Source organism: Mytilus galloprovincialis, chromosome 3 (genome assembly GCF_965363235.1).
Source record: "Mytilus galloprovincialis chromosome 3, xbMytGall1.hap1.1, whole genome shotgun sequence".
Lineage (NCBI taxonomy): Eukaryota > Metazoa > Mollusca > Bivalvia > Mytilida > Mytilidae > Mytilus > Mytilus galloprovincialis.
Genome location: NC_134840.1, coordinates 29,897,294 through 29,969,382, shown reverse-complemented (window position 1 = coordinate 29,969,382; position 72,089 = coordinate 29,897,294). Strand labels below are relative to the sequence as shown.

Genomic DNA, 72,089 nt, shown 5'->3' with positions numbered 1-72,089 from the left:
ACAGACTGCTCGGTGAGAAAACTTCATACTCAGCGCAATTCCAACAGGTCCTACAAGGGTAAATCAATGTTTTCTTTAAACAAATGTGATAGCTTTGAAAAATCCTTAAAAATGTCCCTACATATTGTGTTGACCATTGAAATTTTGTTTTAAATTGACTATAAGTTCTAATCATTTTCAATTTTCAAAAATTATTTTTATTTTAAACTTAGTGTGAATGTCATCAATTTAAGAAATATTTATTCCTTAAAATTGGTACCAATAAAATAAGTTTCTGATGAACATAATGATAGAAATGTAGGTCACCATGATCACAGTGAGCTTATAATGAAAAATATATAGAGATGATAATGGTTTTGTTTTGTTCTTGGTTGAAAATGAATTATTTACAAAAGTTAAAATATGCTGCTATTTAGAGACACTAAGACAATGACTTACCTAGCCCAAGATAAAAGAAACCCGTTAATGATTGTATAGACTGGAGTTCTTTGTTGCTGACATTGTATTTTCTAGACAGTTCAACATATAACACACCAAATGATTTCAGAGATCCAATCACCAGGAAAAGAATCATTGAAGCAGCTGAAATACATGGCAAACCGAATGTTAAGCATTTCATTATAATTTTCAAATGCTAGTATTCAAATATTGAGATTGGTTGAAAAACTCATAAACAATGAATGTCTTACAAATTATGAGACATTATACACAAAGTATTCATTTGTTGTAGCTGCAGGACTGTAGCTCTTAGGTCCTGATATTTTTCAACAATTTACAGACCACATTCCTTCCTTCCTTCCTGCCTGCCTTAATTCATTCACTTGATTAAAACAGCCTAGTCTAGTGTTCTGTAATTATTTCATAATTTTTTTGAAATTTTTCTTTGTATCAATATTTTCATGTTGGTGCTTTCAAATTTTGTAGCAATTATTTAAATAGATTTTGATATGGAAATAAATCTACACTAGGTAAATTTGACTCTGTTAACTTAGTTACCAAACACAACAACCCATGCATATCCTTTATCTACAGGTAAATTTGACTCTGTTAACTGACTCTCCTCTTCGTCATCATTCTCTCCTGTTTCCACTTTCTCCTTCATACTTCTGTTTTTTTCTATAGTGTTATCTACTGAATTAAAATTTACAAAATAACAGTCTGTTATTAAAACATATTTGTTGTGATAATACACAATGAACCATTTAGATTCAAGCTTTATAAGTAAATCGTTGTAACTGTTTAATTCTTCTAGCCATTAACTGTAGTCTGTAATGTCATGAATGTGGAATGTACATGGAGGTCTACAGAAAGACCTTATTTTTAAGTTGGAGACTTTTTACCATTGTAACTTTCCTTTGGATGTATTCTTACATTATTAAAAAGATCAGAGACATATATACATGTGTACATATGTCTCTGATAAGATGTTGTAGGTCAACAAGTAAGAATGAACCCTCATTAATGAAATGCTTTCTCATGAATCATATATTTAGTTATACATGTTCAGTGGCGGATCCAGACCTTTTCCTAAGGAGGGGGGGGGCCGCTCCAGTCATGCTTCAATGATTCCCTATATAATCAACCAAATTTTTCCCACAAAAGGGGGGGGGGGGCGTGCCCCCAAGGGCCCCCCTGGATCCGCCTATGCATGTTATATGGTTTTATCCTAGTAATTTTTGGGGCCCTTTATAGCTTGTTGTTGAGTGTGAGCCAAGGCTCTGTGTTGAAGAACGTACTTTGACCTATAATGTTTTACGTTTTGAAATTGTGACCTATAATGTTTTACGTTTACAAATGTGACTCAGATGGACAGTTGTTTCAGTGGCACTCATACCACATCTTCTTATATCTACACTTGTATACATGTATATGACAACCTTATCCTATTCTTAAATAAACTTTAAATACTTCAAAGTTTAAATACTTATATTGGGAAACCAAAAAATATGTATTTATACCAGTAATAGTCATGATAGTAAGATTTAAGTTGTACTGTCAGATTTTTTTCCATTCAATCTGTAGGAAGATATATGCAGATTGATAGGATTATCAACAATATGTTCCCAGCTCACATTAAAATCAGTACCACTCATTGCTGCTTATACTCACAGTATTAAATGCCTTTATAAGCTCCAGTGTAAACAGTACAATTACGTCTTATTCCATATTCAAAGTCTCCTTTTCAAATACACCATCTAAATGAAAAAACAGTAGCCCTTTTGACTTTATATTGATAGCTCCATCTTGTATTCTGTTAATAACAGAGTTAATGATCTACAAAATACATAGAAATTAGCCATACAGTCATACAACTTATCTTAAATTACAAATTGTTCACTCATCATTAAAACAGACAATTACCGATAAATACTGATAAAAGTTATTCATAATTGATAATCTTTGCTTCCTATATCTTCTATATACACATGATATACAAAGTACTTTACAACTGTATGACACTGGGGAAACATACAGACATCTGGGTTATCATTCTACAGAACACTTACATTTTATTAAGGATGAAAACATTTACTGCTCATGGTTAGTAATAGTTGACATTTCTTTCCCCCATCCTGGTCGCAGCAGGAACTAGACCTATCTATGCTAAATGAGTATAACACTGTTTTCCTTCATTGACATCAGAAATGATGGAGATCTGAAACAATAAATCAATCAATTTTAAATAATTATATTGATATGTGCCATAATAAGCCTGTAATGCCTGTATCACTCGTGCCTGGCATTTAAGCATAGAATTATAGAAGGTTGATTTAAAACTTATCTACATTGGTGCCACAACCATCAGATTGAGTAACTTGTGTCATAGGAGACAGGAAGTTAGATATTTTCCTCCTCAATATAAATCCTTTTATCATTATGTTATTTAGAATATATGTTCACTTTGAATACTATTTTAAGCAGGTCAACAAAAACATAAATTATGTGAAGGCAACTTGACAGTTTAAACATGTTAAATGACAGAAAACAAGAAATGATTTATTTGTGATGTGAATAATGAAATTGTTAAATATTATCAGTCCAATCATTGTGTCCAAACTCTATGAGATTCTGTAAAAGCAAAATGGAGTTTAAATATAAAATAAAAAATCCATTAGATGTTCAAAAGACAAAATTTATTAGTCTTACATATTTGCATTATTGGCATGATGATAAACTTCTTGTATTTTTCAGATTTTGTCATTATTATTAAAACATAAAACAAGGCTTTACCAAAAATAGTTGACTATAAAAGAATGCCATGATTTAACAAAGATGTGAAAGCTAAGTGTATCAATATCTTTGAGGGTAAGGCTTGGGCTAAGATCTATTTTGTCCGAAAAACTGTGAGTTAAAAGTATGTATATATGACATTATACTGACATCACAAGTAACCTTTCTGCACAAAAGGGTCCAGATTATACCAAGTAATCAACCTATTTATTAATCAATAAAAATCACCATATGATAATTTTGAAATTTTGAAAAGTTTAATATTTTGCAATTTCAGGGCCAAATAATAGCTGTCAAACAATGAACAAATGTACAATACCCCTACTTTTGCCAAAAATGAAAGAGAACTTTTGTTTAAGAAATAATTCTATCCTGCCATGCTCTATATGCTCATTTTAACATGGGTAGGCATTATATTTGTTAATATCTTAATACTGAGCGTTAGGGAGGTATTAAATGTTTACAAATATAATGCCTACCCATGTTAAAATGAGCATAGAGCATGGCAGGATAGAATTATTTCGATTCTAATAGGAATATTTGAACTTTTTCACTTCGAAGCGGACCTATAGTAGACGCTCGGAATGTCACCATTTTGACTTCATGAATAAAAAACGTTATAGAAAATCAGCAGTTTATCAATAAAAAAAGAACAGAAACATTTAAACTTACTTTTGGAATGTTTTTTTTTAATTTCCTAGCGAGCAACACCAACAAAAATGTCCATTTTGATCTCTGGCGTTGTTCAAAATTCATCTGACGTTGCAATTTCAATTGTGACATCAATCACGTGCAGCCCATGTTCTATTTGAATTAGAGCATGGCTTTGTACCCAAAGCTTAAGAAGAACGTCATATTAGAATAGGGATTAGTCATTTGTAACCTTAATGTGTTAATTAGGGTGGTAAGATGAACATAAAAGGGGAGGATTTGTTAACATTTTAAATAGATAGATTTGAGTTTTTCTGTAAATTTCAAACATGCGAATTGAAAATTATAACTAATTTGATGAATACACTTGTTTTTATCTCATTGACAAAATATTCACTTGTCAGATTTAGATGTCATTTCTATATATCTCTTGTTTCATAACTGTTGGCTTCATTTTTACATTTTTATATTTGTTTCATGTAAGACACTGGTTAATTATTTTGGACATGAAGAACAACAAAATCAGAGACTGATGTCTTAGATTTGTCAGCTTTTCTTGAAGCTTGCCTTTCCTGAATATTCACCTTTCAAATAATATACATACCTAAAGCACTTATAATTCTAATAGTTGTTTCCTCACATGGTTAATAGTAAAACTTATAATTGAATATATTTGGGTCATTTTCAAAAAATGTCGAATTTTCAGTACACCCATGCTAAATTTTGTATTTCTAATGGAAATTTCAGTTGTAATGGTTTAAATGAAAGCTTGTCGAATTTTTGATTCAGAACATTAATAATAAACACACCTTACATCTATTTTGATAAGATTAAACTGCATTTAAGTCCGATTTTGGGGGTATTTGTGTGTGTATAGTGTCAGAAAAACACATTTCAAATAATTTTTTCCGATTTTCTGATCGCCTTGATATCTTCAAAAGGGACTTTTTAAGAACATTTATTATTGTTCTAAAGAAAAATCGTAGCTTCTTTATCATTGTATGTAACATATTATCTACAAACTAAATTGAATCATCGTAAGGGAGGTTCATGTCTATCCTGTTATCGCTACTTAAATCAGCCGTTAAATTATTCTCCCTATGAATATTGAATCAGTCAGTGTTGATTTCAAAAGTGCAAAGTAATCTTTACATTTAAAATGCCTCATTTCTTGAAAGACAGTGTAGAGAAAAGAAATTTCAAGACATTTAGAGAAAAAAATAGAGTGTACTTTTTTTCATGTCTATGCTGTTACCAACAATTTTGATTAATTACACCAACAGTATGCTTGTAAAAAGTGCAATAACTTGTTGGAAACAAAATTCACAAAATAAAACCATAATCACTTCACAAAAGGGAGTAGTTATTTCATAACAGCAATCAAAAACGAAGAAATTTGTCTATCCTGTAACTATGGTTGCTATGGTTACAGTAACAGGATAGACAATCGTAGACAAAAATTCGTTAAATTTTTTATCTTAACATAAAGGTGCAAAACGAATGAAATATTTCGTTGTTTGAACTCATCTTAAGGTTATAACGTCTTAATCTTCCCAATTAAGCATTTGCAGGTGCAATACTGATATTGGTAACAGGATAGACAAAAAGGTAACAGGATAGACTTTTATTTAGTGATATATCAGAAACGTACGTTCCTGTTACCAATGAAATAAAGAGAAAAGTAGACTAACTTATGAGGGTTTTACTTGATGTTGGGTTTATTTGAAAGGGTGAAAAAATGCCGAACAATATAAATTGCTATCTAAGACTTGCATTACTGGTGGTAAATTTTACAACCTTTGAAAATCAATTTTTAGAGGCATTTTTCAGTACAACCTGGAAAATTGGCAAATAATCTATAATTTTACAGAATGAATATATGTGACCAGCCACGACATATCCAGGCTTATGGAGGTAGAACGTCATTGTGAGAAAATTGCCGTTAAATGCCATTTCCAGGCTTAGGAGGGTACATTGTCTAAAATTAGATTTTTGTATATTTATCTAGAATATTCCGAAACAAAACTCTCTGTCATGTTAATATTATGACATATTTGAAACGCAAACCTTTGCGTTTAATGCAAACCTTTGCGATATAATGCAAACCTTTGCGTTATAAAGCAAACCTTTGCATTATAATGCAAACCTTTTGCGTTGTAACGCAAACCTTTGCGTTGTAACGCAAACCTTTGCGATATAACGCAAACCTTTGCGTTATAACGCAAATATCTTGATTTCAATTATTCATTCAGTTTTGTATATATGTCTGTCTGTCATTCATTTGGATGTGATTTACTAGTAGATAAAAAAAGAAACATAAATACAAGGCCAAATCATTATAATAAATATGCATAGGAATAATGGAATACTTGAATTGCAATTATACATAAATTAAGACTGATTTGTGCATCAAAAAAGTATATAATTTAACAAGAAAATAGAATATAGTTTAGTATATAGTCATATTTAAATTGAAAGATAAAAAATAATGTCATACAATTCTGAAACCTCCAAGTCAAATAGACAAAATGATCTTTCTGCTTTAAAATGAATTATTAATAAGGAAACATTTTTTTTAAATCTCAGAATATGATCAAGATTCTTTGATAGAAAGTCATTGAATTTTCTTATTAATATAATGAAGTATTTTTAAGATGCTTGGGTAGCAATTTGAATAGAGAGAACATAATTTTATTAATAAAACATCTTCATTCTATACATTTATTGCCAAAGGGTAGCTTGTTTGAATCTAACCTACTTTACACAGTTCTCAAACGAGAGCTTACTTTGGAAGTATATTTATATTCGGTTATAGCTATATTAGCAGGGTTGATTTTTTTCTTAGGTATAACCTCAATTTACTCAATTTTCTTTGTAATATATATACTAGTAGTAACATGGATATCGTTTTTGGGGACCTTTATAGTTTGTTGTTCAGTGTCAGCCAATGGTCCGTGTTGAAGACTGTAATTCGGCCTATGATGGTTTACTTTTACGAATAGTGACTTAGATGGAGAGATTTCTTATTGGCACTCATACCACATCTTCTTATATTATTCTGCTCATTATTAGTCATTGATATGATCTAATTATTCAAGCATTTTACTTTGCAATGACTACAAAGGTGATAAATTTTAATATATACAGCCTCCTCCATTAATAACTACTGTTTCCTTTGAATCTTAAATAAGAAATAAGATAACACAAATGTTTGCGTTTAACGCAAAGGTTTGCATTATATCCCAAAGGTTTGCGTTTTAACGCAAAAGGTTTGCATTATATCGCAAAGGTTTGCATTAAAACGCAAAGGTTGCGTTATTTCGCAAAGGATTGCGTTGTAACGCAAAAGGTGTGCGTTTAACGCAAAGGTTTGTGTGATAGTTTGCAAAGGTTTGCTTTTAACGCAAAGGTTTGCGTTTAACGCAAAGGTTTACATTAACGCAAAGGTTTGTGTTATTTCGCAAAGGTTTGCGTTGTAACGCAAACATAGGAAGAAAAAAAAATGTGTGGCGCTAATATGCTTCCGTACATTTCAAATTCCGGTATGAAAATGAGACTGTTCTATGACGACTTTTATTTATTGAAGCCACTAATTTATAAAACACAAAATTATTGTATCTATTGGCTTTTAGTGATGTTCAATAGCGTATTTGAATAAAATTTCAAAGACTTAAATTTACTACAATGCAAACAATTCTTAGCTCCATTTTAGAACATGAAATTTAAACTTGTTGAAATGAAGTTAGTTTGAAATTTGTCAAAGTAAGCTTTAAGAATTCCTTTTTTTTAATTTAGATTTATTATGCATGTCTCTAAACATAGTATGCGACGCGTAACAGTTTATAAGTAGGTGTTCTCATATATTAATTTGATACGGTGCATTTATTAATATGGATATATTTCAGACTTCATTTATGAAAGAAAAACTTTAGAGCAGAGAATTATTTGGTTTTTTGTAGCTCTATTTTAGAACATTTAATTTAAACTTGTTGAAATGAAGTTAGTTTAAAATTGATCAAAGTAAGCTTTAAGAATTCCTTTTTTTTTAATTTAGATTTATTATGCATGTCTCTATACATAGTAAGCGACGCGTAACAGTTTATAAGTAGGTGTTCTCTTATATGCATTTGATACGGTGCATTTATTATGGATATATTTCAGACTTCATTTATGAAAGGAAATCTATAAAGCAGAAATTTGATTTTTTTTTGTATCAATTTAAAATGTAGATTCAAATATTTTTCACTTCAAACGATAAAGTAAAACTTCTTCAAAACTTGTAAAAATGTATAGTTCGCCATCCGCAAAAAAGAAGCCAACGAAAGTGTTTATCTCTTCTTCACAAATACGTATTTCATTGAATCTCGATATTTATCATGTTTATAATTTTTCTAACAATGACGTTCTACCTCCATAAGCCTGCAAATGTCATGGCGGGTCACATATATAAAAGTTTATTCTCTTGAAAACCATCTAATTGGCTACGTAAAACAAGCTTAACATTTTATCTAAACCTTTTCTAAATAACCCGAAATTTCTTTTGAAAATGGTAACAGGATAGACAAAATATTGTACCACCGATCAAAAAAGATATTCTTGTATGACATCATTAAGATTGCATCTTTTAATATGTTGTTCCTACAGTACTGTTTGTTTTGATATGCTTATGTAGAGGGTTATTTGAATAAGTAACTTTTAATAATTTTTTCACATGACCCATTTATTGATGGTTTAGGAAAACAGATTTTTCAAGCCCCAAACCAATCTGGCCTAAAGTCAATTCTTCACAAGTTGTTTTGTCCCATGTTGATTCCAGCTCCATTATAAGATTTATAAATTAATAATATTTATATAACATTCGGGAATTTCTTTAAATATATTTGTTTCAGAGTAAATGGTAGTATAGATGTTTAATGATAGCAGTTAATAGAAGTACTGTATGCATGTTAAATATATTGAAGGACCATACAGGTTCATGTACATGTAATACATGTAATAATTATTTTAAATCAACATGGGACAATGATTTGGGAGGGATCAACTTGGGGACAGATCAACTTGGGTACAGATCACCATGAAAGCTGGTTTATGATATTATCTGGGAGTCAAACTTGACATTTTTGACATGTCTTTACATGAATAATTTATGACCTGCAGATGTGTTATCAGGGCACCAAAACCCTACACTCCTCCCTACAATAAAACAAAATATAATTTTTGCCACAAAAGAAAGCAATTTGCTTAGCCTCAGTTGTTAAATCCAAAATCTTAAGTTTTAACATGTTCTAACTGTCATAACTGTTCTTCCATGAGAGTATTTTTTTAAAGCTAAAAATTATGGAATGAAGGTGTGGTAAACAGACCCTCACCAGCAAATATCCAAATAAAGTTGGCTGAAGTCACAAACAATTTATTGTAAAGCTCTGGGGACTTGGAAAAAATAATAAAAACTCCAATATTTCCTTCCCCCATCCCCTTTTCCACTTTTGCGTTGCAAAATTATAACTATTTTCTTTAAATTTTATGTTGCACTTCACTCTGCAGCCTCCAGGATTTAAAGGATTTGTGGTGTCAGTGGTCAAACATACGAAAATGTATCTCTAAAAGAGGAACTGTTATTGCATGTGTAGTGACGATTTAAAAACTACCTTTCATTTGGACACTTTGACTGTCATATTCATTTTTTTTTTTATTTATTCACAAGTTTCTGCATTGATTATGGTTACCGGGTGATCTCGGCTTTTATCCTTACTAATAAAAAGTCATCCGAAATGATAGTTTACGACAGCATGATTTATCTAACTACCAACAAAAGTAATTAACTTTTAAGTGGTAGCCACCATGCCATGTATGACAGCCACTGGCAGGTCATTATCGGCCCAATTTTTTTATTAGACGGCCGGTGAACCGGAATCACAGGTTGCCGATGATATGAAAAAGAAACAAATCAGAAAAAAATGTGTGTTTGAGTTTTTCATTATAAACTCGTGATTATACTAAATCCATCAACACCAAATGATGTAAAAGCAGTTGTTTCTTTTATTTAAGAGTCATTAGAACTGAGGAAAGGAGAACAATAACTGTTTTTATCTCTTATAATATTGTCGAGTTTTCATTATGTTTGATCATGTTTGTTTTGTCAATGTATTTGCCATAACCAAAATTGGTTTTTGTCTGTTTTTGCAAATAAAGAATTATTATAAAACTCGAATTCTATACTGAAATAAGTTAGTGTTTGCATAATATACTGACCGACTTTAAAAACGCAACACTGGATTATTTTTTTGTTATTTTTGAATGAATGTGACACTGCCAAAAGCAATGACTGCCTGTTACAAATGCCAAAATGAGTGTCAGAAAGATCAACCAATTCTGTCTGACATGTTTTGGGTTTTCCTTCAGTCGATTCTTGCATGGACAGTTCAGTTGATGGGAATCATTTATGGCATGAATCTGTACGCAATGGCATTCGGCAATTTGATAAGCATTTGACGTGGCGGCCGTAAACATGTCAGGCAAATGACGTTGCATAATTAAATTCTATTGACGTTGCATTGTCACAACATGTTGATCTGATCATTGCCCTGATGGTCAGCAACAAATCCCGTCTACCTGTATCGTTGTCGGAAGAACAATAAGACGAGTTCTCGAAGTCAAACAGTATGGTTTCAGCAAGTTTATGTTTTTCTGTTTGCAGTATTCTTAAGGGCTGATTCAGTTTTTTGCTCCTCATTTTTGGCAATATGGAGATGCAACATTTTTTAACTGATTTAAGTGTGGCAAAGGATTGAAAGAACTGTTTCACAAAGCAAAAAAACTGAAACAATCTTTTATGGGTCCCAAATTTCGCTTTATCTAAGAAATTCGTGAGACTTCAAAAATTCGCTATGTTCAATAATCATAGGTAAGTCAAATCTTGGTTTTTTTGTAAAAAGAAAGAAGTACGGTAAGCATAAAAAGTAGTTGTAAGATAATCAAACAAGATTTGTTAGAAAAAAAATAAAAAAATGAGTGTTGCATTTTTAGGTCGTTCAGTATATACCGGCACATTCAGTGTAACAGGTCTGTTGGTTTTTTCTTTACAGATTGAACTCCCAGTATATTTTTGGTGCGTTTTTTTTTTTAAAGTCTGAAGTATGCTTTGATTACTGAATTTTAAGTTAAATTTAATATCATTTTTTTAATGATAGAATCACTGCCGCAGAGCTCTGGTGTGCTGTATAAATGTTCATACCTGCCAACTGTCCCTATTTGAGGGGGATTCCACCCATGGAGGCTCCCAAATGGAAATTTTGAAAGAGCAATTTTGTCCACAATTTTAGACAAAACAATTAATTGTACAATGGCTTTAGGCTTGTAAAAGTATAAAGAAGCCAAACAACAATATTAAAATATGTGTGAAGGCCCACTTGAAGGTTTTGTAGGATGATAAGCGCCAGCTTGCAAGTAAAACCCCCATAGGCATTTTGAAAAGTTGGCAGGTATGAATGTTCCAGACCATATGAGTATTTGGACCGTACGCGTATGGTCTGGACTTTTCAAAATACGCATACGGTCGGACCGTACGCGTACTGTCTGGCTTATATGAAGAAGTTGGTTTAGTTAAGTAAGATACCAAGGACGCTATATAACCTTCTTTCTAACTGAGACTACTGTTATAGTAGTCTCAGTTGCTTATACAAATCATGTGTATGGTAAAATATTTAAACAGGGCGAGAATGTTAAGAAATCCATTGTTGTCTGTAATCTTCAGATCCATTGTATGCATTTTTACATTATAACTTTTAGTTCCCCGAGGGTATCACCAGCCCAATAGTCAGCACTTCTACATGTGCTGACATGAATAATTATAAAATGGTCATATTTATAAATTAACTGTTTACAAAACTTTTGAATTCTTAAAATACTAAGGCTTTTCTACCTGAGGAATAGATTACCTTTGCTGTTTTTGGCAAAACTTTTAAGAATTTTGGTCCTCAATGCTCTCCAACTGCGTACTCAGTTTATTTTGCCTTTTTAACTTTTTGGATTCGAGCATCACTGAGGAGTCTTTTGTAGACGAAACGCGCGTCTGGCGTAAATACAAAATTTAATCCTGGTATCTATGATGAGTTTATTGACACCCATCACCCAATAGAAAGAAATGTGGTTTTGGTTAATTCCGGACAATATATCCGTGCTTTTTAGAGCATGTTCATGCAGATGTCAGTTATACAAGAAACTTGCAAGTGTGAGAAATGATTTTGGTATAGTTTTTACAATATTATAATACATAAAGACACAGTAATTATGTTATTCTATGTATATTAGTCAACAAAAGAAACGACACAAAAGTTTGAACTACAATTTATCATAAAATATAATAGATAGGAGAAACTTTTAAATTATCCAATGAAAAAAATATATTTACAAAGCAGATGCAAATGATAAAAATAATCTGACCAAATTGAAAATGAGCAAATATCGAGTTATTGAACACAGGGGTCAAGTCTGTTTTGCGGTTAATAAGATGAGAAGTCAGTATTTAAATATATCTGCATAGGTTTTAAAAAAGTTACTCATTTTTCAGTTTAAAAGTTTTAGTTCAAACATCGATATTTGATTTTTTTGGTAATAAATACGATTTTTTAAATAACAAAAAAAATCCGCGTTTTTGTCTAGATCCGGCATTTATTTACATTCGTACAGTGTTTCTAATTTCATTATATATAGAAAATGAATTGCCTTCTATCGTTTCTTTTGTTGACTAGTATATATATAATTATGTTTCAAAAGTCTAAAATTTTTCGTTTGTATTACACTAGAGATATATGTTTCTTGTTACAATCAAAATGTTACATTTATCATATGAAAATGCATGAACCAGTACCGCTCCCATTTGCCTGCTGCTTCTAAATACAAAAAAAAAAAGATGTGGTATGATTGCAAATGAAACACCTCTTCAGTCACAAGATACAAAAGAACCGTGACATAAATTAACAAATATAGGTCACCGTAAGGCCTTCAACAATGAGCAAAGACAATAACCCATAGTCAAATAAAAAAAGGCCCCGAAATGTAAAATATAAAATAATTCAAATGAGAAAACTAACAGCCTAATTAATGTACAAAAAAAAACGAAAAAAAATAAATTATGTAACACAGCAACAAACGACAACCAATGAATTACAGGCTCTTGTCTTGGGACAGACACATACATACAGAATGTGGCGGGTTAAACATGTTCGCGGAATCCCAACCCTCCTTTAACCTGGGACAGTGGTGTGACATTACTATATAAGAAAGTACTATAAAAATCAGTTGAAAAAGGCTAACCTCATCAGATGGAAACATAGAAATACATCTTACAAAAACACAGAGTAGTCGTGGACGGGTACTCCTACATCCCTTCAACAAAAAACAACAAGTACAGACCTGAGAGTACTCGCAGTTACTGACAACTAGTTCAAAGCCAATAACAACTGATACAAAAAATCATGCATCTACGACTAAATTATCAATCAGTACACATCCAACTTCCAATGTAATTAGTGTAAAGACACCACTAACAGAAAGAGAAAAAACATGACGTTGTGAAATTCCAAGATATGGGTATCCACAGATTATAGATTCACGAAAGTGCATGCATATGTATATAACAATAATATTTATTAATAATCCAGTTCGAGATGACTAAAATAAATTCCAGGTAGAAATATTTTCTGGTAGGAATCTATAAATTGATTTGGGTAGGAATCTTGTACATGTAGTAGGAAAATAAATAATCAAATCAGATTTTCAAAACAGAAAATAATCCATACAGACTTTTAAGATTATACCTAGGTAGTAGGATTTTGGTAGTAGGAATATAAAAAAAGTCCAGTCAGAATTTTGTTCATTTTCTATGTCCGCCTACTTTCTATATGGAATCTTTGATTCTAGGTAGATTCCTACTTCATTCCTACTAGTGTCTAGGTGGAATCCTACTACTTATTTCGTATGGGATATTAGGTCGATTAATTTCTCAATCTCAATCCATCTCGTGGGAGAAGTATTTCCTATTCATGATTGGTGGTAAGGAACATTAATTAATGTACATTGTATCATACTTGTTGACTAGTTCGCAATGGCTCATTGATTATTTCTAAATTAATTTTATGAATTTTTGGAAGACTGAGGTACATGTACATGTATCCATGTTTTGAATCATTATCATTCTTTAAAAATTATACGTATGGATATCTATTTCTTTTTTTCAATATAGATTCTCAACTATTTATTTTATTATCATTTAGCAAATAAGTGAGTTAGCGATCAGTGTAAAGTTCTTTATTGTCATGTTTTAAATATATTGAATACCCCGTATGGAGGTGCTCTTAATTGCATGAAGCTTGTACAGATAAGAAGAACAAATGTTCCGAATGAACAGATAGAAAGTTATCGAATATTCCTCCATAGACCATATTTCTAACTAATAAATATGCGAGAGTGATTACCGGAGTCAGTTGAGTTATTCTGTGTCGACTTCAGATCAAGTTAGTTCATTTTAATTGTTAAAAATAATGTTTTCTGCTGAAAATAAAAACACACAAAATTGAAATTGAATTGAATGGAATGCAATTGAGCTATAAGTAGACACTTAGCATATTTTGCATGATACATTCTTTTTGCATGCATATTTGGTTACACTATGTACTCATTGTTTTAATAATGTTTTATGTTTTGTACTCATTGTTTTAACAATGTTTTATGTTTAAATAAGACCGTTTATATACGATTACTATAGAGATCAGATCCATAGTATATGTTTGAAAATACAAGAAGTAATCTATTTTATATTCACATAATTGTTTGTATTTTCCTACCATGTTTATCCATTCGGTCATTACCACTGATTTATTCCGGCATGTTATTGTAAATGCGTTACAAGTGCCAAAAAAATATATTGTCTATTGTCTGTATAAAAAAAACGCTGCTGGATAACTCGGACTAAAACAGAATCGGCTTATCACAAAATCGGAGTTAGATATTTATTTGAATTTATTTGCTATACTTTATGCTGATGACACGATTATACTTGCCAAAACGGCAACTGATCTCCAGGCCTCCTTAGATAAATTTAATACGTATTGTAACATATGGGGACTCAAGGTGAACGTTGACAAAACAAAGATAGTAGTTTTTACCAAGGGAAGATTACAAAAGAATTTAATATTTAAATACAATAACTCAAATATCGATATTGTTAAAGACTTTGATTATTTAGGGGTATATATTTTCCAAGAACTGGGAGTTTTAAAACGGGCAAACTTCATTTGACTGAAAAAGCTACTAACGCAATGTACGATGTCTTACGAAAAGGAAGAAAACATAATCTTTCTATTAGCTGTCAACTTGATCTTTTTGACAAACTTGTTAAACCAATTCTTTTATATGGCTGTGAAATATGGGGATATGAAAATATTGACATCCTGGAAAAAGTTCATTTAAAATTTTGTAAACTCCTTCTCCATTTGAAACCTACCACACCTAACTATGTTATATATGGGGAACTCGGCCGATACCCTCTTAATATTGATATAAAAATCAGAATGATATCATATTGGATAAGAATATTAAAAGGCAAACAAGAAAAACTATGCTACATTGTGTTTAAATTACTGCTGAAATTAGAAAATGATTCCACTTTAAGATCTGCATGGCTAAATTTTATTTCCAACATTTTTACTGAATGTGGTCTCTCCCACATATGGATTTATCAAAATTTTTACAATTATGATTGGCTAAAACATACGATTAGAACTAGTCTCCAAGATCAATTTATCCAAACTTGGAGCTCAAATATAAATAACAGTCCTAAAACGGTTAACTATTGCATTTATAAAGAAAGTTTTGCTTTCGAGAACTATTTCAACAAGCTAGACGATAAAGACGTTTTCACTCTTTGTAGATTTAGAACCGTAAATCACAAGCTCCCAATTGAATCTGGTAGATGAAAAAACATACCAAGAGTAAATCGAACATGTAACTTGTGTAATAGAAATGAAATTGGAGATGAATTTCACTATAATTTAGAATGTACATATTTTTCAGAAGAAAGGAAAGAATGTATAGATGAGAAATTTTGTACCAACATTAATACTCTAAAGTTTAAAGCAGTCATGAATTTTTCAAAACAATCAAAACTTAAAAAGCTGTGTAAGCTCATTAGAATCATAAATACAAAAATGGATTCTCTCTGATAAGATGTAAGCCTTCAAACCTATGCATTCTTTTCTTCTCTATTTGCTGTTACCTCACCATGTGTCTTATAATATTATTATGTATGTCTATGTGTTTCTGTATACCATTGTATCAACATAGGTTTTTCAGAATAAAATATATATATATATATAACTATCACAAACTCGACCTTCCGTTATTTATATGCAGAAATATATTGAACAAACTCGGACTACGATTACTAAATTGGGAAGTTAATGGGTTTTTTTTTCTTACTTTCAGAAAAATACTTTAGATAAATTAACATATATAACTTTACAAATTTACGAGACAATGATAAATATTTTTGAAAAAATAATATTTAGAAAAGTATTATAAAAATAAACTTAGATCCATCATTTTATTTAATAAATGTGTTATATGAGTTGAATTTGATATTTTTGAATAAGGATAATTAACTTCTATTTGAAATATTATTGTGATTTTCTCGTTTATTATGTTTATTGACAACAGATTTTATAATGATTGGCGTTTGTGTGTGTGTGTATGTTTTGTGTTTAATCCTTGTTCATAATTAGTATACACAAACAAAGAGAAATTCAATTGACAGCGAATGACTTTTTAACAATTTCACTAAAGATCACTAATATGTTATTCTTTATTAGGATGAGTTTCATTTCATCCTGAAATGTCCACTTTTTCAAAGATTTAAGAACAATTTATATTTAGCCCTAAAAAACATCGATGTACAAATTTATTAAACTAATAAAAACAAACAATGTAAAAGAGCTGTGTAATTTAGATAAAATTATATTTAGATCTTTAAGCTTAGAACTGAAATGTTAAAATAATGTTTGTGTAAATACTACAACACCTGCTTTTCTGTCACATAGTCTGTGTTATGTATGTATTGTAATTTCAATTCAAGTACTGATAATAAATTTGCAATAAAGAAACCGACATCAATCATCATACTTATATCTTCTTCTAGTAGTCCGAGTTTGTTATAGTCCGATTTTGGGAGGCGATTGTGTTATGGGCCGAGTTTGTTATAGTCCGATTTTGGGAGGCGATTGTGTTATGGGCCGAGTTTGTTATAGTCCGATTTTGTTATAGGCCGAATGGAATCTAAAAAAAACTGTGAATTTAAATAATATTTTGAAATTTTTCCCACAACCAGTGTTGGTTAGGAACATGAACTCGATTATTAGAGACCATTTTTGTTCATTTTAGTTTATTGCAATATGAAGCCGTTTTGGTAATTTGTTGTATGATTGCATCTCATTTTTGGCATCGCACATGGACTTCCGGTTGGAAAAAATGAAATGAATTTCAGCAAGATTTGTGTAATCCTAGGCCTTCTGGCGATGGCTCATGCGGCTTATTCTGCAGCGCAACGTAAGTCCCTACATAGGAAGTGTCAGTTACAAAACACCATTAGTTGAGTAATGTTATGATTCTGGTTACAAATGAACCTAAAAAATAAAAAATCCCCTTCATTTTCAAGAGATGTTTTCTTTGTCCTTTGTAAACGAATAGCTAGTTGTGTTTGATATCTTGTTATCCTTTTGTCAATTCCGATTAGACATTGATTACCAGATTACCAGTCCAAATAGTTATGAATTCTTCCTTGGTTTTAAAATTATCATGATCACAGGGCTGCATGTTCATGCTTTTTTGGTGGCATTTTCCTTTGATCTATTGATTTTTCTCTTTGATCTTTTCAATTTTGGCCAAATCTCACGCATTTGCTTCATAAAAAGTTGGCAGAACTGTGATCACTTCTAGCATTTGTCTAGTCCAAATAATTATGACGTTTTGGAAGGCTATTTTAATTTTTTGCTTTTGTGACGGGATTGCTTCCCTTCGAAAAACTTAGTAGATACTTAGTCAGCCGTAAGCGGTTGAGCTAAGGAAGTACTTCTTTAGCTCAGTCGGTATACGCGCTGCCTTGTAACACAGAGGTCCCGGTGGAGACGAGCAATTTTGTAATGAAATTCGTGCTCTCCGGTTACATTGGCGCCCAACTAAAAAACCCACGGTAGTTAGAGAGGAATTCTAGCTAGGGTATGTTTGTGTGAGAGCCATAATGGTATGATGACTCTTGAGGTGGGGGAAGTGTGACGGGATTGCTTCCCTTCGAAAAACTTAGTAGATACTTAGTCAGCTATAAGCGGTTGAGCTAAGGAAGTACTTCTTTAGCTCAGTCGGTATACACGCTGCCTTGTAACACAGAGGTCCCGGGTTCGAGTCCCGGTGGAGACAAGCAATTTTGTAATGAAATTCGTACTCTCCGGTTACATTGGCGCCCAACTAAAAAACCCACGGTAGTTAGAGAGGAATTCTAGCTAGGGTATGTTTGTGTGAGAGTCATAATGGTATGATGACTCTTGAGGTGGGGGAAGTGTGACGGGATTGCTTCCCTTCGAAAAACTTAGTAGATACTTAGTCAGCCGTAAGCGGTTGAGCTAAGGAAGTACTTCTTTAGCTCAGTCGGTATACGCGCTGCCTTGTAACACAGAGGTCCCGGGTTCGAGTCCCGGTGGAGACAAGCAATTTTGTAATGAAATTCGTGCTCACTGGTTACATTGGCGCCCAACTAAAAAACCCACGGTAGTTAGAGAGGAATTCTAGCTAGGGTATATTTGTGTGAGAGTCATAATGGTATGATGACTCTTGAGGTGGGGGAAGTGTGACGGGATTGCTTCCCTTCGAAAAACTTAGTAGATACTTAGTCAGCCGTTAGCGGTTGAGCTAAGGAAGTACTTCTTTAGCTCAGTCGGTATATGCGCTGCCTTGTAACACAGAGGTCCCGGGTTCGAGTCCCAGTGGAGACAAGCAATTTTGTAATGAAATTCGTGCTCTCCGGTTACACTTTGACAGTTTCCTGCGTCGATGTACAAATGTAAGGCGTCAAAGAAAAAAATTAATATCTAGCCTTTCAAGATGTCATAATTATTTGGACTTGATCACTACCTTCACATGTTGTCTTTGTAGATAGTTTAAACAAAATTATACAATGAAGTGATCATTCTTTAGATCCTTTCCTATCAATGTCATGAATAGGGCTCGTCACAGTTAGTTCAGCCATATTGGAAAGGGGACAGATTTTTTTGAAAGAGTTGTATATAGTATGAAAGTATGGGAAATCCTATGCATGTTTCCAAGCAACTGCTCTGTTTAAATGATGTTTTCCCGTATTTTTCACACTAGTTTTATCTTCATTATGAAAATCTGCCCCGTATTCAATATGGTCGAACTAACCGCGAAGAGCCCTATTATTTATTATAAAATATTCACATTTATAAAATGATGTGTATTTGAATTACTGTACTTGCCAAAAAAACTTTTCTTTAACGAATTTGAATCATACATGAATAATATTGCACAGTGAATAAATCTGTTATAACAAGAGAAGATAACTCTTAACTTGCCAAGCTAATAGACCAGAGATGCAAACAGTTTTTTTTTCCTGTCAGATATTGGGGCCAACAGGGTACCAAGTTTTGCCAGACCATTCACATTTATGCCAGACTTATATTTTCACTCCAAAATCAGATGAGATGCTATTGAACAAACAACAGGCTATTATTTGAACTTGGAATTATTATCAATTATGGAATTCACATAATTTCTTGGTTTGAAATTTTTTTAATAAATTCCATGTTTATTCTATACTTTAATGTTCTGTGCTGTGCACAACACTTTCTATTACAAAGAAGATAGTACATTTTCAATAGAATGTACTGTGCCGCGCACAACACTATCTATCTATTGTATGGAAAGTGTTATGAACAGCTCAAAACATTATAATACCAAATAAACATGGAATCTATTAAAAATTTCAAGCACAATCAAATTATGCAAATTCCATGATTAAAAAAAATTCCAAGTTCAAATAATAGCCTGTTAAAAACGTTAATTTTGATTTTGTTTCATACTATAACCTGTGAACCTTCTACATTTCCCGTGCGAAATTTTTCTCCTTTTTGTACAAGGACGGCTTATCAGCTTTACAACTTGAATAGGTGACTGGTTTGGCCTTTTACTGGGCTTCGACCCACTTACAAATTTTAATCTGCAATGACAAATTTCCTGAACTTGTCAACTATGCTTAATAGACCTCCTTCCTGACTAGCAATTTCTAAAACCTAAAACATACCAGGCAGAAATACGGGAATATTTTGGGACAAAAAGACTGTCACTGGGCGAAAATACGGGTTCCCGCAGTAAGAAAAAGCGAGTGAACAGGAAATTTACTTTTATGAAAGATGATCACAATTTTATAAACAAAATACTCTGCCGGGACAGACAGGGAATTAAGTTTTGGCGGACCCAAGCAGACTAAAATATTGCCGGCCATCAGGTTCTGCACAGAAACAAGTTTTGTCGGACCTGCATATTTTTTTTTTGCCTTGAAGTTGTTCACACAGATATAGTTGTTTAAATTTTGCTATTTTGTGAATTATTATACATACAAATAAATGTATATATTTCATGTATTTGATTTACACTATATTATTCATTTCAGATCGCACATATTTACGACTTACAGAACAAGAATTTACTAGTTTACCTTTAGATGTAAGTTGTATTTATACTGATGATAGCACTTGTCACTTAAAGTCTTTAAATAGATTTATTATGAAAAAAGAACATATTTAGGCAATCACTTGAAATAAAATTGAAGTAGTTATTGTGGCTTGCTACACATTAAATTGGTTAGAACATATAAAACATATTTAGTAATCTTTTTCAAATTTAATGATTTACATAGTAAACATGTTAAAGAAATTGGCTGTATTTTTTTATATTAAGTATGACTATGAGATATTTGGAACTGTCAATGCCCATGAGACAGCAAGTAGTCAACATGGTCAATACAAATTGAACAAAATATTTGAAATTTGCAATATTAGTGGACAACAATGGTGTTTCACAATACAGCTTTTATAATTTTATCAGAGTACCAGTGGGGGACGAAACAATCTATCAAACAGATTAACAAAAAGAAATTCCATACTATTCTATTCTCCATCAACGACCAATCTTAAGATACGGGAATTTTTTTATAATTTCTTAACAGAGCATATGAACTGTAAATCTGAATCAGACATGGTAACCCATGTAATATAGATACAGAATAAAAAAAGTAAATCAAATTTCTTTTTCTATTACCCTATAAAGGAATGGTTTTCTTATTTGACAGCAGACTAAAGCAAGACATAACATTTTGATACATCATTTGTTTTGTTATTTTCAGATAATTTTACAGTGTTTTGTTGGTTTAATTTTGACCTGTTATGGTGTTGTTCACATATCTGGAATATTTAAAGAAATTAGAGCAAATGCTGACCTTGATAATAAGTAAGTCAAATGTGGTATTCTTCAATTATTCAGTTTTTAGGTTGTATGAACATGTCCATTATTGCAAATTTTCATAAGAAGTAAGTCATACATGATGCAGGAGACTATACTAATGTTTTAATCCTCATATAAATGTATAAACTGATAGCCTTTACACTGTAGATAAAATCCTTAACCTTTATTTTTTAAGGGAAAATCAATTGCAAATCTACATGTATCAATCATACATGGAACAGAGAATAGATTCAAATAGTTGCCTTAATGTAAGCACTAGTTTTACATCTTTAATAAAGATGATACAGGAATCCATGCATACCATATTTGGATCATTGAACAGATGTACAATAGAAAATATCAACATCAATATACTTATATATTTACACAAAATATATACTGATGCATGTTCAATTTATGATGTTTGTTAGATTACTACTTGTACCATCCTTTCTGCTAGAAGTAGCGGGCTAAGGTTAGGTATATATGTTTTATGTAAACAAATTAGTTAATGAGAAAACTGTTCTTTTTTAGTAAACAATATGAAGTACAATTGTATTTGTTTTTTTCTAGTGTACTAAAATTATGAAAATATTGATGTTTCGAGATTAGTGAAAAAATAATGTTGAAAACAAAATGTCTTAGTACACCAATTATTTTTTATGACAAGTTTTGAAGTCCTGAAATCTACACTTTCTAATCAAATAATTCTTTTTATTGAATATTTTTGCAGATCTTGGGACATGTTAAGTAGTAGGCAATCCATGTATTCATTTAACCACCGTGGGGTAGCTTTATACAGAGACAGAGGATAAATCCAGCATCATATATCTACAGAAATCATTCCTTTTCCATTGGACAATTTTGATTGAAAGGAGTTAGAGCTATAGACTTCCATCAAAATCAAATAACTTCAGGATGTTGTTAGTTCCCTATGATAAGTACAAATGTACTATTAGGAAAACTAAACTACTCATTCGTGGACTTGTTTATAGTCAGAATTAATATATACTTTTGTACACAGACTTGAATTTTTATTTTCATTCAGAATCACTATTACTATATTTGATTGTATATCTTTTTCTGTTAAGATCATTTTTATTGGTCAAAGATTATTATAATGATTTGAGCAATACCTGTTGTACATGTGTTGTTAACATTATTTGCATTAATGTATCTTTCTGTCATATCTGTGGATAGTAAAATTATACTTTTTACATGTCTATCTTAACTGTTTTTCATGTTGTCCATGTGAAGTACAAGCATCATTAAACATTTTGTCATTTTGGTACAATTTTATCTAGCAATGGGGACGTAAAGTGTAAATCTGGTCTGTACATACATTTGTCCCAAAATTGGTTTGCTTTCAAACTTAAAATTGCCTAAATCAAATGTTATGAAACTTGCACACCATGCTGATTACCAAAAAAAACAAAAATCAAGTTTCAATTTGTGAGGTGTGACTTTTCCTTTCTGGAGTTATGTCCCTTTATTACATGTATATGAAAGCTGGGGCATCATCTTTGTACCGTGGTCATTCTCCTTTTCTTAAAAATTCTTTCAAACACTTTGATTTCAAATAGCTATTTATTGTTGATAGAGTTTAATATTTTTCTGCTCTTCCAAGCAGTAGATGAAATTGGTTGTCCCACATTTCATTTTTTCAATTTATATTCTTTTCAATATTTGAACTTACAGAACACATGAAATCAAAAGTTGCAAGCATATGGATTTAAAGTGAATGAATCATTGTCTTGAAAGTGAATATTGTTTCAGTGAAGTATTTTAGTCATTGCAGTTAATGTCCCTTTAATAAGAAAATAAAGAATGCAACATTTCTAACTTGGCCAAATATTTGTGTTACCCAATGTCTTGTTAGACCTAAAAAAAACACTATGAAAACAAATCTATTTGAAAAAAATAGTTGTATAAGTATTCCACCTAACTGTCAATTGAATATTTTAATGGTCAATATAGCAAGTAAAAATGCTTGCATAGAATATGTGCCTACTAAAAAGAAAACTCATGGATAGTTTGTTGTATATGTAATGTGATTTTATAATAAAACTCACCTGACAATATATAAATGTTTCCTTGTTTATAATGAAATTTATTTTAATGAATAATAACAATTGTTGGAAGAGACAAGATATAGGTGTTTTTTTTTAAGCTTGAGCAATATTTTTATTGATAATGACACCACATAATTAAAAGATAACTGTATTATATTTTATTTATTGACCTACATAAAGTATGAGTTTTATTGTTTCAAATTGAGTCTATATAGTGATGAGCAGCATATATTTACATTATTAAAACCAAGTTTACATACATTTGTAGACCAAGCTTCAGAAACAATACAGTTATCTCTTCATTATGTGGTGACACAATCCACAAAAAAATTGCTACCTCTATTCTAATGCCAAATAAAAAAATCAGTCTGTTTTAGTCATAACACAGGTTTCAAAATTTCATGAACCAAAATTCTGTAAAACCGGTGTTATATTCTTTCAAAATGGGCAATGAACTAGGTGCCTTCATTCATATGCTTCTGGTCTCACATGTTAACACCTGGCTTTTTCTGGCTTGTTGTGTGCCTCAGAATGTAGCATATTGTAATAAAAGAAGTTTTAAGGTGCTAAATACCAACTTCTTGTAACTAAAACTAATAAATAATGAAAAATCACTAGACTTAATAATTTTAGTCACCTCAACCAGTCTCAACAATGATTATATTACATCATACAAAATTTATCTCAAAGAATGCTTGTTTTAGCAAGCAACAAAGGAAAGTTTCCACCTAACACTTGCACATTAGTAAACAATTGAATACAATTTTCTATTTGATTGCCTATCACCAGAGGAAACTTGTTATCTGTAAAGGAGGTTCCACACACAATTCCTGGCAAGTTTAGTTTAAATGAAGACAGAAGGACCTACAAAATGTAGGTCTCAACAGTTTAAATACAGCTCTCTTTGACTTGATTACCAGATCATGTTTATTATTATAACACTTAAACTTATCAAGGTAAACTGAAAATTATCTACATGTACCCTAAAAATATTGACCAATGAGACATGTAAATTAGGTCAAGATCAGATGATTCCTACCAGATGGACTTGTTCTTCTTGCAACCTTTCCATACACCAAATATAGTTGACCTTTTTCTTGTTAGGTTCTAGAAATAGACCCAATCATGAAAACTTAACATTGACCAATATAAACAAAGTGAAGTTTTAGAACCCTGATAGACAGAACATGTACACATTACTACCATTCTATGTACCAAAATAGGTGTCATATGTGAAACAGACAAAAATAAAAGATGTATGCTCGTCCTCTAGTCAAGCATGTAGTCGTATTGGACTACATATTACATCTACATATAATCGCCTTTACAGTTATCTCTTGGAGCAACAGGGGAATAATTAAAATTAAGACTGGTTTGTTACCTGTGACACACAATTTCCGGATTGTCATCTTTTCTCACCACAAGTTGGATTTACATCTGTCTGAGTATAGATGTGAAAAGTATTAATCATACCCCACGGAACAAAGTTTGTAGGGTATAATGTTCTTGGTCAGCCAGTCTTGTTGTCAATGCAACTGTTCTGAAACCACACAACCTGGTAAATAATAAGGACATGCAATGTCAATTTGCATACAAACAGGAAATTATGTCCCCCCCCCCCCAGGATTTATGCCAGCCACTTTGAACTTAGCATTTTGGCTAAAATATACTACTGCAACAGTTTTTTATCCCAACTCCTCTGGAACCTCATTACAGAATTGTATGATTTTTGTAGATAAGGTCATCCTATTTACATGTTGTGTAGATTTGAATATTGACATGCAATTATGAATTAAGAGTTATGATCCTTTGAACTTTGAATTTCAGCTTAAATATTCTTCGTCATCAGTTTGTCATCACAACTCCTCAATCTACACAAAAATATTTCATGAAACTTTGTAGATAATAAGGACATAGTATAGGAAATTTGGCTATATAAGAACTTTCTAGTTTTATCATGTTGTTGGATTGCTGTCTCACTAACATATACCCTTCATCATCTTTTCTATTTGTTGGGATGATTTTATAAGAGTTTTATTAATAAATTCCATAGTCCGTTGACAATTTGTAAATTCAAGGTTCATTTGCATTTTTTAAAATACACAAAATTCAGTATTCACAAATAATAATGAATCCAAAATACTGAACTTAAAAAACTGATGACACAGAGATGTGTCTTGGCTGTATTTAAATTTGATAGTACAATGAAAAAATTGAAATGGCAATAATTTTTCCTGTTTACTATGCAAAACATTCATAACAAGTGAAACTGCGAGCTACTGCTCACTGATGATACCCCCGCCGCAAGTGGATAATATTAATAGTGTAAAAATATGCAAGTGTTCGGTAAACAGGAAGTTGTCGAGTGATGAATCTGAAAATGCATCACACGGTGTAGCTGACTTATATAAATCCTGAAACCAAATTTCAGAAATCCTTGTATTGTAGTTCCTGAGAAAAATGTGACGAAAATTTTCAACTTGGCTATCATGTGTAAAATCAGACAAGTGTTCGGTAAACAGGAAGTTGTCAAGTGATGAATCTGAAAACGCATCACACAGTATGGCTGACATATATAAATGTTGATACCAAATTACAGAAAGGGTGGATGTGTAGTTCCTGAGAAAAATGTGACGAAAGTTTCATGGGACGGACTGACTGACGGACTGATGGACGGACTGACGGACGGACTGACAGACAGAGGTAAAACAGTATACCCCCCTTTTTTAAAGCGGGACGGACTGACTGACGGACTGATGGACGGACGGACTGACAGACAGAGGTAAAACAGTATACCCCCCTTTTTTAAAGCGGGGGTATAAAAAGTTAATACTGAGGGGCAGGATCAAAAACTCAGTGGAAATGAGATATGCCAATGCTAATACAACTGCAATTGACTGATCAGAAGTGGTTTCCTTCAAACTTACCTCAACACAAATTTTAACAAGAAAATCCCACATCTTATTTATTTTGCAAGAGTTTCTGGGTCTATGAACCATGACTGAGGGATGTGTGGCCATACAATCTCCATAAAAATAAGACTTGCAAATGCCAATTCCACTGACCTACCAATAGTTGTTCCCCTTAAAGGACCTAATCACAAACTAATACATAACTAACATGTTCACTGCCACTTATATCACCAAACCTTATGTCTCCCCTCCTAAACGTAGGTGAGATAAGACAAAAACATAAAAGCCAGTAAACCTCAAAGTTAAGGTAAAAAGACCTTCATTTAGACTTTTCATGGTTCATCTGAATATACACTATACAGCATCAAAGAACTTGATGAAGATTTATGTGATACAGTCAATGAAAGTACTGGCTTTCTTTGAGATGAACTAAAAATAAATATTCACAAAACATATTTTCTACTAGAAATAAATTGCAGGATTCATACACAATGGGGCAAATGTAACACTGATTGCTTAGGAGGAGATTCACACGACAAACTTTGAAGATTAGAGAACAAGGGTTTGTAATAAAATTGAGAATGGAAATGGGGAATGTGTCAAAGAGACAACAACCAGACCATACAACAGACAACAGCAGAAGGTCACCAATAGGTCTTTAATGCAGCGAGAAATTCCCACACCCGGAGGCGTCTTTCAGCTGGCCCCTAAATAAATATATTTACTAGTTCAGTGATAATGAAGGCTATATACAATGGCTAAAAATAAAAAAGGAAAAGTTTTGTCATACTTTTATTATAATAATAAGAGCCAACATTCATTTTTTTCTCTGCATAGAATACTGAAAAAGCATCTATCTAACTCTTCCAAATATGGAAAACAAAATTTATAACAAAAAAATATGGAGATCAATAAAATTAAAATAAAGGTATTTTTATATAACTCTGTATCATAAAAAAATATGATAAACAGATTTCATATAAAATGGAATGATTTTATAAAAATCATTTTTGAATTTAATGTTAGATTTAAATATATAAAAATAAACATTTTTAGTTATTTATGATGCCTTTACTGTGCCACTTTAAGAATACATAACTTTAATAAAGAGCATTGCACTTTTGAAAAAAAATCCATTGAACTTTACCTAAAACTCATACTTTTCTTTTTTCTTTATAATTTTTTTAATACACTTAAACAACAATAAAACAAATTGACAACTTTATCCTTCATTTTGCTTATTATTAACATAAATAAAAATTCTATCACATTTCAGAAAACAGATGGAAAAGAATGGTCTTTTACCAAAACAGACTGAGGCAAAAGAACCAAAAACTTTAATATTTAAATATTTGACTTATTTGCAATTGACAAGGAAGCTTCCAAGTTTTATCAAACTTTGATTATAAACTATTTGCTATTTAAGGTTGTTACCGAAACACCAGAAATATATAGGCATATCACAATGAATTTTTTGTTTTTATCTTTATGTATTATTGTACAAAACATTAAAAGCACATAAAAGTTCTACAGTTAATAAATAATCTTATAATAAACATATTTAAAGTAGTAAGAAACAATTTGAAGTGAAATCTGCTCATGTTAAATAACCATCTTTTTCTTCTACCATCTAAATTTGCACCATTATTCTTTGTAACAAACAAACAAGATGTATAAATTGTTCGATTCTTTATAATTGAGTGTACCAGTTAATAAATTCATACAATAGTGAGTAAAATTCATATTTGTAAATAACACATATATTTACATACGCAAAATTACTTAAAATACTGAGTATATGAAATTTGGTCTTAGGATTTCACTTCAAACAAAATTCAACATACATAAAATATTCTTTGGTCATTAACATTGAGATTCTACCATACATGAATTATATCTTCCTATCGTTCAGTTCTCTCGTTTACTATGTTCTTTATAAGACCAACAGAGTTTGTTTGTATAATACATGTACTGAATATCACTCTACTCTACTTTTTTATCACAAATACTTTGTAAAACAACCAAAAATAGGTCAATAAGAGGAATATTTACTTAAGAAATATAAATAACTGGAAAATAAGTTCAACTTTTCTATATTACTGGAACCTAAAAACTTGAAGTTATTTACGGAAATCCTTTTACTTGATATTTCTATCTTACAACTTTCGTACAATTTTATGAATGAAAAAGATCAATTAACCAATTTGGACATATAATTCATATTTAACAACTTCATAATTATCAAGTGGAATTATGAGTTATTATATAAACTTTAAATGTATATATAGCTGATGATTCCATATTTTCCCCAAATGTTTCATCTTCGAAAATCTTTTTTTTGCACCGTATTTGTTCCTTTTTTCTTCTCTGGTGTTCATTCTGATTTGCTGTATGTCAATTACCGGTAAAATTAATTTTTAATGTCATTAAAAATATCACAGACTTCAATGGATCTTCTTCAATTGTTCGTAGGTCATAAAGAACTGATAAACGTTAAGGAAATAAATCACAAGGTTAAAATGTCTTACATGTCCAGAACAACAATACTTCAAATACCCATAAAGTTAAAATGTTGAAGTCTATTCTACAATTCACATTTTATATAGTAGTTGCAGTTTTGAGTTGACCATGATTTATTATGGGCCATTTCAAGAATCTCTCTCACAACATTTGTCATCTGACACCTTTTTGACTCTTTGCAATTTTTTAACTGGTAATTCAGTTACCATGCACTGTGCCAAGCTAGAGGAAGATAACTTAATTCAAAATACGATTTAGAAATATTTTTTAAAATTAAATCGTAGCACATTTGTAAAGGTAACTTTTTTTATTTAAAAGTGCAGTGCGTAAAACTGTATCTGCTGTATTACCCAATACAATTTTGAAGCCAGACAATTAGGACCATTTGTTTCATGAGTGAATTTTTAGATAACCTTCCCTTAAAATACTACACTTAACATAATTTCCATAGTTTCAACTATATGGGATTGAAGCCAATGGCTGATCCAGAGCTTTTTATAAGGGGGGACCACTCCAGTCATGCTTAAGTGATTCCCTATATAATCAATCAATTTTTTCGCCAACCTAGGGAAACTTTACTACAGTAATTGTTATTTATGTAAATGAATACTCTAAAAGGATACAATTATATTCCATGGACCAAGTCTGACCCAGGTTGGAACAAATCCTTTGTATAAAGCCATTACTCCTTCTGTCTTCACAGTCTGAAACAGAAAAATGTTATTGTTATTGATAATACACAGTTATAGTAAACCAATAAGTATGCATATGATATCTTACAATCCGATTCATCACTAAAACTTGTTAATATGCATCTTTCCTCAAAGATAATTTGCTACCATTGGTCTAAATTTTTCTTTTCTTGTTACTACATAGTTTGACAGAATAATTTTAATCTTGAGTATCTACCTAAATTGGCATCTCTGAAGGTTGTCATAATACAAATTCTTGTCTTTGAACAACTATAACTCAGAAATGATTAAATAGTAAATTTGATTACAATCAATGACTTTTCTCGGTGCAACATATATGACCCAACCTCACAAATAGACTGCTATTGAAAATTCTAATGCAAAATTGTTTGTAACATTTGTTTTCATTGAACAACGTTACCAATTTTCATGACATCAATACCACACACAGTTGATGCAATGAAAATGTACACACAAGCTAATGCTTCACCAGCCAATTGATGCTGTTGGAGCTTAAAATACAAAACAGTAATCACCTAAATAAAAGATATAAATACACATATCCACAAAACAAAAGTATATCTATTACTTTATAGAAGAAGGTATACCTGCACCAGGCAATCTACAGAGGATGTATAGATAGTTTTTCCTACAGCTGCTGAACCTCCATTCATCACCAGTTGTGGTCGTATTACCTTCTGGTTCATCATCCGTGTCTGAAAAGGAAAAATGATGTTCAGAACTCATGAAATATACAATAATTTACAATTCAAATCAACTTAAACCTTAAATAACATAACTACATATTCTATTTACATGATTTTTAAACATGATACAAGTTAGAATAATGACTATCAATTTCTCAATTGGTGATTAAATTTTGTTTAATTGTCATCCAAAAATAATTAAATTTGTAACGAAATAGACATGTCAAAATGGCCTCACTTTTGTCATAAAGAAAGATGCATCACTTAAATGTTGGGAAATCCCCATTTCCTGTCTTCAGTCTTTAATTTTCAAACCCTTGTTTAAGGATCTAGACATTATTATGCTCCACCTACTTTATAGTAGAGGGACATTATGTCTTCTGGTCTGTCCAGTAACTGATAACTAGCTAAGTGCATTGATAGTGTCTTATCTGGTAAATCCAACAATATAAATGGCGATTTAAAAACCACAACGAAATTACCAATATTTTTTTTTTCATGACCTAAATCCCAAATACCATTTGGTCATTGACCTTTCAGAAATAGAATTGTAGGCAAAAATAGTATGTTTCCTGATCCTTCCTTTGAGTTATAAAAATGAAAAGAGATTGCTGCAATCTTTCTAAAGTGAGGCCATATTGAACACCCTTGCTATTTTTCCTGAATGTTGTTTAAATATATAGATATACTGCTTTGTGCCTAAATAAACCAGATTATAATAGACCATCCTTATTTTAAACGCATTCTTTTCTTATTCTAAGTCATTTCTAATATTTTTCTCTTATTTCTACTTCATAAAATTTGGAATGCAACCTTTCATCAAGACAAGGTTCAAGCTCAGGTTGAAGTTCAAGTTAGGGGAGACAAATATCTACATAGATTTTTTTTTAATAGAAATTCTGTTTCCTGTGGTATTTGCATGAATAGACATTAAAAATGTCTTGTATTTAAAAAAAAAACAATTCTTTTACCCCAATATTTAGATTTCCCAACCAATTTGCATCTATTGTACCATGAACCATATTCATTCTATAGAATCCCTTTTTTGGCTATTTTCAAAATAATATCTAATTATGCCCTATAATAAATCACCACTTGAAATTTAATTCAATGTCAAGCTTTTAATGAATTTCAACTTGAACTTCACCTCAAATTGTACTTTATGTCAAAGATAAGTCACTCTCCTTACTTTGTGATGTGTTTTTCAACTGATGTGTATAATTACAAATATCAAAACTGGAAACTTTTAAACAATATATTTTTTATGCTTTATCAACATATATACCACATTCACTGTTTCATACATATATAACAATGAAAGTTATTCATAGCAATTTACAGTACATGTACTCATTTTGGCTAAACTGTCCAATTTCTTTTTTTTTAGAAAAGAGAAGAAACAACATGACCAATTCAATAAGGCTAATTTTGCTTGCTTTCTGGTATGAGACCTATAGACACTCTGATTATACTCATTTGTTAGTTAAGCTACCATAATTATTGCGAGAAATACCTGTCGAATGTCCTAGGAAAGTACAATTATCAGAAAAATTTATAATATAAACCTTTAGACTGGTCCCTATAGTATCAGTGTGTGTTGCAAGAAGAGGTGATACAGTCATGCTTACAACCATTAAATTTGGATAAAATCTGTATAAACAACACCAAAGACACAGGAACCTAATAACACAATAAGACCCATACCCATACCCATACCCATACCCTCCACTAAGATGTAAAAATTTCTGATCAAGTTGCTTGTCACTAAGCAGAGACTTTCAAGACCAAGCCATGAGCATAAAATTTCTTAATACACTGATGAGTTCAGAGACAGACACATTAAAACTGCACAGAGTAACAACCAGTTTTATTACTTTACATATCATTCTCAGTGGCAGATCCAGAACTTTCCATAAGGGGTGCTCACTCCAGTCCATCTTCGGTGATTCCTTATATAAGCAACCAAATTTTTCCCATGTAAGAGGAGGGGGGGAACCTATAATTCTAAGATCAATACCTTTAAGGATTATGGATTTAACTTCTAAATATAAGAATAACATATATTCCAGATATACACATACAAGATAAAAATGTAAAAATGCTTCAAGTTAATTCTTAGTAAAAGCTGACACACTTCATTCATTTGCACTTATAGCAGTATCTTTTTATTTTAAAGCACAATGAACTCTGAAACTGAGGTCATGGTCTATTCCAGCAAATTGTATTCACATGTTCATGTACATATATGATGCATTGTTGTCATGATAGCCAAGAAACAAACCAAATCATGAAAATATAACCACTGGAGCATAAAACATGTCCAAGACAACATGTAAAGAGATTATAACTGAATGTCACATCATATTAGATATCCTTATTACAAAGCAATATATATTAAGTTATCTGCTAGTGTTAGTGCTGTCATTAAAACTTAGTATTTACTATCATGACTTCCACCAAAGCCTAGGCCAAAATATGAGTTTATACAGACAAAAACATAATATATATGAAGAAACATGCAAATGTGGTATTTTATATCTTAATCAAATCTGATGTACCAAAAAGTTCTTCCAAGTACAAATAATGGAAATACATATTTCCAACTGAATTTCAGATGTGCTTATTTTGTATACCATAACAACAAAGATGAACCTATCTTAATTATTTAAAATTCTTTATAAAAAATGTAATACCTTACTTCTATCGGAAGATTACTCAAAGTGTTAAAACAATGTTAACACAAGTTCTTCAATGATTAATTTTACAGTTACACACAATAATTTGATAGCCTATTAGGAAGCGTATCCAGTACATATTCAGCATGATGTAATGAATATAATAATGTTCATAAACACCTAGTGTCAGGTATTAAGCTACCATGTTGGCCTTTCAAATTGTTTACTGAACTTGTAGTCTCATATTTGTGTTTAGTTGAATAGTGTTGCTTGCCAGCAAAAAGCTAAAGGACTGAGAAGACATTTAAATTGTTAAATTAAAGAAATGATTTATTGAAAATTCTAAAGAATCAATACTTTTTTTAGATGCACAATTTAAATGAAATGGACTTAAATTTGAAGCGAAAGGTTAATCAAGGTTTACATAGAAGCTAAAGGACTTGTTAATTCTTGTTACCCTACAAACATGTACCCAAATTGATTTGAAATAAAGTTATTTTGGGGAAAAGAAGTTCCACAGGGCAGAATTTCCTTTTATAAGAATATAATTTTATTTTCTATACATTTTGAAATATTTGCAATTAAGAAAAACTATTTAAAAATTGAATTGAACAAAAATAAAATTCTTACATTTTATTTACAAAAACCAGCACATCTGACAATTTTATCATTACTGATCACATTATTAGTTTGTTTACAAATGAACTACATAATGATAAGAACAAAGTCAATATAACAATATGATGCAGCTACAAAGGAACTGATTGAATTAATTACACTTAGCTACATTACAACCCACATAAATAAGAAGTGTGAGAGCAGGGAAGGGGCAGAGCCTTGCCCCCAGTGCTTAATCACATCCTCCTCTACGTGGGTACACTCCTTCATTCCTCGTGTTCTGGTCGCTTCATAACTCGAGCTATAAAACAATATACAACCAACTAGTAAAATGTTACATGGTCTAAAATAGACCAAGTTTACAATATTGGAGACAAAATGTATAGTTTATGACAAAGTATAACCAAAATGCTATGCACAATAAGATAATCCCACTGAGCTATCTTGATATTTTTCATTTTAGGTGCATTTTAATTTTGTATTATCAATGCAGACCCTTAAGTTACTGAAGAGTTCTATATCAAAGGAATTTTAACAAAACGACATTGGAAGATATAGCATAAAACTTAAGTCAATGTGAGTGTCACAGAATCTGCTTGAAATAGCAAAACACCCAACCATCATCATCATCATTCCCCCTTTAAAGATTAAAAAGATCTAGTTATATATTTTTAAGTAGAAATATAAAACTGACAAAAGAACTGCATCTGGCAACAAAACTTTTTACCAAGGATGTAAAAAACATGATATTGTTATTTGGTAAAATCCAATTTAATCTAGCCAAATTTAATTCAATCTGGGTTAGAAAAATTAACAGAGTGAGAATGAAAGGTTTTAATAATTTAAGCAGGGACTATTAAGCATGTCTTGAAGGTAATGGATTTTAAAAACTATTATTTTTGAAAGACCATAATCATTATGCTGACACATTAGAAAATTGTCTGTTTGTTGAACTGGTTACATTTGTATAACAAAAATACAGTAGTTACAAGACTCAAAAATGCAGGTGAATATTCAATATCAATTTTGGTACTGGAAAAATGATGGAGACATGATTGTCATACTGACTGTCACAAATTTAAAGTGGATAAATGATGGAGACATGATTGTCATACTGACTGTCACAAATTTAAAGTGGATAAATGATGGAGACATGATTGTCATACTGACTGTCACAAATTTAAAGTGGATAAATGATGGAGACATGATTGTCATACTGACTGTCACAAATTTAAAGTGGATAAATGATGGAGACATGATTGTCATACTGACTGTCACAAATTTAAAGTGGATAAATGATGGAGACATGATTGTCATACTGACTGTCACAAATTTAAAGTGGATAAATGATGGAGACATGATTGTCATACTGACTGTCACAAATTTAAAGTGGATAAATGATGGAGACATGATTGTCATACTGACTGTCACAAATTTAAAGTGGATAAATGATGGAGACATGATTGTCATACTGACTGTCACAAATTTAAAGTGGATAAATGATGGAGACATGATTGTCATACTGACTGTCACAAATTTAAAGTGGATAAATGATGGAGACATGATTGTCATACTGACTGTCACAAATTTAAAGTGGATAAATGATGGAGACATGATTGTCATACTGACTGTCACAAATTTAAAGTGGATAAATGATGGAGACATGATTGTCATACTGACTGTCACAAATTTAAAGTAACAATTGATGAATGAGCAAACAAAGATGCAAGTTGTAAAAATGTTTGGAGGCTTGAAGAAAGACCTATCAAGCCATCATCATGCATGACTTTATCATCAAAACTTACACTTGTAAGTGAAGTTAAAAGTTCATGTAAAGTGCCATGATTGCTAAAGTTTCAAACCATTTTTTAATAACATGCAATGGGATGCAGATATACCATGGATGCCTAATTTGAACTAGGAAATTTTAACTCCTTTTTCACAGGGTAGCATTTTTGCAAAGTATCTTGAAGAGATATTAATAAAACATTCTATTAAAAATATTACCAAGGAGAGCTAGTGCTTGGTTACCAATGTTTCTCAATGTTTGAGACAATTTATCTGCATACAGATGAAAGACTAGGGTATGCGAGGATAGAGTACATGGGTTTTATACTGATTTTACACATGAAACAGTCATCATAAAATTGTAATAAATAAGTGCCTGCATTGAAGTTATCTGTTTACCGAATAGCAATTTCTTATCCAAAAATGTCAAAATAACTCAAAAATGTAAATACATTTTCATTTATAATATAATTTTGCAAACATACATCTTTAAATATTTCTAAAATATCTTTATCGATCTATATAATCATTTGTCTATTTTCAATTTATTTTTCACAAGAAAAGCCTCTTTTACAAAATTTAGCAAGAGTGAAAACCTTAATAGTTATGAATTCCCAAAAGAATAGCTTATTCCCCACAAATTTTAACAAAGAAATCATTTCATTTCCATGAATTCTGTACTTTAAGCTTATTTTTCAATAGAAAACAATTCTATTTAGATATTAATTTAGTCTGACAATACAAAATTGAAAATAGACAAAGTAACAAGCATTAAACAAATAATGGACTGTTCTTTGTAAAATTCAGGTTTATCTTGGTATGATCAAAATGTTTCTTTACTTATTATTTCCATGGAGTTCCAAACTATTTGTATGCCATAATATATTGCAATAAGAGTCGATTTTAACATTTAAACGTGTATTTTTATAAATATATGTATGTATTTTTTTACTAGTGTATGTGCATGTGCATGATTAATCATAAAGGATTTACTTTTTCTCTTTAAGTGTCATCAAGTTTGAAGTATAGAATGAAATTCAAGTTAAATGTTAACCAAGGGCTAATTTAAATTTTCACCAGAACCATTGTTAGACAAAGAAAATAAAAAGAAATTTTTCCAATTCCTCAAAATATTTGTTTGAACATGCCAAAAGTTGTTGTAATTAAACAATGCTTACTAGTGAAAATAAAAATTTGCCCAAAGTTTTCAGTTACAGTGACAATATATTTAGCCTCAGGTAGAAATATTAATGTGTTCATGTAGGTGATGTCAATTTTTTCTGCATATTCCTTAATTTTTCATGGACTTGGCATAGATAATATCTAATACGTTAATTCTATACGGTCAATTTTTACATATAATCAAATCTGCTAACGTTATTCCAATTAATAAATAGTGTATTGATATAAGTACAAAACAAAATAAAAACAGATTTAAACATTCCTTGTACTATTTCATGATTTTGTATTTTATATTTAAAAAAAAAACAATTTTGGCTTCAAGATTAAGAAACCAACTTCTTAAACTTTCTAAGACTATTGCCAAAATGCAAATCAATTTAAAAAAATTCAAAACTGCAAAAGGATAACTAACAAGTAGAAAATAATTTACAAGATCTAGTTTATAACACCCAAAAAGAACCATTAACATTTAATGACATATTTCAAATTTTCAGTAAACTCTAATACTTTTGAGCCTGTATTTCTCTCTTATTTTACTGAATTTGCCTTAGCTTCACTGTGTCATATATTAAAGAAATGCTAAATTTCAATCTTTACCAAAGGCATTTTCTTTATTTTTATTTTGAAATAAACAAAAATGGAGAAAAATGCCAGGAAAGAATACCAAAATCTTGGCAGTTCATGAAAATTCTTTCAACAAATAAAGGCTTGAAATAATTTATGGTAGCTTGAATAACAGATTTGATTATATAATAAGAAGCCCCCTCAAATTTTGATCATACCATTTGCAGCAGCGTGTGTAAGCTGATTATCTTAACGTTAAGATAACAGAACATAATTTTTACCTTTATTACGTCTATTGGAGTTGAGGCAATAGCACCAGCCAGACCTGCTAGAAAACTGGACCTACAAAATAAAACACTTATATTCAAATAAGGCAAAAAGATTATGCTTACACTGTACCATAAATTTTCCATTTTAATTTCATACAAAATTCTCAAGTTTTTCTCTTTTCCATCTAGCCATGTTTCGAAGAAAATGTAACGCTCTGTATTAAGGGAGAAGGTTCAATTAATTATATATAAGTTAATCTATATAGCTATGACCCAATATTAGAAACTAAGATATATTCACCATTCTCATAATGTATCATAGTGTTAAAATAATACATAGAAAAGAAATAAATTTTTATGAAAAACAATCTTTTTTATGTCAAAACTAGCATAACTTTTTAATTTCAATGAAAAGAATACAATGGGTGGACAAAAAACATACAGTAAATACCTTGACAAAACATATCTTTTACTGTAACAGTATATCTGTTTAAATAAATCATCTTTTAGACTAAAATATCTAAAATCATGATGTGTTACCTAGGCCTAAGCAGTGTATTCCAAACTCTGTCTGACCAACAAAATGTCAGACAAAAACTCATTAGGTCAGACAGATCTTTCAAGATTTTTTGCTTGAATATATAGTAGAAAAGTTCAAATTTCTCTTTCGGTCAGAAAACCCTAAAACAGTTTGGCACAGACTGCCTAAATCTTTTTTATTTCAGAAGATTTTGTCAATTTTCAACAAAATCTTTATTTTTGGTCTATGACCATTAAAACTAGATAGGAGGAAAAACAATCTGTTTAAAACTGACAAACATTTCAGATTCTGTTTGCCCTTTTATTACAATGTACTGTTTAAATTTATCTTTAGAAGATGAAAGGATAACCATTCTGATTATAATTAATATAGTAGTTATTGCCCTTTGATAATAAAATGATTTCTAAGCTACTATATTTTTAATCTACAATGCCCTATCACAGAACAAAATTTATTTTTATCACTTAAAACTAGGATATATCTCATGTATGAAGTGACAACTTACAAGAAATGTGTTGGCTTTGTATCACCAAGATATCCTGATTGCACTATAACTTTTTTGCATAAATCATAAGCTGGCAATTCCACCCCTGCTACGGTGGCCGCTCTCTGAGCTGTTGGTACAACACCCTGTAAAAAAATAGAAATCAAAGGTATAGTGGGAGCGAAGTTGAGAGCTAATAAATGCTTGTAATGAACTTTATTAGGTACCACTGATGTGGGACAGAAAATTACTGTCAATTGGATAAAAAAAAAAACAACTTTTAAGCATGTCTATTTTTGCAGGTTGTTACAATCCATACATTTATTGCAGAGGGGTTTTTTGTTGCATCGAATGAAAGTTGCACCCTTCATTTCAATAAATCTCATCAGATATAATTATGCACAGATAACAAACTAAAGTACCCAACATATATTTGTATTTGCTTTTTATGCCTATTTTCCTATAAAATGTCAATAAATATCTATTTCAAAATTGAAATTACAATCTTTTTAGTACAACTTTATCCTCTAAATTTCACATTAAGCCCCAATAAACTAATATATGTAATCATTTATTCATCAATATACAAACCCTCCATAATCCTCGTAATCCTTCCTGTTTATAAATGTTAATAAATGCATGGAACATGTCTTCTCCACTTCCTTCTCTTCCTTTAGCTTGCATTCGCACCTTGAAAATACAATATTATTTAAATATTTATTAAATCAGTTTTCAATGTAGAATCTCATGTTCAGTATTTGTCGTTTGTTGATGTGGTTCATAAGTGTTTCTTGTTTCTCGTTTTTATATATAGATTTTGTATAGATTAGACCATTGGTTTTACTGTTTAAATGGTTTTACACTAGTCATTTTTGGCCCTTTATAGCTTGTTGTTTGATGTGAGCCAAGGCTCTGTGTTATGATAACCTATAATGGTTTACCATGTTTACTTTTACAAATTGTGACTTGGATGGAGAGTTGTCTCATCATTTGCATATTGGCACTCATACCACATCTTATATCTAGCACATTTTTTTTCATATTCAAAGAATGAAAGTTTTTCACCATTGTTTACAGAATTAGTCATGCACACACATAGGAGCTTCGTCTTTGTCGTTCTTGACTTGCTTAAATAGAACTACAGTATTACAGGCATATTTTTTCACTTACTTTGAGCAAATCTGTGGGATTGGCCGCTGCACTGGAGAGGATTCCGGCAATGACACCACATAACACGTTAACTGATAAAGTTTCATCTGTAAATATATACACAAACCTATATCAATAAACGTGGTCAAACATTTCAAATAAATAAGAATGTAGCAGAACAGTTTATTTAATCAAAGCAGGAGTTCAGCAGAAAAACATACAAATTCAGATATTTCTGATCTTCTGAAAATGCTGGATTTCTACTTCCTTATTAAAATCTGTCACCTAAATATTTTCAAACAATAAAGGTCAAATGTATTCAAATTCCCCACCATGAAAGTTTATAGCACATTTAATTTAGCTGCTTTAAAAAGTGTGAGACAATTACAATGCTCAAAACTTGATTATTAGATGGTCACTGCTTCAAGTTGGATTGTTCTCACATCATATTTGAATCTTTGTATGTTACAAAGGCATGGCTGCAGATTTGTATGTTATATTAACAAAAAAAAAGTTACCAGGTTAATGTGCATGATCAGAAAAAAAAATAATAAAGCTATAACATTGTACCTGCTGGGTCTGGAACAAGTGTTCTTTTCAATGTATGGTAAACTCCAATCTTTATAGTTCCATATGATGCTTGTCTTAGTAAGGCTGGAGCAATTCTGAAGCATAAATTTTAAATTGTCATGCTATTACATGTACCCAGTACAAGAACTTACAATCTGACAAGGCATAGATAAAAGTCAATTAGGATTTATTTTCAAGTCTGAATATGTAATTTCATAGAGTTATTAAATATAAGTTTGTGAAAACAGTCCCAAATAGATTGTAGCAGAGTACAATAGTCAACTTCATAATTATAAGAAGATGCAATTTACCTATCACTAATTCTGTAATGTATATGCAATACTGCACTGTATCTCAAACTATTATGTATTTGGTTTTTACACCTTGAGATTTAAATATGTATTGATCATTAAACATGTATCTAACAAGACTATTGCATGTGACATGTCATCCTACACAGATCATCAGAAATATCTTTAGCATTGTTTAGCTAGCATTTTATTAAAGTGAGGCAAAAACTCAAATGGTAGTCATGTGCACTACTTATGGTTTAATGAGTGGTTTATAGTTCTAAAGGCTGTATACATGGTAGACACTCTAGTATCTTATATTTTATAGGGGAACATGTACAATGTATGAAGGATGTCTCCAAGTAAATGTTTGTCCATTTAAAAAAACAAACATATTTATTTTGGTAGACAGCTTATATTCCATTCATTGAAATAAAATCCTTTTCAAAAAAAAATATTTATCTTTATTTTGGTAAACAGATTAGAAAGAATTAATGTGTTTATATTGGTAATCTGGTTTAATGTCACTGATTGACAATCCCTTTTATACATAAATTAACTGATTATGGAATAATATGGCTTAGCTTTATAAAATTCCCCACTGTGATTTTAGACAGTATCTAATAGTTAACTCAATTGAGAATTATAAAGTTCTGAATCAATAATGTATAATTAAATTAGAGTAATTATTTAGTACTATACATACTAAAGGTTGACTAAAAATGGGTCAATACCGATGACCAGACAGGCAGTAAATACCAGTCAATACTGGCAAATATTTGTTGGTTTAAATTTGAATAGGAAATTACAACGCAGCAGATCCGTAATCATTAATTCCCGTGTCCAGATAGGTATTCTCAATATAAAACCAAACATATGACCCAAATCCTAAATTTCAGTAAAAATAAAATCTCAATCCTGACATCATGAAAAAGGTACTTTTGACTCTCACAAATAAACCAAAGAGGAAATTCATGTTCATCCCTAATTCTTTAAAATGTATGTTTAGGGCTTCCTTACCTTAAAATTGTAAAAGGTTGTAATTTTTTCAGTCTCAGTGAATAATTTTATAATATGAATACATTTTTTTCTTCTACTGACACTCAATACACTGATTGTGCAGACATGTTTGTTGACGGGAAAAAAGTAAGTTTACCCAGAATATAGTGACTGTAATCCCTCTTCTTTAAATATTCGTAAGAAAGCATGGGACATGCCCCGGTACTTTAGTTCTGTAAGACTTCGGTCAATTATCTGACCCTGTATCTGTAAACGGGTTTTAGTTGTATCAATTGGAAACGTACCTGAAACAAGCCATTTAAATCATGAACAATTAGTACTCATGTATTTCCAATCCATAAACATGTAGTATTTTCATGTCAACCCTGCTATGGACATTTCACCAATAGTAGGTGTTCAACAGTTGCACTAACTCTTAAAATTCTCCATTTAATTTAGTTTATACGTATACCCAGTCATTCATCATGAGCGCAGGTTAGAGATAAAATGATTTTTAAGCACATGTATACATGTACTCATTCAAAACCTCTAAATTAAAATGCTTATAACCTGTTTATAGAGATGCACAATGTATTAGCAGACAAATAGCTACTTTGAGAAATTTCTCATAGTTTACAGTCTCTAGAGCTATTTGAAGATTTATAATATTTGTGGGAAAGAGGTTGCACCACTGTTTATTTTACAGAAAACTGGCATAAATTTTGCCAAATTGTGCACACAAAAATTCAGGCTCATACAAAATTCACCTACATATATTTATCATGTTTTTATGAAGTCACAAAATATATCACAAACAATGTAATGGGGAAAATCTTTTTTTATTCAAACAGTTGGACATATGAACATTTGTTTTTGAGGGGAAAGTTTTCAAATTTATAACTAAGTATACATACCACATTCAGCTACAATGGATGCAACTCCTCCATACAGAAAAGGACGCCAATCGTTCATTCCTTTATTTATCTTTACTTTTAACAACAACTTCTCCACAAAATGCTAGTAGATCTGAGTATTTAAATTTCAAAAGCTGGAAAAGAGAGTATGAGAATGTCTATTAACACTGTCTACTATACAAACTTCTAATCTAAAATGGTTGTGTGTTACTTATCAAATGAATGGAATGTCTTATAAGCTTAAATATCAGCCATTCCTTTTTATTAATCCAATTCAATGTAAGGTTTAAATCTTAACATTTTGTTAATATATTTCAATACAATTTAAGCTTTTAAGTTTGTATTTTTGTATGTTACATTACAAGTAAATAACGATTTTGGACATAAGCCAAATTGAATTTCCTTCTTCTCATTAAAATGATTGTAATATTACGCAATGTCAGAAAAACAAATATAAAATCAATACTTTGCTACATTCATTTGACATTCAATATCTGTCTCAGAGCTCATCAGTTGTGTCTCAACTTCACGTGCATTTGTAGGCCTCATTGCAAAATGAATTTCCCTTATACATGTTATACACAAGTAGCTGAATTTCATACATGTAGTACACACAAAAACATAACAATAATTACAAAAATAAATTTAGTCTGTTCAAAAAATAGACATTAGCTAGTCATACTATACATTTGTTATGCTTCCAGACTTTCATTTCTCAGTCTAGAAATATTGATTATATTTACTTTAAATTTAGAAACATCTATAGCTAATATATATAGGTCATGTAGGTTAAACTAATTTAATATATATTATATATCGGTTAAGTATTTACCTTAAGTTTCTCATGCTTTATAACACTTTTAACTTTTAAAATTTTCCTTTAAAATTTAATAAATATATGTTAAAGCTAACTTTTTTTAAAAATTGAACAAAAAGTATACTTTTTATATACAATTGTATTAAGAAATACCTTAAACTTTAATGAGATATACCAGTACTTACAGCTATTCTTGCTGTTGTACAAATTTATTATGAATGTTAAACATGTTATAGCAGTGTCATTTTTTTATATCTTATTAAAAATCCTGAAGTGACCTACTGATCTTAGATATCATAAAATTCCTAACCTTGACTGACCTATAATGACCAGTATATCCAAATATTTAAAACCTTATTTATTAGTTTAAAGTTAATTAAATCTATTTATAGGTCCATCTTTGTTGAAAGCTATTCAGGTGAAGAAATCTAGGTGACAGAGGCTAAATAATATTGGAATGGAATGTGGACTAAATGGAAGTATTCCAAGTCTGTTAATGAATTATTCGTTTTAATGTCAAATAAATAGATTTGTTATTTGAATGTATGGTTAAAAGTACAATGTTTGTGAACAATTAAAATCAAACTATAATTATCTGAAGTCCTAACTTTTAGAAGAAAAACCCCCATGATATTGTTCCAACAAGAAACCACTGAGTGTACAACTCCTTTTATCATGTTTATATTACAAGAAATGACTCTGTAAATACATTCTTGACAATGTATATTTATATCATTATCTTAAAACTGTTATCTTTTAATAATTGATAAGATAATATGCTTCTGTATTAGTTGATCTTGAGGTTTCAGTAGAATAGGTAATAATATAAAATTCAAAATTAGGTTGCAAATAGAATACTAAGTCTGTCTTTTCATCATTGTTCATGCAGTCACACAACTCGGATGATCAGTCAATAGCTGAAGTACATTACTTTTTGCAAAATTAAAACTGTGTGTTTTCTGCAGACATGGGAAGGCAAAAGTACATGATAAGAATATAATAAAGCCATATCATTTTGTAAATTAAAACTTATTATTTTTTCTTAAATATAATATTAAGAGCAGTGTGTACATATTATATTATTTTCCAAAACTGTACTCCCCTCCCCATCCATAAAAAAATTGAAAAAATAAATATTTTTTAGCTTACATCATGTACATCCTGTGCATGTATGTATACATGAATGAAATGACAGACTTACTGTACATCTCAAACATTTATATCATGGTACATGTAATGTGTACGTGTACAGTTCTATATAATAACCTATACTGACCATTACATTTAATGTGTACATGTTATACTTAATGACCTGTTCTAACCTCAACAAGGTCGTTTTCTATCACTGTTTATACATGTATAATATACAAATGTAGATTACACTAGTTGGGATTAATGTTTACATAAAGTACAAAATAACATGGTCATGATGGTACTCTGATAACAAACACATGTTTTCAAGACATACCCATTTCACAAAAGTAAAAAATTCTATATAATCAGCCCAGACATAGTGAGAGTAATAAAACATTTAATACAAGTCATGTAGTACCTTTCTCTGTCTACATGTACATGTAGGAGTAGAAGCATTTATTGACTATTAAACTTTTTCCAGCTGGCTTCTACCCAATCCATTAACCATCATGTGTTATAGATTCAAGTCTTAATTGATTAAGCTCATCATTTCTGATAGGAAGGTTTGGTAGCGTGTTACACTTGTGATATACAACTTAGGAAATTTACACAAATGTTACCAAATCAATAATGCTGACATATGAAATAGCTTCTGGCTCAATAAGATATTTTATGTGGGTGGCTGTTGTTCAATATATTGCCTGATTTATTCAAATGATTTTCTAGTTTCTTATATTTATATAAATTGCTGTTAATAATTCCATATCTAATTAATACCAGGCATTGGGTAATTGTAATCCGTAATCTTAATCAGCTGTAATAAGATTACATTTTGCAGTAATCATGTGTAATCAGTAATCAGACATGTTCTTATTACACATAATCATAATGTAATTGATTATAAAGCAAAAAACCAGTCTTATCATGATTACTTTTAGTGTATTCACTTGTTTCAAAACATGTAGAAGTATTGAAGAAGAAATAATTATCCATTATGTACTTTCATTTTTAAAAATTATTACTTAACTAGCTCATACGTTGTAAACATGGATAATTCGGAATGGATTGAGACACAGAAAGCACTTTTGAGGGAAAATTGCCTTGAAATGGTGGATTATGGGTGTTCGCTAAGTCAAATGGGTGGACAGACAAAGCTGTATTAAGTGTATAGTGTTAGGTTTCCTTGGGACAGAAAAAAAAGAACATTGTATGGTCACAGATTTGCATACATGTTGCACACCGAGAAATTTGACCTATCAGAGGAATTTGATGTGTCTCACCTGTGTCATCAGAAGAGATGCATCAACCCTGAGCACTTGGTCCAAGACCACAATTGTCGTCCCTTGATTTTCGTTGTTCACAAATATAGTCCCTAGTGTTGACAGTGGGTTACTTGCCATTAATTTTTATACCTCTTCCAAATTTATTTCTCCATGTTTAATTCCTCAAATTGCAAGAAGGGTGTGAAATTACAATGTAAAAAAAAATTTGGGTTCAGAATTTTAAAGGAAAGTACTGATTTGGTCCAGCTGAAAAGGGTTGGAAATTAGCACTTCGGAAGCTGTCAAAAGATTTCAAGACGCCCTTAACATAAAATTGTCTATATTTTGAGTTAGAGTCGATAAAGTTTTCTACAATTTTGATATAATTTGTCCCAAAAGTAGTACAACACACTGTAAACATTTCATTGAGAAAGCGCAGGTGGAATTTTTTTTAATTTTCATTTATCTTCTAAAAGAAATGCACTACGAAATAATTGTGGTCTCAGACCACTTTTCTTTCAAGCCGCCTCATATCAACCAAGACCGCCAAGTTTGTCGTGGTACACACCAAAAAAGGTGTCCAAAGCAAAAACCCTACCAAGACTGTTTGATTTAAAATGGTAAAACTATAATGGTTTTAAAGAGAAGTCTTATTTCTTCTTCGTATAATTTATGAAATACACTTTTGAATCCACATACATATATGTAAGAAAGAGACCTTTCTTGCCATGCTAATCCCCATTTTACTTGAGCCTCTGTGTCAAATTTTAAATCACCCTTACAGTTTTGTTTATACAACATGTGATTTTTCATTTCAGTGTTAACCATGTACTGAAGAGCATTCTGTTGAAAAATCTTATATGTGAATTGGTCTGCAGATGACGATTTCAATGAAAAGGAATAAACGAATTGAAAGCTTATTCATTAGTAAAACTGAATTTGATTGGTTCATTTATGGATTCCCCCTAAGTATTGTCCAATCTAAAGAGTTTTAACAGTGGTATATTTTACAGGAATATCCGTCAACGCGACTGCACATGCATTGTTTACAGCGGATAGATGAGTCACTGCGAATACACAGGTGACACGGCAAGCGGATTTATCAGTCACTACGAAATAAACGGTGTTAATTACCGCGTATATATCCGTCAGTGGTAGATAAAGAGTTAATACCTTTATTAATGATTTGTTCTTTTTTATAAAAAATTGTTTTTTATATAATTATGCTGATGTCAATACTTTGTCAAAGTCTGGAAATTCCTTACAACATGTACAAGTTGTAATTTCTGCTCTTGAGGAAGACAGCAATTATTTTATACAGTGGTTTTCTTCCAATAAAATACAGGCCAACCCAGAGAAATTTCAAGCTATCTCTCTTGGCAAAAAACACATGATAAAAAGATTGTGTTTGATTTGAATGGTATTTCTATATCATGTGAGGATAAGGTTAAACTACTTCATGTACTTGGGAGTTACGATTACTTTTAAATTAAACTTCAATTTACATATTTCAAATATTTGTAAAAAGGCTATTAAATGTTTTTGGGAAACATCTAAACAAACTGAGTAAACTTACAATTTATTACTCTTTTATTATGTCTAACTTTAGTTACTGCCCTTTGACTTGGCATTTCTCATTTTCTGTGGGGAACAAAATACCAGGAAAATAGAAAAAATACAAGAACGAGCACTTCGATTTATTTATGAAGACCATCAGAGCTCATACGAAACACTCCTGCAGATTTCAACCCTTCCATCATTAAAAACTCGTAGAATGCCCTCAATTGCCTTGGAGACCTTTAAAATAATCAATAAAAATGTCTTTTATTTATTCAAGATTTAGTTGTAATAAAAAACAATTCATATAATTTCAGGTATGTTAAGCACTGCTGAGGTACCTAGACCTAGAACCTCAAGTTATGGTAAAAGATCCTTTAGATGTGAGGCAGCACAAGTCTGGAACTCACTTCCTAATGAGGCTAGACTCATGACTTCTTTTGACCAGTTTAGGAATTATATAAATTCCTGGTGTGGGGGTCAAAAATGTTACTACAGTTCATGTCGTTTCCACCAAGTGCTGTCTCAAAGCTGAAATTTCTTTCTTTCTTTTTATAATGGTTTCTTTATGCATTTATTGAATATATCTGCCATTAAATGCTAGTGCTTATATTTATTTATTTATTGTTTTCATGCTTTTAGTCTGTTATATTTTATGATCTTCAAGTGATTTGCTGATTCCCCAGTTTCAATGCACAAAGAGGTGCTTGCCACATGAACTTTGACTCTGGAGGCTCACAAATCAAATAGATTTGCTTTCATTTTAATTTGGTAGAACTTGCATGATGCTGCATGATTTTTAATGTGATAGTAGGTTAAAGAGCTCACCAGAGCTCATGTTTTGACTGTTATTTTGTATATATATGCCGACTCTAAATAAAATTTACTTACTTAGATATAGGAAGATGTGGTGTGAGTGCCAATGAGAAAACTCTCCATCCAAATAACAATTTTAAAAAAGTAAACCATTATAGGTCAATGTACAGCCTTCAACACAGAGCCTTGGCTGACACCGAACAACAAACTATAAAGGGCCCCAAAATTCCTAGTGTAAAACCATTCAAATGGGAAAACCAACGGTCTAATCTATATAAAATTTTTAAAAAAAACGAGAAACGAGAAACATGTATGAATTACATAAACATTTGCAGCGGGATTAAACGTTTTAATAGATCCAAACCTTCTCCCTTTTTCTGAAACAATAGCATAACATCACAACATAGAAAACATACAATAAAATATTAATTGGCAGGCTTAACTCTTGAATCAAAATAAAAAAAAAAAAAAAAACTTACTTAACCCTTCATTGCCTTTCAATGCCACGGCGAAATCGTAAAAATATACATTCAGTGCCAAGGCATGTTTTTCCATCCAGACTGGCTCTGTATTATGACGTTACTATACCCTAACGTCATAGTGTAGGCGAACTTCAAGAAAGTGTTAGCAGAAAAACGTGGGGAAAATAAAAATTTACGGAAAAGTCCAAATATTGATTTTTTTTCGCGAATAAGCACAGTTTTTACCATATTTACATACATTCTTCTTTAATAAAGATTTTTAAAGTGTTATTAAACTTCAAATTGAACAAAAAATGAAAACATGATTCAAGGTACTTGGTCATTTCTACCACGAACATTTTGCTTGCCTTGTTTCTACTTTTGCATTCACAATGTTTATTTCATACCACTTTTGTGTCAATTTTCAAAGATTTGTAACTAAAAGGCTGGAGAGTTGTGGTTTGTATATAATTATACGAAATGAATGCAAATGAGGATGAAAAATCCACTTCTGCAGTTCTTGCAAAATGTGATCGTCAGTAAATCTCGAGGCAGTTCGTATACATTTTGAATTTTTCACAGTGAACAATTCTACATTGAAAGAACATTAATTCTGCTTTTCTTGTACGATACATACTCATAGCGTCGATATCTGAATAGTGGAACATTACATTGCTAAGCCAAGAAACCAAATGTTTTAAGAACTTGAATGTTTAGTCGCAAAATATCTCAACTAATTTTTAATTCTCACCTAACTAACAACAATAACCTTCCCGGTAGAAACAATCAAAACTCTACCCCGACAGCAAAATTTCGGATTTATTCAAACGTCATTTAGTAAGAACTCACAGTCAAACATGCATGCTGCAATGCATTCCATCAAAAGTTTTATTTCGAGGTAAAAGTTTGGATGCTGGTAGAATCAGTGTCAGGATATATCATGCTCACTATAGTATATATACTTTTTTGTACATGTACATATATAGTATATAGACAGTAAAGGCGTGCAGTCAATCCAATACCACCATGTCAACCCAAGGGTTGTTGTTCAGTGGTTGTTGTTTGTAGATGTGGTTCAAAGATGTTTCTCGATTTTTTTAATTCCTTAAGATTAGACCGTTGGTTTTCCTGCTTGAATTATTTTACACGAGTTATTTCGGGAGCGCTGTACCGTTTTGTTCTGTGTACTATGATCTTTAATTCTTAAAATTTTTTATACATTTTGAATTGATGGAGAATTAATGTCTCATTGACACTCATACCACATCTTCTTATTCATATTACTTCGTAAAAAATACCAATGTCGTATGTCACAACGTCTTTACTTCTACATCGCTTGCTAAACATCTTTTACAACTCGGCGCAAATTTTACAGGAACTTTTCGCCAAAACAGGAACATGCCGAACATGATAAAACATACCATATCAAGTTCACGTGGATATACATTTTATACGCTCTCAAGGGACACATTCTATAATGTTTTCATTTTGCGAAAGAGCACGAAGAAAATCGTTCTTCATTTAAGCCCAACAAAAAGGCTGTCCTAGACAACGGAAATAAACTCCGAGTAATGAAATTTTAATAAAACGACAAAAAAGACAAAGAACGAGTCTTCAAAAACTATTCAAAAACTGAAGACTGACTAACAAAAACCCTTTACCGAAACAGAAAGGGAAGTCGATACTGCCCCACAGGTGCCCGCCGTTGCATGTATCTCTTATATAAAATAAATTGAAGATTAACTAAGATAAATTCTAAAAGTTATGGCACTGATTCTTCAAAACGAGGTCATGGATTCAAGCTTTTCGCCTGGTCAAAACTTAAAAACTTTAAAATTGGTATACTTGCTGCTTTTCTGTAAGCACGCGCTGTTTAGAAATAAAGAAGTAAAAATTATGTGTTTGTGTAGGGCAACTTGTTTTACAACAGAGTTTTATACTTATTTTTTGAACTAGCAAGTAAAATAAACCGACCCAGCGAGTCAGTTTATTACAAAGCTTGGTAAATACTCAAATCTCATATACCATCTCCTCGTCATAAATATGCATTTAACCTACCTCTACCTAAAACATGTTCCAGTCTATTTTTTAAAGATTTTTTTTTTTTTTATTAAAAATCAGTTGAAAAGGTGCCATGTGAAATTCAAGGGTATACTGTCAAAAACTTTTATCCCCGGCTTAGTGAAACCTACATCCCGTTAAAAATAAGTCAAATTTCAATAAAAGATATATAAAAAAGGAAAAAAAAAACCTGTTGCTTTCACTTTAAACTTTGATGACGAACTTCTATAAAAATCGCCAGATTTAGATTGATACCTCAGGGTGTTCCTGATAATTCAGGGTGTTAAAATATCCATGTCTACGGATATGCTCGTAGATAAGTTATAATGTCCTCAGCTCGCAAAGAAAATAAAAGATATACAATAATGAAAGCGAAATAGATTATGATAGCTAAACTAAAGGTTGAGAGAATAAAAAAATATGTATAAAAGACATAAAGCACAATTTGATTTATTAGAAAAATATATTATCTTATTAATAAACTATTTTTCAGTTGTGTATTTAACATACGCAACTTTTCAAGAAATAACAATATTCCAATAATTTGGCGTGCTTTGTGCATTTCAAAGAAGCACGGACAATGACGTTACGTCATAGTACATTTCATAGCATCAGAGTAAAAAAAAAAACAGATGCTCCGCAGGGCGTAGCTTTATACGACCGCAGAGGTTGAACCCTGAACGGTTGGGGCAAGTATGGACACAACATTCAAGCTGGATTCAGCTCTAAATTTGGATTGTGATTAAATAGTTGACACAGCATAGGTTTCTGACACAGAATGAATGTGTTCTAATGAACTTAAAATTTTTGTTTTCTCTTAGAGCAATTCACTATGCTGTTGAATATTAATCCTCTCAAAAAAATGTTTGAAGAAATTTTCTTTTTTATTTATGAAATTTCAAATGAGAAAAATTGAACCCAATTTTTTTAATCACATCCCCCTTTCCCTTATTCCAAAACTAATCTCAATTAAAATTTCTAATGGAGTTTGCAACAATAACTACTCATTTAAATACATCATAAAATATTAAGATGTAAAAAACTGCTTGTTATCACTGAATGGTAAAGATTATTTTAATTTATCAGTTGGTAGTAAAAAGTGAATATACATTGTATATTGTATATAACAAAGATTTAAGTTGATTCTGGACAAAGAAAGATAACTCCAATTAAAAAAAAATCTTGCTATTGCACAATATTTTGCAATTAGATATTTCTTGCTTACTATTCTGGACAAAGAAAGATAACTCTAATTAAAAAAAAATTTGCTATTTCACAATATTGTGCAATTAGATATTTCTTGCCATTGCGCAATACTGTGCAATTGAAAAGACTTGCTATTGCACAAATACTTAATATAATAATTTTAGATCCTGATTTGGACCAACTTGAAAACTGGGCCCATAATAAAAAATCTAAGTACATTTTTGGATTCAGCATATCAAAGAACCCCAAGATTTCAATTTTTGTTAAAATCAGACTAAGTTTAATTTTGGACCCTTTGGACTTTAGTGTAGACCAATTTGAAAACAGGACCAAAAATGAAGAATCTACATACACAGTTAGATTTGGTATATCAAAGAACCCCATTTATTCAATTTTTGATGAAATCAAACAAAGTTTAATTTTGGACCCCGATTTGGACCAACTTGAAAACTGGGCCAATAATCAAGAATCTAAGTACATTTTTAGATTCAGCATATTAAAGAACCTAACTGATTCATTTCTTGTCAAAATCAAACTAAGTTTAATTTTGGACCCTTTGGACCTTAATGTAGACCAATTTGAAAACGGGACCAAAAGTTAAGAATCTACATACACAGTCATGACAGTTAGATTCGGCATATCAAAGAACCCCAATTATTCAATTTTGATGAAATCAAACAAAGTTTAATTTTGGACCCTTTGGGCCCCTTATTCTGTTGGGACCAAAACTCCCAAAATCAATACCAACCTTCCTTTTATGGTCATAAACCTTGTGTTTAAATTTCATAGATTTCTATTTACTTATACTAACGTTATGGTGCGAAAACCAAGAAAAATGCTTATTTGGGTCCCTTTTTGGCCCCTAATTCCTAAACTGTTGGGACCTAAACTCCCAAAATCAATACCAACCTTCCTTTTGTAGTCATTAACATTGTGTTTAAATTTCATTGATTTCTATTTACTTAAACTAAAGTTATTGTGCGAAAACCAAGAATAATGCTTATTTGGGCCCTTTTTTGGCCCCTAATTCCTAAACTGTTGAAACCAAAACTCCCAAAATCAATCCCAACCGTTCTTTTGTGGTCATAAACCTTGTGTCAAAATTTCATAGATTTCTATTAACTTAAACTAAAGTTATAGTGCGAAAACCAAGAAAATGCTTATTTGGGCCCTTTTTGGCCCCTAATTCCTAAAATGTTGGGACCAAAACTCCCAAAATCAATACCAACCTTCCTTTTGTGGTCATAAACCTTGTGTTAAAATTTCATAGATTTCCATTCACTTTTACTAAAGTTAGAGTGCGAAAACTAAAAGTATTCGGACTACGACGACGACGACGACGCAGACGCCAACATGGCCAACGTGATAGCAATATACGACGAAAATTTTTTCAAATTTTGCGGTCGTATAAAAACAATGGCCAAAAAGTGGCCCATTGGCACCGAACGTAGTATGAAAAAAATGGCCCAAAAGTGGCCCATGGCACAGAGATGGTTAATAAGAGTTCGACTGGTAGAGTGGGGTGCTCATTTTCGCCATATCTTTCTACAGTTTTCTACAGTTTATGTTCAGGTCTATATGTTTTTGAAGTATACTGATATTTCTATATGAAGATAACTTCAAATGCAAAACATTCCTAAGCTTGAAAACATGTTTGTTTGAAAATAATCATCTGTAAAGTTAGATTAAAAGGTGTTTGAAATTTCCTGAAGTTTTGTCAATGGGGACACATATTCGCCGTTTTTACACATCTATTTAAAACCAAATAACTGCAGCTTTATATAATATTTATCAAATAAATTTCATCATAGATGAACAGCAGACATTTCAAAGGTGTAAAAAACAGAAATTTAGGCCAATCAGTCAAAAAATTGCTAACAAAAAAATCTATAAAAATCCTGTTTTTCATTCAGGAAATTGACCGAAAATCGTTGTCCGTTTTTCGATCTTTTGCAGTAAGTGTCGTAATTTTGTTTAAGTTTAAAAAATAATCATATTTGTTATAAAATTATAATTTACTGGCATATTCCTTCCATTTCAACCATCCTTTGAAGTGTTTACACCTCAAAATCATAAAACGGCGAAATTGTGTCCCCGGCGAATATGGGCCCCCCACTCTAACCGGGAAGAAGAAAGTCGGCTGACTAAGAGTAAGAATAGACAAGGCTTTCTATACGAATCCTTGGTTAAGAAGAAAAATAATGGTGTATTGTGTTGAAAATGTTCCATGAATGATAAAACTAAATAAATCACAAAACATTCGGTTGTCCTCACTGGGTCATACCATCTACATTAAATATGCGGCGTAAATAATATAGGTCAAGGTCATGCGTTTTTCTCATGTTTTGAGGATTTTCACCTATAAAACTCAATAGAATATACAAAGTTTGTATCTTAACGTATAGAATCCTTGAAATTTAATACTTCTGATAACTGGGTAAATAATATAAACTCTACGTGTACTTACAGTTACAACAAGTGTACATGTGGAACCGAGTCAGAACTGTCTAGCCGTGGAAATTACCGGATGTTAATTAGGAATAGGGACCAAGTCGGCCCGAATAATAAAGTCGACACAAAACAAAAGGACGGAATACCATGATTTCTAATATGACGCTTCTCAGTGTGTGATGGTGTTTTCCATCCTAATTCTAAGGATTATGTAAAAATATGTTTATCTTTTGAATTTTATGAACGTTTTACAAATTAAAACCATTTTTAATAGCAATTAATTTGTTTGTGTTTGAACTTTTATACTAATATCTTATAATTAATTATCTCTTTTTCTAATGAGTCATACCAACAGAGAAGCCGTGTTCGAATTACATGTTTTTTTAGGTGTGGATCTTAAAAATGCATAACTTCAACAACAAAAAATCGAATGTGTAATCTATGGTAATCAGGAATAGTTAGTCTTCAACCTCTCATTTTTTTAGTCTGCCCTTCATTAAATATCTAATTATATTTTTATATATATATTTTCAAACTTTCGAAGAATTCCCCCCCTAACAACCGATCAGACCAATACTGTTTTCAAGTTGACTAAATGGGAGACTGATAATTTTGACGTAGTAGAATCCTGACTGTTATTTACAACCAAGTAAAAGAATAAAACTACAATACTAGTGAGACAATTAACCACTTATATTGCTGATATTTTATTTAACAAATAAAATTAATATTTCAAAAACAAACATTCCTTAATAAATTTACTGAAATTTCACTTAGCATAGTTTTTGTGCGTTTTAAATACTGAAATAAAGTAAAAAAAAGTATTGAACTGCAGATTATTTTGGATGTATCAATATAATTGTTATGAAATGTGTAGGGTAGAAAAACGACGTCTTTCTTCAAAAATCGATCGAATCCTACATTAGAAACGGTCTTTAGGCATTGCAGATTTGGCTTAAAACGGTCCGAGGTGTTTTTTGGGCCGAGTGTCTTTAAAGTGTATTTGAAAAAAGGCGCTGACTTTTGTCATGTACGCCAGTAAAGCATCCTTTTGTAGGATCACCTTCATAAAATGACACACTATCACATATATATGGAGAATATACTGAATTCAACATTTTTTATATCAACGAACTAAACTGAAGGAGAGTTCTGGAATTAATTTAATGGAATTGCACACAGGCACTTGTCTCTAGACAAATTTCCTATATACCTTAATATAACATGTTATATATAATGTTATATTAAGGTATATAGGATTTTTTTTCTGAGACAAGTGCCTGTGAATGAGACATCTTTTCACCAGAACCAAAGTGTCGAGGGTGTAAGAATCTAAATTTAAGTTAACCCGGTCGTACCAACAATGTACAAAATTGAAAATCCATATACGCCACGAAAGGCCCCGGCATGAAAAGGGAACCAATTAAAAAGATAAAAACGGACGGTCAAGTCTCACGCAATGGGAATCACGCATTTCCGCATGCTTATTTGGCGACATTTCCCCTATTAATATTGTTTTTCGCTTTGATCTTTAATATTTTTGCAAGAAATAACTATCAATGAAAAAAATTGATTTTAGTGATTATGCAAAATCCATGAAAAATCAGGGCTTTCACATGATCTCTGATTATAACAGAGGCGAAAGATACCAAAGGGACAGTCAAACTAATAAATCGAAAATAAACTGACAACGCCATGGCAAAAAAACGAAAAAAAGACAACTGGCAATAGTACAAACAAACACATTATAAAAAAAATTAAGACTGAGCAACACAAACCCCACCAAAAACTGGGGGTGATCTCAAATAGATCCTGCTCCACATGTGTCACCCATCGTGTTGCTCATGTGAGAATATTCTGGTAATAAATCTAATTCGGAAGGTCACATTCGTGAAAAGGGGACAAAATTGTAGTTACGTATACGACATTAGGAACAAATCTGCTACCATCTGTGAAACGGATATATTCCATAATGGTCAACCAACTCGTTATGGCGAATGTACAATCTACAAAGGAATGATTTCAGCTTCACCATTTGGAACTCTTGGTTTAATACTTCATTGTAATCAGCAACCCTCTATCTAGGAAATCATGATAGGAAACACTAACCCTGAAATATCATATCACCTGGGAGTTTTATACTCCAGGTATGCAGGCGCTGCTAAAATTTTGCTACATAGAAATGTCAAGTTAACGCCGTTGGGAAGCTGAAAGCATGCATCTCCTTTTGCAACAAACTCTCATTGTAAGCCGAGACATTAGGCAGATTTAACTGCATATGTTGAATCCTTTATCTCAAGTTCGATGGGATAGATACGTTCAACATACCGGTAGTCACCAAATTTGGAACTATTTACTTTTAGTGAGAGATAATCATGTGTATACCCATTCAGTTTCTTAATTCTGATTTGTATCAACGACCTCACAACCTTAATTCATTTGGAAAGAGTATTTAAACATATAAAAAAGAAGATTTGGTATGATAACCAATGAGAGAACTCTTTACAAGACACCAAATGACACCGAAAAAAACAACTATATATCACTGTACGGCTTTCAACAATTTATTAATGAGAAAAGCCCATACTGCATAGTCGGCGATAAAAGGCCCCGAAATAACAACTGTAAAACAATTCAATCGAGAAAACGTCTTAATTCTGGCGTTAAACCATTGCCTGACATTAGTCCTATAATATAAGACGCTGCACGCGGTTCAACATTGATAGTAAAAAAAAAACATCCGATAAAAAACGTTGAATGTAAATGATATGAACCTGCAGCGTCTTATATTATAGGACTATGCATGACATAATCATCGAACGAATTCATTGGTATTTCCAATTGATGGTTGCAATGTTGTTTTTTTGTACAATGTATATGGTAGACGGGAGATAATTCAAATTGAATCGTGTTCCATGCATCATTCCCCCGATTTTACGAATCTCTAAATAATATCCCACTAAGCCCAACAATGTAACATTATTCGATCTTAAATTTGCGGTAGCATTTTTCTATCAATAATCAAGACTAAGTGAACCCAAACTCCTTTGAAATTGTGGCAACTCTACCTGCATTGTGTCCATTTGAAGCAATAAGAAAAATAATAATTATAAGTATACTGTTCCAATTAAGGATCTATGATGGACAGCATGACATGTGTATGATTTGTGTGAAAAAAACATATTGTAAATTGAATTGAATGAAATATCCAATATTCATATACATGTAGGTATATTTCAACACAAATTGATATCCAATTGCGGTAACCACGTTGAAAAGTAACAGTGAAATGTCGAGACGGTGCTATGAGAACAAATAATAATTTGAGCAAAAATTAACATGGAAACATGTTTGGTTTCTGAAAGAAATATCGAAAATTTGTTGGTTTAATGAATGCAAAGTTGACATTCAATGTAAATGGTATAACATAACGTGTTTTACCTTGGATGAAACAAAAACAAAAAGTATAGTCATGGTTGTTATCCACAAATACAACCTGCTGATAATGTTTATGTAAAGCAAAATTATATCCGGGTGAAATTTGATCCGGAGGAAAAAATGTCACAGTAGTTGTTGTTATTTTTTTATCCGGAGGAAAATATTTCCCTGGGATATTTTTTCCTTTGCCGCGAAATTCTATCTGGGTAGTTAACTTATTGAATAGTTATTAGAAAAAACTTATCCTTTAAAAATACTATGAAATAATAATAGTGTATTTGAATTAAAGCGAAATGGTTAAAAAAAAAAAAAGTATTATAATGGGCAATAATTTCACAAATGATCATTGAAAAATAATCCTGAAATTTTCAAGTCAATATCATCCTTTTAAAAAGAAAATTATCATGAAACATAGGGAAGTAAACCAGAAGTAATTTCAAAGTTCGTAATTGTGAAATAATATCATGATTAAATAAGGTTAGTGAAATACGTGTAAAAGTGAGTTGTTTTCAGATCTCAGTACAAATATAAATTTAAGGTAGCACAATACAAAGATTTTTCATCCCCAATCAGACATCTTTAAACTGATGTAATTCCACTCATCTCACAGTTTTGGAGGTCAACCTGTGTTGTACAAGAATCTATATAATACTTTGTGATGCTGTGAAGAACAAAGACGCTAAATTCATTCAAGTGTGGACATCACAATATAGCAACTAATTACATAATAATTAATTATGTAATAATTATGCCATAATGAAATTATCACAATTTCAAAGATTAATCTTTCTTCTTTCTTTTGGTACCTCATTTATAAAATATAAAGAAGGATTAAATAAATTACATCAGTTTAAAGTTGTCTGATTGGGAGTTAACAAATCTTTGTATTGTGCTACCTTAAAAGTAAGGTAGAAATATATAGTTGCATTACTACTGTTAACAGTAGTAGAAGAATTTGATTATGAAAAAAGTAAAAACACAAAAATACTGAACTCCGAGGAAAATTCAAAAAGGAAAATAAAAAATCAAAAGGCAAAATCAAAAGTCCAAACACATCAAACGAATGGATAACAACTGTCATATTCCTGACTTGGTACAGGCATTTTCTAATGTAGAAAATGGTGGATTGAACCTGGTTTTATAGCTAGCTAAACCTCTCACTATATGAATATATAAATATGAAGATATTTTTAACTATATAAATAGTTTTGTCTGGGGACAGAGATGTAGTTGTTGATTATATGGAAATCAGATAAATCATTAGCATAACAATATATTGGAACAAAAGCATGTTTAACAGCTGGATAGTATTTACCTGTTATATATCTGTCTTATTAAATCAAGTTGTAAGTCATCTTTTTATATAAATGAATATTTAAAAAATAAGATTCAAGGAAAAATTTCACTATAAAATAGATTCAGAAAGGCTTATTCTCATTTCGCCTTAGCTGTCAAAATAATTATATAAAATTAATCCCAGTTATCTTAGTACAAATTTTCAGGTACATAAGAATTAACTAAGGCGAAATGGGAGCTTCTGTAAACATTGTAATTATGTTATGTTTTGTTTGTATTGCAATTAGTTATTATTTGTTATTTTGATGTCAAATTCTACCATGAAATTTTATTTATGTTTGGTGTCCCACTTTTTAAATAATTCTTTTTTATAGCTGCTCTTCTTTTTCTGATTTTTTTTTACTCATGCGTTATATTTTGTAAATTAAATCTTATTAGATATGACACATTGTATATGGATATTTCATATTTCAATGAATAAAGAAAAGACAAATATATCATACTATCATAACAAATACATTTGTATTTCATATCTAAATCAGCACTGAATTCAGAAACCCAATTTTAAATTTGCATACTTAAATAGAAAATGTACATGTTATATTTTTTAATAATAGCATGAGAAAAAAACACTTAGTCTAATACATATAACATAAGAATTATTTCCGTATAGTTCATATTGTGAAAAAAATAAGGCACTGATGTACACATTTGAATGTTCAAAGTTCGTTTAGTTTCCAAGTTTGAGGATGTAAGATGCTACATCATCATACTGAGGTAAATATGTTGGTTGGCGATGTTTTCCAGGAGATTAAAGAATCTTATATAATTTGGACCAAGCTTGAAGAAGTCAAGTCATAGTATACCATGTAATTCACAGGTTATCGTTTGTTTATGTGTTACATATTTCTTTTTCGTTCATTATTTGTACATAAATAAGGCCGTTAGTTTTCTTGTTTGAATTGTTTTACATTTCGGGGCCTATTGTAGCTGACCATGCAGTCTGGGCTTTCCTCATTGTTGAAGGCTGTATGTTGTCCTATAATTGTTGATATCTGTGTCATTTTGGTCTCTTGCGGAGAGTTGTCTCATTGGCAATTATACCACATTTTTTTTTTGTATTTTTACATGTATCATCTTTATTATATATATAATTATAATAACACAATTTAAAAAAAAATATATTATTTTATTTATTTTTTTTAAGTTTCTGTAATATATGTAAACAAGTTTGTGGGAATACATTTTGTTCTTTCTTTTTTAAACTCTTTGTGTTGCAAAATGTAAAGGATCATAATTGACTGATTATTAAGAACTTTCCGGTTGCATAAAATTTATACAATTGAAACTTACATTAAATTAAGCATAAAAGAAGCAACTTTCCTACTGACTCATGTTTTATTGTGGATTTTTTTTTCTGTTAAAATCATATAAATTGTCACAAAATTGTCACTTTTATTAAAAATAATAATTAAAGAGAAAAAAATCCCTAATTCAATGTTGTTAAAATTGCTATAAAAACACAGAGGTTTAATTTGTTTATTTAATATTTTTATCTGAATTCACATTTCGCCTTAGTTTAATTCCCATCTGGCCCTAGTATATTTTTTACCTTTTTTACCTGGGATTCACAGCTAAGGCGAAATGAGAACACACCTTCAGGAATATATTATATTAATATCTTTAAAATATATACCGGTACATACTATCCGCAAACCACAGATCGATTTCACTCCTCTGGAAAAAATCAACCTGGGAAAAACCATGCCTGGAAAAAAATTACCGGGACCAATTGTCCTCAGGATAAAATATCACAGAGGAAGAAATAAACCGTTACATTTACACGTACTTCATGCTTTTTACCAATGACACGAAGTCCAAAACCCCTAAAAATGTGAAACTTAGCTATCAACACTCGTATGTTTTTATTCATGAGAGAAATGGAGTGATACATAATAAAGAATTTTAATTGCAATCTTAAAAAAAAGTTAGTTAAATAAATGCATTACGTTTATATCCGAATTGAGTTTGTAGGTGATTTGGACTGAACATGTTTCTAAGCTTGAACTGAACCAACATAATTTCTTGTGCATGGTCTTAAGTGGGATGAGCGAAGGCATCGGCATGGACACAGTAATAACATAATATATATTGCAAATACATATAATTCTTATATGATTTGCATATCTATAAATACTTGAATTGGATTGGTCAATGAGAATTTTCCTCTAAGTTTACACTTTGATAAACCATGTTTCCGAAACTACTTTTGTAATCTATTCATGCGCGATACACAAGCTTGCAGTGATCCCGGGATTTTCAGCAAATTGAGATTTAAAAACAATTTCATAACAATTGTGACTATTCTAGTACATATATAACAAAACAAAAAAAAAGAAAAGAAATTTAATGCACTAAAGCTTCGAAAATGAAATTTCATGAAGGTTTTGGCGAATTTACGTCATGGCAAAACACGACGTCATACGAATAGACGTAAAGGGAAAGATTATTTCGTTACGTGTACGCTTCAAATTCGGATAACATTTGATTAAAATGAAGTTTTTGAGGTAGGTGCTATTTCATTTAAGATTCCGTTGTATTTATCGGACATTTATGGTTTTTATGAAGTCAAGATGGCGGCGTACTCCTTAGTTACGACTTGCCATTGATGGTAAATATATATAGTAGCCATCAACAAAAAAAAATGTTTATTAAATATCACAAATGTTTGGCTGAAGAATTATAAGGATTAAACACATTTTTTATAGAGGTTATTGATTTGTAAACCGGGGCTCTTACTCACAAACTCAACATAAAAGTCCTGGGTTTACACATCAATAACCTCTAGAAAAAATGTGTTTAATCCTATAGTAATAGAAACATATAATTTAAATGAACATGTAACTAACTATAATTTAACTACGTCATCCCGTTTCCGGGACCAGATGAGATGTTCGTGCGCATGTGTAGCCTCAGTTCGTAGCTTTATTTCATAGAAGGCAGACGTGGTCTGTAATTGTAGCTTCTATAATGAAATATTTTATCACAATAACTACGAGGTAGTTATTTTTTTGTTGTTTAATATGTAAATAAACTCGAGGGGTTTATTGTTTATATTAATTTTTTTATATTTTTCTCTGTTGTAAATTTACGATAAATAGACCGTTTTACGGCAGTTGATATTTTTTGGTTTAAACAATGGCGGATGCCATGCTCTCGAAAACTGATTCAAAATCCTTGAAGAAAGGTTCAAGTGCTTCAAATGAGGCAAAAGGTAAAAATCCTAAAAGAAAATCATCCGGTGATGATTCTCGTTCAAAGAATGACGATACAAATAGTTGTAGTAGTGGTGCAAAAATTGTCAGCTCCGGCGAGGCCGGAACTGTTGCTTCAAGACTTAAAGGTCTGAGTCAAAATACTGGCGAAGCTAGTAAAGAGCCCACTTTAGCTGAGGTTTTTTCAGTTCTGAAGAACATGCAACAGGAACAGAGTTCCCAAAAAACTGATTTTGTGTCTCTCAAGTCGATGGTCGACGAATTGTATTACGTTGAGCCTGAGGGTTACGATGAAAGCCAGGGTGCAGACCCTGAGGTTTATGATGAAAATAATAATGACAATAATGATCATGTTGGTGATACTGAGGTTGCAGAACCTCCAGCTAAAAAACAAAAAACTGTTGACAAAGAGGGTGACAATGTTTTTAAAGCTGCTGCTCAAGCTTATAGGTCAAAAGATAATGTTGATACAAGTGTAGATGACACTTTAGCTGACACGGTTAATGAATTTTTCCGTGAGGGAATATCTGATGAAAAATACAATGAACTGATGAAATCAGTAGCTAGACCAGAGAATTGTGTTTCTCTTACAAGGACTAGAGTAAATCAGCTCATTTGGGATTTACTCTCTCCTCAAACTAGATCTTTTGATTCGGTCATACAACAACATCAAGAGACTGTTGTTAAAGCATCATGTAACATTACAAAATTATTAAATATGTTGTGCAAACTAAAATCTGAATTGGGTGACGACTGTCAACAAGAAATGCAGTCTTGCATAGATTTGGGGATTGATTCCATAGCTTTACTGTCACAATATAACAAGATGACTAATATAAAAAGAAAGGAATATCAAAGATTTGATTTAAGTCCTGAATATCATCATTTAAGTTCACCCTCAATTCCTTTCACTGACATGCTTTATGGTGACAATGTCCATCAAAAGTCGAAAGAAATTCAAGACATGAACAGACTTGGTCGAAATTTAAATAATAATAATAATGCAAGAGGTAGAGGAAATGGTTTTTCTCGAGGAGGTAGTTTTGGTAGAGGACGAGGTTTTGGTAGAGGCCGTGCAGGGTCTCGTCGTGGTGGATACAGAGGTGGTCGAGGCCGTGGTTACGGCGGTAGAGGCCAGTATTCAAATGATCAAGGTGGTTCAAAAAACTTGAGAGGTGTTCCAAGTTTCCTGAGGAAGTAAATTATGCTAAACAGGTAAGTTTAGCGGGTGTCTCTGATATTAAACCTTTTACAGCAGGTAGATTGAAAAATTATGTTGAAAACTGGCAAAAAATTACTTCTGATAAATTTATTTTGGATACAGTTGAACACTGTCACCTTGAATTTATTGATAATTCAATACCCACTCAAAGTCTCACACCATATCAAAGAATTTTTGATAAAGGCCAGGAAAAGATTATAAATGACGAAATAGAAAATTTGAAAAAATTAGGTGTAATAGTGGAAGTTAAATTTGATACAGATCAATATATATCTCCAATTTTTACAGTTCCAAAGAAAAATACAAATGAGCATAGAGTGATTCTTAATTTAAAAGAATTGAATAAATTTATTATTCCCCATCATTTCAAGATGGACACTTTTGAAATGGCTTTAAAATTGGTGAAACCAAATTGTTTTTTCAGTTCAATTGATTTGCGTCATGCATATTATTCTGTTCCTATAGCAGAGGAACATCAGAAACTATTACGTTTTATATGGAAAAACACTATTTTTCAATATACCTGTTTACCAAATGGTTTGCTATCAGCACCTAGAATCTTTACAAAGTTAATGAAGCCTGTTTTTGCAACTTTACGGCAATTTGGTTATATGAATGTAGCTTATATTGATGACTCTCTTTTGCTTGGAGATACTGAAGATGAGTGCATAGAAAATGTACAAAATACTAATGATTTAATGGAGTGGCTTGGTTTTATAATTCATGAAAGAAAATCTGTGTTCAAGCCTGCTAAACAAATTGTCTTTTTAGGCAATATTATTGATTCTGTATCTATGACAGTTGTGTTGCCAAAAGAAAAAGTAGAAAAAATTGTATTAGAATGTCAGAATCTGATCAAGAAAAACGTAGCTAGTATACGGTTAGTTGCCCATGTTATAGGCTTGCTAATATCCACTCTTTCAGCTGTGGATTTTGGTCATTTATATTACAGAAATTTAGAAATTGAAAAGATTCAGGCTTTAAAATTTTCATTTGGGAATTTTGATCAAAATATGACTATAACATTTGCCATGAAAGCAGATTTAAAATGGTGGGTTGAAAACTTACATTGTCAGAAAAGAGTCATTAATAGGAAAAATCCAGATTTTTCTATGACAACTGACGCCTCATTAAAAGGCTGGGGTGCTTTATTTAAAGACCAAAAAATTCAAGGAAGATGGAATGATGTTGAGCAAACTTATCACATAAATGTTCTGGAATTGTTAGCCATTTCTTATACTCTGAAGGCTTTTTGTAAAAATTATTCAGATATACATGTGAAGATTTTTTGTGACAATTCTAGTGCAATTGCTTATGTTAACAATATGGGTGGTATAAAATCCAAGCAAATGAATGATATAACCAAACTTTTGTGGGTTTGGTGTATTGAAAGAAATATATGGATTTCAGTAGAACATATTCCTGGTAAATATAACGCTGCAGATGTTGAATCAAGAAAAATTGACGATCATTTAGAGTGGATGCTTGATAAGCAAGTTTTCCATAAATTAGTGGAGATTTGGGGTACTCCAGATCATGATTTATTTGCCTCTAGATTAAATTGTCAAGTTAAGAGTTTCTCGTCGTGGAAACCTGACCCTGAGGCAGTATTTGTAAATGCTTTTAGTATTTTATGGTCTGATGAGGTATTTTATTATCTTTTTCCCCCTTTTTCTCTAATTAGTAGATGTTTACAGAAAGTTCAGAAAGACAGTGCAGAGGTTCTGATGATTGTACCATTATGGCCGACTCAGGCATGGTATCCAGTTTTACTAGAAATGTTGATAGATTTTCCAAAAATGTTGCCTCGAAAGAAAAGACTTCTGTCCATTCCAGGAACGGAAAAGATTCATCCTCTTCACAATCAGTTAAAGTTTCTTGCTTGTCGGTTATCAGGAAAAATTTGGAAAACCAAGGCATTTCAGACAAGGCTTCCAAAATCATTTTGGCGTCTTGGCGAGACAGTACGAAAAAGCAATACTCAACTTATGTCAAGCAATGGTTCCGTTTCTGTAGTAAAAGGAAAATTGATCCACTTCAACCAGCTTTAAATGAAGTCTTAGATTTTTTAACAGTGCTTTTTGATAAAGGATTAAGTTATAGTACGATAAATTGTGCAAGATCTGCATTGTCAGCCTTAGGAATAATGTTTAATGGAGTGACAGTTGGCTCTAACGCTACAATCATCAGATTTTTAAAAGGTGTTTATAATTTGCGACCTTCAGAACCTAGATATAGTGAAACTTGGGACGTATCTAAAGTTTTTAATTTTTTACGGAAGTTATCTCCCGTAAAGTATATTTCGTTGAAAGATTTAACATTGAAGTTAGTAATGTTAATTGTTTTATCCACGGCTTGTAGGACACAGTCGTTGTTTTTGCTATGTTTAGACAATTTAGTTAAAGGAAAGGATAGTTATACTTTGTTTTATTCAGGTTTATTAAAACAGAATAGACCTGGGTTTAATGTACATTTTGTTGAACTTTTTGCTTATCCTCCAGATAGGAGATTGTGTGTTTTTACTGTTTTAAAAGAATATTTGATGAGAACAGCTCAAGCTCGTGGTAATAGTCAGAAACTTTTTATAAGTTATGTGAAACCGTTTAAAGCCGTTTCAAGAGAAACAATTAGCAGATGGATCAAAACTGTGATGTCTAAATCAGGAATTAATTTAAAATCTTATTCTTCGCATAGCGCTAGATCAGCAGTTGTTTCTAAGGCTTTCCATAATCTGATTCCTGTGGAATGTATTTTACGAAGAGCTGGTTGGACCAGTGAAAAGACTTTTGCTAAATTCTACAAGAAGCCGATCGAGTCAGATGAACAACGTTTTCAGAGAGCTGTTCTGAGTACATAGAACTTTATTTGTAAATGAACTTTGTATATAGGAGGGATATATTTGTTGTTTTTTTTTTTGGAGGTTTTTAATATAACTTTTTGACTTATCTCAGGGCTTGTGCTCTTTGAAGTCTCATCTGGTCCCGGAAACGGGATGACGTAGTTAAATTCCAAAACTAAACGAGACTTACCTTGGTAAAAGTTGAAGTTCAGTTGGAATTTAACGTAGTCATCTTTAGTTGTAGGGATCAGATGCCCTCCCGATATCCCTCCCTCTTTTTTGTGATGTTGTACTTAGTACTTTTGTATGCACAAACCCTTCGACTTTGAAGACTGAAGCTACACATGCGCACGAACATCTCATCTGATCCCTACAACTAAAGATGACTACGTTAAATTCCAACTGAACTTCAACTTTTACCAAGGTAAGTCTCGTTTAGTTTTGGAATCAATTTACTATTTTTAAAAACCATCGGTGGTAACATTCAAATATATAAGCAACGATACAACACAAAACATGTTAGTTCAAACTGTTCATCCAAAAATAATCAAACCAGATAATGGGCATTGAACACTAATAATCACTCCAGATAATGGGCATTGAACACTAATAAAACAAAGAATACTTACTTGAATAATATGAAATGACTCGATTCTCCTCAAATGGTAATCAGTAAAACGACGGAATATGTTTTACAGTCTTTTATCTTCAAAAGCGTATAACAAAATGCTACTTTTGAAATAGAAATTTACTAGTCCAATTTCGCGTTACTGTTTCAGGTTCAACCAATCGTTTGTCAATCAAGAAACCTGAGTTTCTCTGAAAATGGACACAACAATCCCCTAATTAACGCTAATTCTGAACAGGAGAAAACTGGCTTGATTCAAATTAAATGAACTCTAATTGTCAACTTGCCTTCCCCGAGTCATCATTTAGTTTATATATATATATATGATAGACTTAGCTAAATTCCCTTTATAATATCATCCTTGATAAAAAAAAAAATACTACTTTTCAAACAGAAAAATATGTTACAAATTCAAAAATCTAATAAGTGGCAGTAAAACCATTTTCTTTATATTTCATAATTAACTTTTTTTCACAAAAATATAAATTGAGTGTCAAATTTATTGACATTATGACAATGTCATATTGTATTTGTTGCGATTAAACAAATAAACTGCTTCATTGAAATAACTACCAAAAAAAGGTTCAAATCATTGAGTTTAACCAGAATAAGTTGAGAATTGAAATGGGGAATTTACCAAAGAGACAACAACACGACCAAATTAAGAGCAGATAACAACCGAAGGCCACCAATAGGTCTTAAACACAGCGAGAAAATCCCGCACCGGAGGTTGACCTTAACTGGACCCTCAATAACAATGTGTACTAGTTCAGTGAAATGGACGTCATACTCAACTCCAAAACATATAAATGATTTAATATTTAAAAAGCATACAAGACTAATAAGACTCTTGGCAGGCGCACAAAAAAGCCTGGTCATTACTAGGGCCTAGTAAAACTACTGATTTAACAACATTTACTACGAGTGTCAAAAAAAAAAAACAAAAAACGAATAATCTCTTCAAAAATGACTTGTTAAACTTGAAATAAGTAAAATCACAAAAATACTGAACTCAGAGGAAAATTAATTCGGAAAGTCCATAATCACATGGCAAAATCAAATAATAAAACGCATCAAAAACGAATGGACAAGAACTGTCATATTCCTGACTTGGTACAGGCATTTTCAAATGTAGAAAATGATTGATTGAACCTGGTTTTATAGCTAGCTAAACCTCTCACTTGTATGACAGTCGCATCAAATTCCATCATATTGTCACCGATGGAACAAAACAAACAGACACAATAGGTAAAAATGTCAAAAAATAGGGGTACAGCAGTCAACATTGTGTTATCATCTTAATCACTATAAAAACAATAAATGTAACTAAGAAGCACAAAAAGGCATACATCAAATTTAACATCCTCATTTTGCTTATATTTTACGATTTTATTTATCTATGTAAAATGCACCCATAAAGGATGGAGGGTTTCAAGTACTGGTGTAAAATTGCGCGTTTGAAATTCGAACAGGTAGACATGAAATAATTTTGTCGTTCAAAGTATGACGGGATACATAAATACAGTCACGTAAAATAGATATACAAAAACAGACTCAACAGTAAAAGTAATAATAATGAATAAAATAATAGTGTCGTTCATAGTATGACGAGATACATAAGTACAGAGTTACGTCAAATATACATCACACAAACCAGACATAACAGTAAAAGTAATATTAATAAATAAAATAATTTTGTAATTCAAAGTATGACAAGATACATAGGTACAGATCAACATCATAAAATAATTTTGTCGTTCAAAGTATGATGGGATACATAAGCACAGAGTTACGTCAAAAGGATATCTTAACAGTAAAAGTAATATTAATGAAGACAAATAAAAGAATGATAAAATACGTTATTAAGATGATAAACAACGTCAGTCATATACAAAACACACAACCAAAAAATGAAAGACAATACAAACACATTGACGAGATGTATAAGTACCGAGCCACGTGTCTCATTGGTGTCTTATTGGTGTCTTATATAACATAGGCCACAATTAAATCTTCAGTTGGATATTTCATTTAATCTATTCGTAGGACAAGTATTCATTTTCATTATAGGAGAGGGAAAGGCAGATGACGTTGAAATGATATATAAGGAAAAAAATAATAAAAACAGTGTTTCTATAATGTATAGAAACCAATACATCACCGTTGACGGAACATTTACTCATCATAGATTTCTGGATTGGTTTTTATTACACCAGATGCGCGTTTCGTCTACTAAAGACTCACCAGTGATGCTCGAATAAAAAAAAAAGTTAAAAAGGACAAATAACGAAGTTGAAAAACGTTGACCCAAAAGTTTTGCCAGATACATGTCTTCTTTGATAACATATTTGTTTGTTTTATATTGATTAAGATTGTAACACAATGGTGACTGTTGTACCATCAACACTTTTACCTCTCATGGCTTTGATTTGTTTACATATTATTATACCCCACGCAACGAAGTTGCGGAGGGTATAATGTTTTTGACCCGTCCGTCCGTCAGTCCTGTTTCTTGTCATCGCAACTCCTCTCAAACCACACAACAGAATTTCACAAAACCTTTTCAGATAATAAGGACATACTATGTAGTTGTGCATATCGACGGGAAATTGCGATTCAATTTTTTTTCTAGCAGTTACGCCCCTTTGAACTTATTTACTTTAATGTATTACTGCAACAGTTTGTCATCGCAACTCCTCTCAAACCACACAACAGAATTTCACGAAACCTTTTCAGATAATAAGGACATACTATGTAGTTGTGCATATCGACGGGAAATTGCGATTCAATTTTTTTTCTAGGAGTTACGCCCCTTTGAACTTATTTACTTTAATGTACTACTGCAACAGTTTGTCATCGCAACTCCTCTCAAACCACACAACAGAATTTCACGAAACCTTTTCAGATAATAAGGACATACTATGTAGTTGTGCATATCGACGGGAAATTGCGATTCATTTTTTTTCTAGGAGTTTCACCCCTTTGAACTTATTTACTTTAATGTACTACTGCAACAGTTTGTCATCGCAACTCCTCTCAAACCACATAACAGAATTTCATGAAACTTTGTAGATAATAAGGACATACATGTAGATGTGCATATCAACAGGAAATTACGGTTCAATTTTTTTTCTAGGAGTTATGCCCCTTTGAACTTATTTGCTTCAATGTACTTCTGCAACAGTTTGTCATCTCAACTCCTCTGAAAACACACAACAGAATTTCATGAAATTTTGTAGATAATAAGGACATACTATGTATATTGACAGGAAATTATTATTCAATATTTTTTCTTTTACAATTTTTTTTTCTTATACTTATTTAATTTCTCCAATGACAATGTGGGGACGTGGGGTATGTGAGCGTGCTCACTAAGGTTCTTTAATTGTCAATGTAATGCGACTGTTATACAAGTGAGAGGTTAATCTAGCTATACAACCAAGTTTAATCCACCATTTTCTACATAAGGAATATGACGGTTGTTTTCCATTCGTTTGATGTGTTTGATATTTTGATTTTGACATTTGATAGTGGATCGACATTCCGTTTTAAATTTTAATTAGAGTTCTATACGCCAGTCAAAATACTGGCGGCACTTATTATGGTATAAAAATGTCCGGCGTCCGTCCGTTTGTCTGTCTGTCTGTCCGCCGTCCACATGTCGCACCGTAACTTGAGAACCACTTACCAAAATTCCTTGAAACTTGTTTTTTTATGATGGTTAAACCACCTGCATATTTTTTGGTGAAAATTAGATTTGAACTTTTTGAGTTACGGGACTTTATAACTAAAACAGGGGTGTGTTTTTTTCACAAGTCGCACCGTATTTTTTCACATTTTGCACCGTATCTCAGAAACTATTTATGATTATTGCATAAAACTTCACACACAATACGAAGGGTGTATCATGCGCTCGTGGCGCAGCTGTTTAGTAGTGTTATTTTACTTTTCACTCACCACTAACACAGTCACTCCACTCTTACCATAATAAGGCATGCATGTCTATAAATAAGGCAAAATACAAATATCAAAAACTTGCTGCAGTATTATCAAGTGTATATATGATAATAAATCACGAAAATATTGTATGTAATGGTACTAGAATCTTCCATAAGCATTTGCTGTATTATTTTTGTTTGCAATATATAAAAATTCATTGGAGACTGTTTTATTCTGGATTTTAATTTTATTACACTAGGAGCTATATTTCCGAACTACCATCTGATGAAATAGTTTTTAACTATAATAATCAGCCAATTTATAACCAAACACTTAGGTCATGCTCCCCAAACAAAATGTCAAAACTGATATTAAATTGATCATTAAATAATTTGATTTTCTTTAAAGGTGAGATTTTTTTTTAATCTTATCCTTTTGTTATGTAAGAAAAACAGTTAATTTCTAATTATTGCCATATCAATGATAATTCATATCAACAAAGGGATGCTGACTACTGGGCTGGTGATACGAATGGGGAGAAAAACTCTACCAGTAGTGCCATCGACCCACTGGGTGTAAATAAACTCATGATCGATAACAGGATTGCAATTTTGTACGCTAGACGCGCCTATAAGGCGTATAGCTTGATAATTTTGTCTATATGACTTATTTGAAGTACTTGTCTAGAAAGAAGTAAAATACTCAACTCAAAGAAAGTTTAAATCGGAAAGTCCCCTTATCAAAAGGCAAACAAAAAAACAAAAACAATGAACAAGCATAACAGATTTAAATGTTAAAAATAATGGCAAATCAGTCAACTTTGTATAATAATCTTAATCACTATAAACCAAACAAATAAGTCAACAAAGTAAAACAAAATGGCATATAGAAAAAAGTGTAACAGCCAATATGAAAGACAACAACACATTGGCAGGTGCATAAGTATCAAGCCATCGTACCCGAAAAGGATATAACCAATACTGGACTAAACAGTAAAGTTTGATAATTTACAAACACAAATAAAAGAACACTACAACACGTTATTGAGATGATATACTGCAAGACGATCATGTATTATTTGTGAAGTTGATACGGAATATAGATCAACAAGGCCTTGGTATCTTTCGATGAACTTTTAAGAAAAAGAATTACGAGACGTTCTTTATCGTCATCCTGGTTCATTTCCTTTCTTGTCAGGCATTTGTGACGTTTTATAAAGTCGGATTAGCAGCTGCAAGCTGAATACCGAATGCGTTATGAAATGTATATCTCATATGCAGGTGAAGTTGGTGTATTG

General features: G+C 31.4%; 4 protein-coding genes across 7 annotated transcripts in view; 2 read left to right on the top strand and 2 right to left on the bottom strand.

The window, feature by feature from the left end:
- The window catches only part of LOC143067661 (uncharacterized), a 17,749-nt gene extending 8,086 nt beyond the window's left edge, over nt 1-9,663 (bottom strand). The window contains exons 1-6 of one of the 2 annotated variants that reach the window (XM_076241095.1): nt 9,531-9,663; nt 2,508-2,656; nt 2,110-2,274; nt 997-1,131; nt 439-582; nt 1-50 (exon numbers count right to left, since the gene is read on the bottom strand). The exon at nt 1-50 is cut by the window's left edge and continues 94 nt beyond it. In XM_076241095.1, the coding sequence (XP_076097210.1) occupies nt 1-50; nt 439-582; nt 997-1,102 (300 nt within the window). In that variant the 5' untranslated portion in view covers nt 1,103-1,131; nt 2,110-2,274; nt 2,508-2,656; nt 9,531-9,663. The remainder of the gene's footprint in view (nt 51-438; nt 583-996; nt 1,132-2,109; nt 2,275-2,507; nt 2,657-9,530) is intronic. The other variant, XM_076241096.1, reaches the window with a different exon arrangement.
- A 7,675-nt stretch (nt 9,664-17,338) lies between these two features.
- Nucleotides 17,339-22,669, top strand: LOC143067660 (ER membrane protein complex subunit 5-like). Its single transcript, XM_076241094.1, has 4 exons — nt 17,339-17,481; nt 20,615-20,667; nt 21,347-21,450; nt 22,178-22,669. Exons 1-4 carry the CDS (start codon nt 17,409-17,411, stop codon nt 22,257-22,259), a joined length of 312 nt encoding a protein of 103 aa, XP_076097209.1. The 5' UTR covers nt 17,339-17,408; the 3' UTR covers nt 22,260-22,669.
- Nucleotides 22,670-27,204: 4,535 nt separating this feature from the next.
- LOC143067663 (kidney mitochondrial carrier protein 1-like) lies at nt 27,205-54,273 on the bottom strand. 2 transcript variants are annotated; one of them, XM_076241103.1, is made up of 11 exons: nt 54,172-54,273; nt 42,391-42,524; nt 41,634-41,781; nt 40,188-40,282; nt 39,639-39,724; nt 39,060-39,158; nt 38,490-38,614; nt 37,456-37,516; nt 30,249-30,356; nt 29,572-29,652; nt 27,205-28,911 (listed from the first exon to the last, which is right to left on the bottom strand). In XM_076241103.1, exons 2-11 carry the CDS (start codon nt 42,446-42,448, stop codon nt 28,873-28,875), a joined length of 900 nt encoding a protein of 299 aa, XP_076097218.1. In that variant the 5' UTR covers nt 42,449-42,524; nt 54,172-54,273; the 3' UTR covers nt 27,205-28,872. The 2 variants fall into 2 exon arrangements, with proteins under 2 accessions (XP_076097218.1, XP_076097219.1); XM_076241104.1 differs by lacking the exon at nt 54,172-54,273 and adding an exon at nt 44,357-44,393.
- Nucleotides 54,274-61,876: 7,603 nt separating this feature from the next.
- Nucleotides 61,877-66,667, top strand: LOC143067659 (uncharacterized). 2 transcript variants are annotated; one of them, XM_076241092.1, is made up of 2 exons: nt 61,877-63,379; nt 65,074-66,667. In XM_076241092.1, exon 1 carries the CDS (start codon nt 62,088-62,090, stop codon nt 63,363-63,365), a length of 1,278 nt encoding a protein of 425 aa, XP_076097207.1. In that variant the 5' UTR covers nt 61,877-62,087; the 3' UTR covers nt 63,366-63,379; nt 65,074-66,667. The 2 variants fall into 2 exon arrangements, with proteins under 2 accessions (XP_076097207.1, XP_076097206.1); XM_076241091.1 differs by having other exon boundaries at nt 65,071-66,667.
- Nucleotides 66,668-72,089: the final 5,422 nt, after the last annotated feature.

Excerpts from the sequence above, each read along its gene's own strand:
- LOC143067663 (XM_076241103.1), bottom strand. The coding sequence starts at position 42,448 with ATGAACGATTGGCGTCCTTTTCTGTATGGAGGAGTTGCATCCATTGTA. Across the intron at positions 40,283-41,633 it reads TTACAGTCACTATATTCTGG|AATTGCTCCAGCCTTACTAA; the intron begins GTAAACTTACTT and ends TTTATGCTTCAG. Across the intron at positions 29,653-30,248 it reads CTGTAGATTGCCTGGTGCAG|ACTGTGAAGACAGAAGGAGT; the intron begins GTATACCTTCTT and ends TTTCTGTTTCAG.
- LOC143067659 (XM_076241092.1), top strand. The coding sequence starts at position 62,088 with ATGGCGGATGCCATGCTCTCGAAAACTGATTCAAAATCCTTGAAGAAA.
- LOC143067660 (XM_076241094.1), top strand. The coding sequence starts at position 17,409 with ATGAATTTCAGCAAGATTTGTGTAATCCTAGGCCTTCTGGCGATGGCT. Across the intron at positions 17,482-20,614 it reads GGCTTATTCTGCAGCGCAAC|ATCGCACATATTTACGACTT; the intron begins GTAAGTCCCTAC and ends TATTCATTTCAG. Across the intron at positions 20,668-21,346 it reads TTACTAGTTTACCTTTAGAT|ATAATTTTACAGTGTTTTGT; the intron begins GTAAGTTGTATT and ends TGTTATTTTCAG.